At 44.6% G+C, this 72,089-nt stretch overlaps 1 protein-coding gene across 2 annotated transcripts; it reads right to left on the bottom strand.

Annotated features, from left to right (window-relative positions):
* Positions 1 to 13,329: 13,329 nt before the first annotated feature.
* Positions 13,330 to 49,875, bottom strand: LOC148524941 (carbonic anhydrase 2-like). Of its 2 annotated transcripts, XM_088471402.1 has the most exons (8): positions 49,810 to 49,875; positions 48,494 to 48,670; positions 46,969 to 47,166; positions 23,425 to 23,543; positions 21,945 to 22,037; positions 19,760 to 19,822; positions 19,075 to 19,230; positions 13,330 to 14,040 (listed from the first exon to the last, which is right to left on the bottom strand). In XM_088471402.1, the coding sequence occupies exons 2-8, from the start codon at positions 48,525 to 48,527 to the stop codon at positions 13,921 to 13,923; spliced, it is 783 nt and encodes a 260-aa protein (XP_088327528.1). In that variant the 5' UTR covers positions 48,528 to 48,670; positions 49,810 to 49,875; the 3' UTR covers positions 13,330 to 13,920. The 2 variants fall into 2 exon arrangements, with proteins under 2 accessions (XP_088327528.1, XP_088327527.1); XM_088471401.1 differs by lacking the exon at positions 49,810 to 49,875 and having other exon boundaries at positions 48,494 to 48,823.
* Positions 49,876 to 72,089: the final 22,214 nt, after the last annotated feature.

Raw genomic sequence — 72,089 nt, 5'->3', positions numbered from 1 at the left:
AACAGGGCAAGAATGAAAACATGCACACGCAGATATGTAGTAAATAAACAAACAGGGCAGGAATGAAAACATGCACACGCAGATATATAGTAAATAAACAAACAGGGCAAAAATGAAAACATGCACACGCAGATATGTAGTAAATAAACAAACAGGGCAAGATGAAAACATGCACACGCATATATGTAGTAAATAAACAAACAGGGCAAGAATGAAAACATGCACACGCAGATATGTAGTAAATAAACAAACGGCAAGAATGAAAACATGCACACGCAGATATGTAGTAAATAAACAAACAGGCCAAGAATGCAAACATGCACACGCAGATAGGGCCGCAAAAAAAAAAAGGAAAGCAAAAAAAAATAGACTTACTTTCAGCTATACGCTGTCTAAAACATGCCAGCAAGCGTGACGTGCGGCGTTGCAGATCCGACCACCTGCGCTCCAGCTGGCCGATCTGTCGGCGTGAGCCGAAGGAGCGCAGGCGGCGGCGAACCTCCGCATAGGCAGAACGCTTCTCTCTGTTGCTGATGGGGGGAGGCTGGCTGGTTATCCGCCGGTCCATTACCTCCGTCAGTACAAGAAGCTCCCGCCTGGTGAACGCAGAGGCTCTCATGATGGCAATGGTGGATTTGGAAAAAACTGTTTTAATAAAGACCAGATAATAATTTTGATTGGCTAATGTATTTGGAAAATTAACAGGAACCATTCTATTGGTTAATGTATGAGTCATGTGTTCGACAGGCTAAAAAATCTAATGTGAGTTATGATTGGCTTAATGCAGTGACATGCGTTAGCTAATTTAAATAAAAAAATGAAACAAGTAAAATATGTGTCAGACAAAACACGGAAAACAATAGGAAAAATGACAAAAACATGTATTTTGGATAAAGGAAACCATTGTTTAAGCCGTACGTATTCTGCGTGAAAAAACAAACACGGACAAGAGTAAAATTTATTGAAAATGAAAAAAAAAACAAATTGCAAACATGTGTAGAGCAATTAAGCTAATTGATATCTTGATTGGCATGATACGATTGAAGTAGGTATGCAGAATGAACGAGCAGGTAATCGAAATCTGACAGGCCCACTTCCGGTTTGGACTTGTGCGAGCGTTCCCTGCATGCAAAATTGGAGATGTACGGTCGCAATTTGGCTCGCTCGGAGGGGTTGGGAGACTATGGGGCGGAAGATTAGCTGCGTACGAAATTACGAGCTAGCGCTTGAATTTACATTTTTCGGCATGTACGCCGAACGTGCGAACGGCCACTTGCGTCCGGGTCTGAATCAGGCCCATAGCGGCAATAAAAAATTAAGTATGGCTTGGTTTTACCAATATTCACATGCAGAGACAGGGGCTCCGACAGTGCCCATCCCCGCAATGTATAAGAAGTAAAGAATTCGCTAATGAGATTACTTTACTTCTGGGTTTGAACCCCTGACTCGTTACTGCGCATGAGAGCTCATTAGTCTCACAGAAAATGTTATGATGTGTAGCCCGTAGGCTACAATAGCTGTCACCATCTAAAGGAGCTTGATGCCCATCTTGATAAATTTGGCAGCTCAGTGGCTCCTATAGAGACCTATGAATGCTGCTTTGAGAGACCACAGCAGATATCGGAGCTATCTGCTGCAGTCTCCGTTTCTTAAATTCTGGAAATATGTTATTTTTTGGCAAGTATCATATGAAAACATCTGTATTCAGAGGATTTATCACAAAATTCACTTGCTGAATATGCTACAGTATGTCCCTATGTGAGGATGGAAATGGAGACAAGCAGGAAGCCACAGACACAGACTAATGAGGCTCCCGAGTCCCAACATACAGATGCAGCACACTTTAAGATAGCTATGTATGGCATATTGTTATAGGTCTCAGTCTATTTGCTATGACAGTGCTAGTAGTATGTCTACTTGCAGTGCTCACTCTCCAGTACAGTGCCATTATTTTCCTTTAAATCTTTAGCATCCAGTAGTGCAGAAACATATTTATCAGCCATACAACTGATGTTTCTATAAAAACATATTCAGTAGGGATATTAATCATAATATAGTAATCAAATGTATTTACTACAATTACAGAAGTTTCATTCATTCTATAATGGGAAGCAGTCAGGAAACCGACAGTCGAATTGCCGACCGCCGGCTTCCCGACTATCTAATCCCGGCAGGGGTCTAATGACAGGCGTCGAAATTCCAACACCTGTCATTTCACCTACGTCAGGGGCCCGACGCCCAGCATACCGAACAAAGGCGGGGGGGGAGAGGGTTAGGTTAGGGGCTCCCGGGGGGGACTCAGGTGTAGGCTGCGGGGTAGGGGGGGATTAAGTTTAGGCACTTACAGGGGGGGTTAGGCACTTGGGAGGGTGGTTAGGGTTAGCCACCCCTAAGGGAGGGTTAGGGGGGTAGGGTTAGTGAACACTTAAAATACTAACCTGTTGGGATCTTCACTGCCGGTCTTCCGGCATTGGGGTTTGAACCGCCGGACGTGCGTCCGGCGGTTCATACCGATCCCTCTATAACTGGTAACTTCTAAGGTCACATGATGAAAGACAAAATCCTTAGCACCAGAGCATCAATTCAGGTTATGGTACTACCCAGCTGCATAGACCAGTTTGCATAGCAAATAGGTGGAAATATGCACTGATTGTAATGACTTATGATACAGTAACTGCAGGCGCATCTCAGCATTGTACAGTTCTCCATGTGAGCGGAAATGTGCTATTTTTTGTGCATTATTTATTACATGCTATGTAACCTTTCCACTGCCTGAGGAAGCGGCCAGGCTCTATGAAACGCGTTGCAAATATACAGTGAGACCTTTTTATTTATTTTATGTTTTCTTTCTTCTTTTTTTTATATTTATCTATATGATGCCAATATTTTTTATCATGCGAGACTGTGATTCAAAAATATTTTTCATTTATTTTTATTTCATGTGATTGGTTTTACTATATGCATTTCCGTGTCAATACTGTAATAGTGAGAACAGTTTTAGACCTTCTAATCTGTCTCCCCATGACATTATGGTTATGTATCTTTGAAAGTGCACTTTATGACAAATAATTTCTTTTTTTTTTTAAATTCAATTGTTTATATACAGCACACCTTACTAGTGAGAACAGGGATTAGTTCCACCACACATTCATCTGTAGACTATTTATTGGGCTGAACAGTCCTCAGTTATATAGCTCAGTAAAATGATGAGTAGGCTAGATACAAAAGACCCGACAATCTTGCTGATGGTCAGGGTGATCTACTGTACCTTCACCCTGGACCAGGCAAGATGGCCGGTACACATTACCGATGTAATGAACGATTGAATAATACCCTGTTCTGTCCTTCATTACACTGCACAGCACCACATACCATACTGTGTGATTGGCCGTGCATCACGGCCAATTACACTATATCGCATACGACCAGCAGGAGTGTGCAATCGCAGGTACACATTACACGATGTCTCTGAGCATTCCTTCCCTACTCTCATGACTCCCCCCCCTCCACTACCACTAATGGTAGGTGTCCCCCAAGGTTCTGTTCTTGGACCTCTCATATTCTCTCCTCTATATGTCCTCTTTAGGTGAACTTATCAGCTCTTTTGTCCTCCAATACCATCTCTATGCTGATGACACTCAAATCTACCTCTCCTCCCCTGACCTCTCTTCTCACTCGTATCTTCCACTGTCTCTCTGCTATCTCTTCCTGGATGTCCCAGTGCTTTCTTAAATTTAACATGTCAAAGACCTTCCCGCATAACCTCACTTCCCACAATTTCATCTATTGATGGAACATCCATCTCTTCTGGACCCCAACTTTCCATCTAAAAAAATATTTCCAGTATCGGACCCTTTCTCATTCTGGATGCTACTAATACCCTCATCCACTCACTGGTCATCTCCAGATTGGACTACTATAGCCTCTTCCTATTTTGGCCTCCCTGACTCCCACCTCTCTCCACTCCAATCTGTCCTCAATGCTGCTGCTTGGCGCATCTTCCACTCTAAACGTTCTATATCTGCCTCCCCTCTTCTACAAGCCCTACACTGTCTGCCCCTCCACTTCAGAACCCAATTCAAGCTTCTCACACTCATTTACAAATCCCTCACCCAATCCTCTCCCAATTATATCTCTGACCTCATCTCCCTTCACACTTCTGCCCACACACTTTTCTCCACAAATGCACACCGCCTCTCCTGCCAACTGATTACTTCCTCCCACTCCCATCTCCAAGAGTTTGCCCATTCTTCTCCCTACCTCTGGAATTATTTCCTTCTCTCTAGCAGACTCTCCACCTCTACTGATCTTTAAATGGACTTTTAAGTTCCACTTCGTCATCAAAGCCTTCCAGCTCTCATCCTAACCCACTGCTCCATGCTTCTTCCTCACTGTCCATCCCATCTGTGTCTCCCCTGTCTGTCCCTCCCCTTTAGAATGTAAGCTCTCACGAGCAGGACCTGCTTCCTCATGTGCTACTTCTTCCCTAATGCTGGGTACACACTTAGTCATGTGTACCAAGCACGAGATCGCCGGGACCTGGCATGCGGCAAGTGCATACACACTTGCTGATACCGTGTCCAATATGTGCCATGTTGCATTCTGCAGCATGATATCGTTAACTACATCCCCCGTCGGCACTGCAGTATGGCCAACGGGCGATGTCTCTAGTGACCCACGGGATAGCACATATCATGGGTACATATTAGACAATGTGCCCGATATGCATGGGATCTGACGACATATCGTCTAGTGCAGGGCCGGATTTACCATTATCCAACATAGGCACCCGCCTAGGGCCCGTCTGGTGTCAAGGGGCCCGTTGCCGGGGCCCCCTACCCTTCGAAATCCGGCCCTGGAGCAAACCTTTGTTTGAAGTTGAACTGCTGCTGCTGGCACACAAAGCAGCATCAGCATCACGGTCCCGGGCCCTGGCCCTAGCCAGCCCCTTCTAACCAATCCCCAAGCAGTCTACACTGCTGTAGCCAGTCTCCTCCCCACCCCCCACCCGCGGCATAGCGAGCAGCCTTCCACCCCCCACTCCGTAGTATAGGAAGCAGCCTTCCCCCTCTGCACTGCCGCCTTCCACCCCCCCCCCCGCAACATAGCGAGCAGCCATCCCCCCGACCCTCACAGTATAGCAAGCGGCCTTCCGCCCCCCTCCACAGTTTAGGAAGCAGCTTTCCCCCCTCTGCATTGCAGCCTTCCACCGCCCCCCCTCCCCCCGCAGTATAGCAAGCAGTCTCTCCCCCCCCTCTGCAGTATAGCAGGCAGCCTTCCCCTCCTCCGCAGTATGGAATGCAGCCTTCCGCCACTCCTCCCTGCAGTGAAGCAGACTACCTCCGCCGACATCAATCACCTAGCTGGGTAAGTTTAACTGACATTTTTTTGTATGGTGTAAAATAGCCCTGCTCTCTGTACCTGTGTGTGTGTATGTATGTATGTGTGTGTTAGGGATGTGCGCCGGACCATTTTTGCCGGATTTGGATTTGGTTCTAATTCGTCGTCCGGCTTTGGATTTGGATTTGGATTTGCCAAACTGCGGTGACTGGCTTTGGATTTGGATTTGGATTTGGATTTTTTGCCAAAATTGGCAAAAAAAGCTAAAATTACATAAATTGGGCTTTTTTTTCTTCCTAGAGTGTTATTTACCTCAATAACATTAATTTCCAGTCATTTACAGTCAATTTAGACCACCTCACAGCTTAAATGATTGTTTTCACCATTATTGGCCAAAGGTTGCAGTGAGCTGACTGGTGACCAAGCGTCAGAGCAGCGGCGCAGTGGCACAGACACCACAGTTTAAAGCACATCTATGAAACTATGCCACACAGCAGTGGCAGAAATGAAAGGTAGTGCTAGATGGAATTGTCCTTGGGCCCTCCCACCCACCCTTTATGTTGGATCTTAAAAAGGACATGCACACTTTAACAAACGAAGCATTTCAGCGACAGGTACTGCCACTTTGTGGCTGAAGTGCTTGGTTTGTTTGGGCCCCCACAAAAAAATCTTCCAATCTACTAAAGGCAACAGGTCTACAGTGGCATGATGTCACCATCATTGCCATCCTCACCCTCATCAGTGTGTACATCATCCGATTCCTCACACAATATCAGTTCATCCCCGCTGGAATCCACCATTACAGAAGTATCTGTACTGTGACGTGATGGGTGGGAAAGGTTTTCCTCGTGAAATTTCCAGTTCATTTTAATGAACATCATTTTTTCTACATTTTGTGGAAGTAGCCTCCTTCGTCGTTCGCTCACAAGGTTCCCGGCTGTACTGAAAACTCTCTCCGAGTACACACTGGAGGGTGGGCAGCTTAAATAATGCAAAGCCAGTTTATACAAGGGTCTCCAAATTGCCTTTTTTTTCTTCCAATATTTGAAAGGACTCTGTGACATGTCTACGTGTACGGTGTCCGGAAAATGATCCTCCACCATTCTTTGGATGGTAATCGTATTAGATGGAGTTGCGGTAGAGGTGTCACTGGTGTTGGGCAAATCTTTTAGACCCGACCAGATGTCAAAATGTTGACTTGACTTATCTGCATCACCACTGGGTCTTTTGGAAAAGGTGCATTTTTTTCTGGCTGCTGCTGGAGAAACCGAAGGAGGAGACGTCATCGTAGTGCCATGTGTCACTTCAGCTGCCAACTTGCTCACCAGGAGCGCTTTGGTTCTTTTAAGATCTGGGTCAGTTGTAAAGAAAGACACAGCATATGACTTGAACCTAGGATCAAGAATGGTTGCTAAAATATAATGATCAGATTTCAAGATCTTGACCACCCGTGGAAACTGGCGAAGCGAACAAAGGACTTGATCTATCAGTCCAGCATACTTTGCGGAATCACTTTGTTTAATCTCATCCTTCAATTTCTCAAGCTGCTTTTCCAAAAGCGAAATCAGGGGAATCACCTTATTCAAGCTAGCAGTGTCAGCACTCACTTCACAAGTGGCAACTTCAAATGGTTTGAGCACCTTGCACAAGACAGAAAGTACTCTCCACTGTGCTGGGGTAAGGTACATTCCCCCTCCTCTCCCAATGTCATGGCTTGTCGTATAGCAATGGATGGCTTTTTGCTACTCCTCCATCCGCTGAAGCATATACAGGGTTGAGTTCAACCTCGTTACCACTTCTTGCTTCAGTTGATGGCAGGGCAAATGAAACTGCTCTTGTAGGTGCTGCAATCTCCTGCACGCTGTTGCTGAATGCCGAAAATGTCCCGAAATTTTTTGGGCCACAGACAGCATCTCCTGCACGCCCCTGTCGTTTTTTAAAAAACCCTGCACCACTAAGTTTATTGTGTGAGCAAAACAGGGGATGTGTTGGAATTCACCCAGCTGTAATGCTTTCACTATATTTGTAGCATTGTCAGAAATCACAAGTCCTGAGGAGAGTCCAAGTGGGGTAAGCCATGTTTCTATGACATCTCTTAGTTTTTCTAAGAGGTTGTCAGCGGTATGCCTCTTATTGAATCCGGTGATGTACAGAGTTGCCTGCCTCTGAATGAGCTGGTGTTGTTTGTTAGATACTGCTGCTGCTGAAGGCGATTCACCCACCCAGTGGGCCGTCACAGTCATGTAATCTTTAGTTTGTCCACTACCGCTTGTCCACATATCTGTGGTTAAGTGGACAGTGGGTACAATAGCATTTTGCAGACCAATAATTAGGTTCTGTTTAACGTCCTGGTACAGCCGAGGAATGGCTTTTCGGGTAAAATGAAACCGAGATGGAATTTGGTACCGGGGACACATGACCTCAATAAGCTGTGTAAATCCCACTGCATTAATTGAGGATATTGGACGCAGATCTAATATTAGCATAGCTGTCATGGCGTCAGTGATCCGCTGTGCGACAGGGTGAGAGCTGTCATACTTGCTTCCCCTTGCAAGAGATTCTTTAACAGTCAATTGTTTTTTTGGTATACTACTAGTAGTCTTCTTGGTCCACATCTGGGATGAAGATCCACCAGCAGCAGCAGCAGCAGCAGGCCTAGCGCTCAAAGATTCAGTTTCTTCTGAGGTGTCCTGGAAATTGGAGGAGTCACCGTGACTTAGCACTAACAAATTGGATGTTGTACTACCACTGATCATTCCTGAGGATATTGAGGAGGAAGGTGTTGTCGGCGGAGATTGCAGGTGCTGGGATTTAGTAGAGAGAAGGCATCTAGCTAATGCTGGACTGCTTGTTGTTATTTTTTTTGCAGTAGTTTCTGCTATCAAACACCTGTCATGAGCTCGCTGCAGATGACATAATAGCGTAGAGGTTCCTAGATGCTTAACGTCCCTACCTCTACTAACTGTGGTCTCACAGAGGCTACAAATGGCTTGACAAACGTTGTCAGGGTTTGGGTAAAAGTAATTCCACACAAAAGATGTGGATTTGTTGGTTCTATGCCCAGGCATGGCAATGGCCTTCTTATCTTGGCCAAGAGCTGCTTCCACTGGTGCCTGACTTATACAAATAATATCCTCATTCTCAACATCCTCATTAGTGCCAGCGTCAGCTGCACATATATTCCTCTCATCCGCTTGCAATTCCACGGTGGCATCCTCAATTTCTATGTCCTCGGCAATACTGCTCATCCCCACAACTACAGATGGAAAAGAAACTGTGGAGGGCGGCTTCTCTGAAAGGTCAGGCTTACACATAGAAATGCCACTCGAGGACCCACTTAGACTCTCCTCAGGGATTTCTGACATTTGTGTTTCAAAAAACACAGTTTGTTCGACTGCCTTATTGGTTTTAAATTTTTTCACACTTCTATAGTCTGATTGAAAAGGTCATTTATCATCACGAGAGGCACAAGATGCCTCACTGACAGTTGCAGAACCACCACTCAGAAATAAAGGGCAAAGCCTGAGTCTTTCCTTGCCGCTACGTGTGGTGAATGGTATGTTGCCAATTTTCTTTTTCTCTGCAATAGTAGTAGTCTTTAGAGATTTTTTTTTTGTATTTACCCCATGTGAAATCTACATTTTTTGATTTCAGGTTCCCTAAGTTTTTAAAGCCTCTATGCCCTTGAGCATCAGCTTTAGATGAAAATGATGGACTTCCAGCCGCTGCAATGCTAGCATTTACATGTTGTTTCTGCTCTCCTCTCGGGTCATTCTCGTGATCCATATTACTTTATCACTATGAACTGGAGTCACGGAGCTTGTATACACAAAGTGGGCTATGCCCTTTCATGGAGCTTGTATAATAGACACAGTGGGCTTATGCCCTGTCACGGAGCTTGTATAATAGACACAGTGGGCTATGCCCTGTCACGGAGCTTGTATAATAGACACAGTGGGCTATGCCCTGTCACGGAGCTTGTATAATAGACTCAGTGGGCTTATGCCCTGTCACGGAGCTTGTATAATAGACACAGTGGGCTTATGCCCTGTTACGGAGCTTGTATAATAGACACAGTGGGCTATGTCCTGTCACGGAGCTTGTATAATAGACACAGTGGGCTATGCCCTGTCACGGAGCTTGTATAATACTCAGTGGGCTTATGCCCTGTCACGGAGCTTGTATAATAGACACAGTGGGCTTATGCCCTGTCACGGAGCTTGTATACACTCAGTGGGCTATGCCCTGTCACGGAGCTTGTATAATAGACACAGTGGGCTATGCCCTGTCACGGAGCTTGTATAATGCTCAGTGGGCTTATGCCCTGTCACAGAGCTTGTATAATAGACACAGTGGGCTTATGCCCTGTCACGGAGCTTGTATAATAGACACAGTGGGCTTATGCCCTGTCACGGAGCTTGTATAATACACTCAGTGGGCTATGCCCTGTCACGGAGCTTGTATAATAGACACAGTGGGCTATGCCCTGTCACGGAGCTTGTATAATACTCAGTGGGCTTATGCCCTGTCACGGAGCATGTATAATACACTCAGTGGGCTAAGCCCAGTCACGGAGCTTGTATAATAATACACTCAGTGGGCTATGCCCTGTCAGTTGTCACGGAGCTTGTATAATACAGTGAGTACACTACACATACACACAGTGGGCTTATTATGCCCAGTCACGGAGCACACACAAAGGGCTTATGCCCAGTAAAGTCACAGCGGCAAGAACACTGCCTACTCTAATCTATCTAACACTAGCACAGACAGCGCACTACCTAACTACCTAACTACGCGGCGTCACACGTGAAATGGCGCCGACTGCTGGGCGCCGCGCCTTTTTATAGAAGCCGAACGTCACCCGGCTCTCGCGAGAATCCGACGCCGGACGGGTGACGTTCGACCTCGAGGTGGAATCCGAGTCAGGCGGGAACACCCGAACTTGCGTTCGGGTGGACTCGGATTCCACCTGTTCGGAGCGATTCGGATTCCTCAGAATCCGAACCGCTCATCACTAGTGTGTGTGTGTGTGTGTGTATATATATATATATATATATTTTTTTAAATTTATTATATAGTATGTGTGTGTGTATATATATATATATATATATGTGTATATATATATATATATATAATATATATACACACTGCATGTGTATATGTATACTGTATATATTGTATGTGTGCATGTATATATATATATATATATATATATTCACTGAATCTACCTCTGCTCTTTCCCCTTTTCCTTCTCCCTTTGTTTGTCCCCCCTTATACTCCTGTCTGACTGTTTGTCCCCCTTTCCTCCCGTCTACATTTGTTTGACCCCCATTTCTCCCGTCTACCTCTGTTTGACCGCCATTTCTCCCGTCTACCTCTGTTTGACCCCCATTTCTCCCGTCTACCTCTGTTTGACCCCCATTTTTCCCGTCTACCTCTGTTTGACCCCCATTTCTCCCGTCTACCTCTGTTTGACCGCCATTTCTACCGTCTACCTCTGTTTGACTCCATTTCTCCCGTCTACCTCTGTTTGACCCCATTTCTCCCGTCTACCTGTTTGTCCCCCAATTTCTCCCGTCTACCTCTGTTTGACCGCCATTTCTCCTGTCTACCTCTGTTTGACCCGCATTTCTCCCGTCTACCTCTGTTTGACCGCCATTTCTCCCGTCTACCTCTGTTTGACCCCATTTCTCCCGTCTACCTCTGTTTGACCCCCATTTCTACCGTCTACCTCTGTTTGACCCCATTTCTCCCGTCTACCTCTGTTTGACCCCCATTTCTCCCGTCTACCTCTGTTTGACCGCCATTTCTCCCGTCTACCTGTTTGACCCCCATTTCTCCCGTCTACCTCTGTTTGACTCCATTTCTCCTGTCTACCTCTGTTTGACCCCATTTCTCCCGTCTACCTCTGTTTGACCCCCAATTCCTCCCGTCTACCTCTGTTTGACCGCCATTTCTCCCGTCTACCTCTGTTTGACCCGCATTTCTCCCGTCTACCTCTGTTTGACCGCCATTTCTCCCGTCTACCTCTGTTTGACCCCATTTCTCCCGTCTACCTCTGTTTGACCCCCATTTCTCCCGTCTACCTCTGTTTGACCCCATTTCTCACGTCTACCTCTGTTTGACCCCCATTTCTCCCGTCTACCTCTGTTTGACCGCCATTTCTCCCGTCTACCTCTGTTTGACCCGCATTTCTCCCGTCTACCTCTGTTTGACCGCCATTTCTCCCGTCTAACTCTGTTTGACCCCATTTCTCCCGTCTACCTCTGTTTGACACCCATTTCTCCCGTCTACCTGTTTGACCCCATTTCTCCCGTCTACCTCTGTCTGACCCCCATTTCTCCCGTCTACCTCTGTTTGACCGCCATTTCTCCCGTCTACCTCTGTTTGACCCCCATTTCTCCCGTCTACCTCTGTTTGACTCCATTTCTCCCGTCTACCTCTGTTTGACCCCATTTCTCCCGTCTACCTCTGTTTGACCCCCAATTCCTCCCGTCTACCTCTGTTTGACCGCCATTTCTCCCGTCTACCTCTGTTTGACCCGCATTTCTCCCATCTACCTCTGTTTGACCGCCATTTCTCCCGTCTACCTCTGTTTGACCCCATTTCTTTCGTCTACCTCTGTTTGACCCCCATTTCTCCCGTCTACCTCTGTTTGACCGCCATTTCTCCCGTCTACCTCTGTTTGACCCGCATTTCTCCCGTCTACCTCTGTTTGACTGCCATTTCTCCCGTCTACCTCTGTTTGACCCCATTTCTCCCGTCTACCTCTGTTTGACCCCCATTTCTCCCGTCTACCTCTGTTTGACTCCATTTCTCCCGTCTACCTCTGTTTGACCCCATTTCTCCCGTCTACCTCTGTTTGACCCCCATTTCTCCCGTCTACCTCTGTTTGACCCCATTTCTCCCGTCTACCTCTGTTTGACCCCCATTCCTTCCGTCTACCTGTTTGTCCCCCAATTCCTCCCGTCTACCTCTGTTTGCCCCCCCATCTGTGTCATATTTGATATTTTCGCCTCTCATGTGTATTTGATTACAGAAATAATTGCATATATTACATACAGTAGTGTCACTGGAGCAAGTTAAACATATATATATATATATATATATATATATGATATGTGTATATAATTTGATGTGTGTATCTTGCTCCAGTGACACCTACTGTAATATATGCACAGGACTGTTGAGGGTGGGGGCCCCCAAACCGTTAAATTGCCTAGGGCCCCATGAGGTCTAAATCCGGCTCTGGTCTAGTGTGTACCCAGCTTTACTTATACTATCATTTACTCCTAACTCTCCACAACGGCTCCTAACACTTGGTGGCTGGCACCCTGCTGCTTATTTAAGTGTTACAATCGCTAATGCAGCAAAGTTTATAAACCATGTCCTTGTCCTGCATTGTTGGTGCTGTTAATAACTGTTTTATTGTGTGCTCATTTGCTCATGTACTTTGTAAGACGCAATATAAATAAAGGATAATAAGAGTAATAATAATATTAATAATAATAAAAGTAGCCTTCTAAAGAAAAACATAGGTTTATATAGCTCTGTCCAAAGCAGCCACCTCAGGGCAGTGTTCTGTTGGTTTCTAAAGGTCCCCATACACGGTACGATGGCACCGTGCGAGGCGACAGGGGATCCGTTGTCCCACATATAGGGCGGTCCGCACACACGGTGCGATCGGGTGGCAGACCGCCCGATATGCCGGCTCCCCCATCCCTCACCTACATAGCAATCTATAGGATCGCACATTGAACCTCCTGATCGATTGGTCCTGCAGAAAGATCAGGGGGTGTGATGGATGACCCCATGGGAGCGCGCTCGGCACCACATCAGGGCCATACAAAGTGCGATATAGCAGACAAATCGCACCAATCAGCCGGATCGCCTGCTTTATCACCCCGTGGGGCCTTAAGAATAATATTTCAAACCAAAAGCACAGAAACAGGAGAATTATATGAATGTTTATTAAATGTCAAACAGTGAGGTATAAAATAATCTTTAACATGACTTTGCAATAAGTATTTTTATTAAGGTATTCAAAATACAATTAGAGTTTTCTATTTCTTTATGCTCTGCTTTCAAACTTAAGAAAAAATAAGCACCAATAAGACTTTTTCATAGATATATTTTGTTATATATATTAAAATATTTACATTTCTATTAAAATCAATATTTCTTTTATCTCTGGAACAATTACAACACACATCAATTCACATTATTTAATACATAGCAATGCATGTACTTCAAGTTTATTATTTAAGACATAATTCTAGAAAATAAAATAGGGCAAATGTTTCCCCTCTCTCTGTATATTAATGCAGCATTGTTTATGGAAGAGAATCAGTAGCGGCTATGTCTTATTAACCTGTAAGCAACAACTCACATTTATAAATGATTTGTCTACGCCAGTCGACTTTCACATTTCATTAATCAGATCCTAATACTCGCAAGGGGATTAGAGATTCAGCATAGAGGAGGGGGGGAGCTTCCAGTTTGCGCATAGCAAAAGATAATTAAACATTAGCGAGTGGATTCCCAGCTTGATCACAGCACATATGGGTGATTCTTATCCTAATGGAATGAGGCTCTAACGGTGCGGCCCTTCAGTGGCTGCGGTGGACGATAGTTGTCAACCATGTGGCAGGGACTTTCATTCTCATCATTGAAGTAAAGGCCTCGGAGCTTTGACAGCTAAAAATAAAAACAACAAATCAAACATGGTATTGTAAAAAGAAAATAACAGTGCGATCGCAGTATTACGTACGTCTCAACATATTGGCAGCCCGAGTCGGGACGGGAAGAGTATGCCATGACATTAAAGGGGCCTGTATACATTGCTGAGGAGGTGTGGCTGTGCTTCCAGGTGCATTCCTAGTGCTGAAAAGAGCTAGGTCGGCCCTTCGCCCCCTCCTGTCTTACGCAATCACCTTATGCTGCTGCACCTCTGTCAGATGCGTTCGGCACCCATTAACTGCTGAACTCCCGGAAGGGACAGCCTAAAGGTAGGCATATATGTGCCAGGCAAATCTCAATGGGCACCGTAATGATAAATTGCTCATAAACTGCATTCGGCATCACCGCAATGCTGTGTGCAGCTATATGGAACTCACCCACTGTACCAGCAATGATACATAGACCACGTAGTATAGTATGAGTTTAGTATGGTGGACTTCCACGTCTGATGCTACAGTCTCCTTCATGGAAATAGTCTTGCTGCCTACTCTAATTGCTTTGCATGTTAAATAAAAATATATTTTCATTTGCGTAAAATTGTTCCTATCACTGTAATTACCGATCACACTTTCATAAATCAGAGTTCATTTTAATTCTCAAGTTTACTTTTAAAGTAAAAAAACTAGCATGCCATGAATAATGTATTATTCAGAATATAGAAGATATAGAACACAGATCACTGTGCCTCGTCAATAAGTACTCTGTAAAAGCCTTTCTTAAGCCTTTGGTGACCTTTTCTTGCTGTAAGCGTCAAATGCACTAAGCATTCCGCCTAAGAAGGATGGATCGTTAGTTGTGCTTCACAGTGTTATAGATTTGGTGACTAATTCACTAATCACCCACTTATAGGCAAATTGTCGGGAAACAAATAATATCTTTTGTTATAAGCTTTTAAACATAGAGACATGTCCTGTTATAACTACTCGGCATTAAAATGTGAAATGAATGATTTGGGATTAGACTAGATTATACTGTGTGTAGAGCCGCTCTGTTTCTAGAAGATGTACAGCGGCTAAATCTTACTTTATGGTATCCCGCACTCCATTCCTTCTCCTGCAGCCTGACACAGTCTACTTGGCTACAGACAAAACGCAATCCCAATTAATTAGTGAATGTACCAACTATTGTCTGCAGCATAGTGGAATGTGATACGTCACTAAAGGGGGGTATCCACTAGACGATAAAGTTGAACGATTGAACGATAATGATAAAATCGTTCGATAATCGTTCAAACATCGTTTGAACATCGTTTGCAAATCGTGCAGTAATTGTTTCTAACGATGTACGATGCGCGCTCCCGCTGGTCGTTTGATCGTCTCCTCCATCGACTGAACATGCAGGTCAATTTCACTTGATTGCTTACAAATTGTTTACACATCGTTTACACATCGTTTACACATCGTTCACGCTGAACGATCAAACGATGAACCACTATCTGCCCACTATAGCTGAAAGCTCTCAATCACAGATTAAAACAACATAGTTTATTGTTAGATCTTTTGCAAATCGTTCAGAGTGGAAGATCAAATTTCAAGGGAAACTTCAAGGGAAAATCGTTAAGAGGTTGGACAGGGATAAAATCGTCTAGTGGATGCCCCCCATTACAGTGATGAGGAATGGAAGACTTATAATTGAGAAGATATGCTTATACATGTACGGTTTTGTTGACTGAAAAGCAATCGATAAGATTTCTAGAAAGTTATTATGTAGCCCTGGGCAGAAAGCAATTACCCTGGCCACTTGTGTTTCCACTTATTGCACTCAGTAATGTTGCTAATCTTTAGGTAATTAATATACTGCATATTATCTCATCTTACAAATTGAGTGTCTCCAACAGGTGTAGGTGACAGGTACACATTAAAATTGTTAACACCGCAGTGCAATAATGTTAGGAAAACATACACACTCTAATCAGACAGCTCAAGTGGCTACAGACCTTAACAGCTGTCAGTGTCACTTTGAGATAAGGGAGGCACCACATCATGAAAACTGACAGTCATGGCAGATGTCAGAATCTAAACTTACAAGCAAGTGAGTAACTGGATCTGAACTGTTATCAGTTGCTAAAACATTTTCTTGAAGTGCAGTGCCCACCTTATAACCAGAATATTACAAGTACAGTATGGCGTGTGCTAGGATAGGAATATAGCAATTGCTGAGCTGCATGTGATGGCCAGTATTACAGCCAAAGACTAGACATATTTGTTATCCTTTACATATATATAGTGAAAGTGTTTGACGACAAAGCTGCCATTAAGATTCTACAGTAACCATTTGATTTCACAGTTAGTGCATAACACTTGGGTCAAAGTTTGTATAAGTTCGTTACAGCATCATTATATTTATTAGCTAAAATGCAAGAAAAGGAAAAGTTTTCTGTGAAAGTACAGCATAATGTTTCTTTGAATAATAAATGCTAATGCATAACTGCGGAAACAGCTAATCATGGGGAAGTCCCATACTGTGTTTTGTTTAAAATTTATATATCCCGTGTTGATAATATAATTTGCTAATTATTGCTAAGAGTTTTTTTTCTGCCTTATGATTTTGAAAATATAATAGTTATGTTGGTTCTAACATATCTACTTAAATGTTGGAGATTTCAGTAATGGGGGAAATGTACAAGAGTATGGTTTTTCCCAATTGTAAATTAAAATGCATTTTTTGTGCTGTTTTCAAACCGTGCAACTTATCAAAGTAAATTGAAGCAGTATTTTTTTTATCAAGTTAGTGCAGTGCTGGAACTGAAGCAATGTAGCACGAGGTGCTTTACAAAAACTGCACGGAACACCCCACGAAAACAGCACATTCATCATCAACATAATCAACAAGCAATCTGGCACATGGTCTACAGGACGTACTACACAGTACAGTGCACCTACTAAAAAGCACACCTTAAAGAGAAATGTCAGTCAAAATTGGATGCGTTAAACTCTAAAGTCGCATATCCACTACACGATAAAAATGAACGATAATGATATCGTTATCGTTCAATCGTTCATTATATCGTGTAGTGGATACACAGCTTGAGTCTTGGAGAGTGATAAAGTGGAGAATGATAAAGTACCAACCAATCAGCTCCTGTCAGTTTACAGGCTGTGTTTGAAAAGTGACAGTTAGGAGCTGATTGGTTGGCACTTTATCACTTTCCAGGGCTGAACTGTATGTAGTTAGCATGAAAACTAATGATAGAGGTTTAAAAACTGCATATTAAACCACACTTTAATACTTATTTCAGTTTATATGTATTAGGTTAGTCTTATCTACTGTACAATTTGCGTCTTCCTGCCGCGAGATCTCAGAGTAGAAAGGTCAGGCTGCGTACGTGGCGGGCATGTTGACGTGAATCGGTTCATTACAGCCCTGTCTCCATTGTAAAATGTCACAATACACTGCATCATGCAGTGGGGGGGGGGGCTAATTAAGCGATACGCTTCAAAACGCTTCACAGTAGCGCTGTCCTGTCCCCTCGCTGGTGAAGTGGGTGGCATCTGGGAAGGCAATACTCCTGGGGGAATATTCCAGGAGAGTAGGTATGTATGAGACGGGTTTGTATTAAACATGTAATATGTGACAGAGTAGCAGCAGACAATGCATTACATCATAAGTGCTGCTGTCTATCATCCTACTTCAGAGAGCCGATGCTTGGAGCAGAGATTAACAAGCATCAGGTGATCTTAAGTAACATCTGAAAGCTATTTGGAGATATTGTGGGAGACAATTCTAAATAAATTTGCTTAGCAAACTGTGCCACCAATAATATGGAAAATATAGTAGTAGCCGTGCAACAGTTTCACCTGATCACAAGCTGCGCAAGTATTTGTGCTGCAAGTAATACTTCCATTTTTAAAAGGTCTACACCCACAATGATTATGCTTAGTGATAAAGCAATTTAGGCATGTGACCGAGCAGCTTTACAGAGAGAGAAGACGTTAGATATGACCTTATAGTCTAGATATGCCCAACCTCCTAATCATGAGAGAGATTAGAAAGGCTTGGAGTCATGCTAACGACTAAAGGGGGGTATCCACTAGACGATAAAGTTGAACGATTGAACAATAATGATAAAATCGTTTGATAATCGTTCAAACATCGTTTGAACATCGTTTGAACATCGTGCAGTAATTGTTTCTAACGATGTACGATGCGCGCTCCCGCTGGTCGTTTGATCGTCTCCTCCATCGACTGAACATGCAGGTCAATTTCACTTGATTGCTTACAAATCGCTTACACATCGTTCAAGCTGAACGATCAAACGATGAACCACTATCTACCCACTATAGCTGAAAGCTCTCAATCACAGATTGAAACAACATAGTTTATCGTTAGATCTTTTGCAAATCTTTTGCAAATTGTTCAGAGTGGAAGATCAAATTTCAAGGGAAACTTCAAGGGAAAATCGTTAAGAGGTTGGACAGGGATAAAATCGTCTAGTGGATGCCCCCCATTATTAGGCCTGGGGAGGATTCCTTCCAATGCTAGGTACACACTGGCAGACACATCGGCCGTTCGGCAATTGAACGGCCGATATATCGTGGGTGAGTCGGCCAGTGTGTGCAAATGATATGTCTGTGCACTATGTCGTTTGCAGACATATCGTGTCGGCTGTGCAGCACAGCAAATGGCAGATATATCCGCTCATCATGCTGTGTGTGCGGGCAGTCAGCTGACCACCCATACACTTCCTGCAGAGGTGGCAGGGTGGGTGATGCGACCCCCGGTCAGCATGACCCGCAGCAGGATGATGGTTGTTCAGTGTGCATGAACCACCATCATCTGCAGATATATCCACCTTAAGTCATGAAGGCATTATATACAGTATATATATATATATGTATATATATATATATATATATATATATATATATATTGGATTTACCAACACAGAAGTTCGGCAATGAAATGGATGAATGAAAATGTACTTTGAGGGAGATTCATGATTTCCACAATACGTTTTGCACAATGTAAAATAATTGTAAATGTTGGACTTGCCTGATGATTGCTCACAGTAATTGGCTCCTTAAGGACGTTCCAGACGACACACTGCAGGAGAGGCGGAGTGGTCAGGGACCCCTGGTATGTCCAGAAATCCAAAGATTTTGGAAGCAGACCTGAGGGATCATAGTTATGGAAAGGAGCCTCTTTCCCCTGAAATTACAAATAACAATATTTCTACATTTAGCAGTTAAATGACATAATGGGACTAGTCAAGATTGATTATCTAATGAGCTAAATATAAAAGGACTAAGCTAATATAGAGGTACTGCCCATAACTTGTCAGAGGAGACGGAACTTTCCCTATGAGGCATCACATTCTCAGGATCCCAGACATGGCAACTGGTGGCTCTGATGGTGGAGGGTCATGTTCTCAATTCTTCAAGCTGACTGAAATGTTTTTATACAGATAAAAGGTTCTTCTAGATGATTGCAAAAATCTAAAATGTCATATTTTCATTCCTTTCCCCACAATGTTGGGAGATATGTTTTAAAACTATTAATATGTCATGTTTCTTATCTCTGTTCTGCATAGAATGCCTGTGACTAAAGGGAGGGGCTGCCACTGCCAGGCGGAGAGATAATCGGTAACTAACGTATATGAAGCAATAACTAGCATATTACTCAAAAAACAACAAAAATGACATTTATATTAAGAATAACAGCTGACATACTGTATTACCTTTGTCGGAATTAATTTTAAGGCATCAATCACTTGCTGCAGCTCTGGACTGGCGTCGCCTGCCTGTAATACCGAAATAAGAAAGCAGACATAAAGAGTATGTTTATAACAACACTAAATATATAGCTTCCAATGACTCATTCTGACGAACAGATAATTTAGTGTTTGGCAAACTTACAAACCAACAAGAAAAAAATTGAGATATAAAGTGATTTTGTGGCATCTTTATACAGACATTAAACATTAAATACAAGTCAACGGAATACAGATAATGTATATTGTGGCAAATATACATGAATAGGACCCTATAAAACTGAAACAGTAACTGCCCCAACTATTGCTACTATTATTATCACTGTACATGTGTGTATATATATATATATATAGATGTTTCCACATACATCTATACTCCATACGCTACAAGTCGCATTACACATAACGCGCGAGCGCTGTGCGACTTGGTAGCACTGAGCATCTTTTCGTGTGTCTTTTTCCCTTAAAATGTGTCTTATTTGCAAAAAGATGCAAACACAGTAGCTTATGCTGATTAAAATGATATGCGGCATGCCTATACTCTGTGTGCGATTTTACCATTTTAAGGTAATAAAGATGCTCGGTGCTACAGAGCCACGGCGTGACTAGATTGGCTATTGAATGCACAAGGAGGCTAGATGTATGTGGACACTTCTGTCAAGTCTGACATGTAGAAGAAGTGATTTGGTCACTGGTCAAACTTGTTTTTTTAATCTAGTAAAGAGGGCGCCAGGCTTATAATGTATTAATACTCATACACATACACCTCTCATTTCACGCACTAAGCAAACCGAGTAATAAAAGCAAAGGAGTAACTTTATAGGTACGGTATAATTGACAGTCAGCTTTTGGCCTTTGCTAAAATGTAGTGGAGGTTGCTGCCAGATTAAATATATATGTGTAAAGGACATGACAGATCTATTCACAACACTGGGAGATTCAGAGGCTCTGGCATTGGACAGCTGAATGTTGCCGCCATACTAAGTGAATTGAGAAAACTTTACATTTCTGCATGTTCAGTGATAGTAACCATCTGGCTCTAATGTATTATTGAGAGAGAATAGAAAGACCATGGTATAACACATATTTGTTGATGCAATTTAAATGATTACGTTGACAGTTAAAAAGGTGAAACATTTTGGGGGGAATTCAATTATTTTCGACACCCGCAGCAGTATTCATTTGTTCCTGCCTACGAGCACGATAGCATGATTTCTTGATGCACCCTCCTGAGGTGGCGAGCAGAAATCGCCAAAAAGTCCTGGTTTTGGGCGCTCAAACTGCTGTATGGGCGCGCTAACCAGGACTGTAGACGGGTTTAGCCTCTTTACACAGCTAAACCCAAACTATTTGGGTGCGACATGCGCAAAAAACATCCCACAAGTGAATATCGCCTTGTCCGTCCTATGAATTTATTTATTTATTAACTGTACCTGGGTATGTAATCATGGGAATATATGAATAGGGAATGTAATCATGTAAGTATATAGATGCTGCTTTGTGTACAATATGATATCACTGTATATACTTCAAAATGCCATCATTGTATTGTAAACTATAACATTGTATTGTAAACTATAACATTGTATTGTAAACTATAACATAACCATCAAACCTTGTTCTACACCATGGTCTCTATCTCTACAACTAAAGACCTGTTCAACTTTGTTTACATATAACAGAAGCAGCCTGCACGCAATGTATTGCCATGATACATAGATTACCGTTGTAGAGAATATATACAATACACATTCTTTGCATTTTGCTAAATGTCATACTTGTATCTGAACAATATTTAGCAATTTCTGTACATCAATGCCTGTAATCATTTATGACATCCGTAGCTTCGTATCAGGGATGCAAATTACTATTTTTGGAAATTAAATTAAAAAGTAATATTCTCTAGACAAGGTCACCTTGATACAGTTTCAACAGTTTTAGAAGACAAGAGATGACAATTTCCTGCAGCATTTTGGAGACTAATCCTGTACAGAAACCTTGTAATACAGTGTATGCTAGAACCTATGTGCTAGATATTCTTGCAGCAGTAAATATTCTAGGTTTTTTCATCACTTTAACTTTTTACAGACAGATGCTGTCGTTAAAATACCACCAAGATAGGGATCCTAAATCCGCCAATTCATGATCTTACCTTTAGAAAGACGCCAACTACCGCAAGGCCATTGCAGTGTTTCACCGCTTCACCAAAGCTGCCATATTTTGTGTTCCAGTGGACCAGATGGAGCTGCCAGGAAAGCGAAAAAAAATTATGAATTAAAAATACAGTGTGTGAGGAATAAACCAGGTAAAGCAGTTTTTACGGACATTCGGGCGTTTCATTTACAAAACCTTCATTTTATTTGAGCAGAATACTAGGTTTCATCTAAGTGGCATAAAACTAGTGAAGTACAGGGCACAATGCTGTTTGGTATTGATGTGTACTTTAGTTTCCTTGTGGATTTATATGATTGCAGGAATGATCAGGGGCGCCAAGAGGGGGGTACTGATTACCTGGGCCCGGGCATTCTGGAGGGGCCTGGTGGGGGCCCGGTTCTGATGCCACCCCACCCACTCCCTCTTTCATCACAGCAGCCCAGCACACACTGCTCAGTGCTGGGCTACAGTGTGAGACTCTGCCTGTGGGGGGAGCGATTACACTGATCGCGCACACTCCTGGCTTTGCGACAGGCTGAGGGGCTCCTCTCCAGCGCGCATGAAAACATTTCTATTCTAAGGGGGCGTGGCCACGCCTCCCACAATTAGGCCAAGCCCCCTTTTCCCGGCCCGACTCTCTGTGCCCCTGGGTATGATGGCAGTGTTTGCAGACAACTGTTACTTGTATTAGTTGATGGCAGGAGTTGGGCAAAGCAAGGGCAAAGCAACCAAACTGCCGCGTCTTGTTTTGTAGAGCAGTGAAAATGCACAAGTCGATATTGGGCCTGACTCAGAGAAGTATATAGCGATGTTTTCACAGCGATTATCGGTAAACTGCGCATGAGTCTAAGTACTTTACCATAGTCGCTCGCTGCGACTTTTTATTCGCAATGTGATTGACAGGCCGGCAGCATTTGGGGGAGGTAACGTGGGGGTGTGTGTGGCAAAAAGGCAGGAGTGTCGCAACCATATTTGGGTCTGCGTCTGCGATCCCGTATGCAGGAAACATGGCTCTGGCGCGGCCATTCTGCATGACCATAGGGTTACTCTGGAGGGCGATTATCAAAGGATCTGCGACGGCGGCTGCATCTTTGTACGCAGAAGCTGCTGGTGGGCATCTCTGTGCTCTCCTAGTGTACTGACGAGTACGGAGAGCAGAGCATTGGTGTGGATATTGGCATTTGCTCAATGGACCAGTTAGGCAGACCGGGGTAAAACCAAGCTGATTTCCATTACCCATCAAGTGCACTGTGTAAGTTTGGCCCCCTATTACCCTTAACCCTCTACTCTGGATGGCAAACAGGTCACACGGTTTGCTCTAACATTTAAATAATAGAAAACATGTCACCCGCACCATAGTTTGTTCCGTCATGTTGTTGATAACTTCTTTTGTAACCTTGGGCTGATTATGTTACTTTAATATATGATCATATCTAAGTAACAATTTGTAGCACTGAGCAGTGACATCGCCTGCTTACCTCTGCCTCGTATTTTACCCCATCCACAGTGTGCTCGGATCCATGCCCATCACAAGATCCCCAGTGAAAGTGGAACTGCTTCAATCTGTAGGTTCCTTCCAGAGCTCCGCCTCTAAGCACTGTAATTCCAGAACAAACAACAGATTACTGTCTACTTATCTATGCCAGAGGAAATCTACATCCTCATGTTCTTTTAATAAACACTTAAGAGACCACTGACCCATTAAGTGTCTCTTCCTACCTAGTTAGCTGAGGACTAATGAGTCACTCTAATTAGTTAAATGGATGGTGACATGTGTCTCAAGCCAATCTTCTTAAATACATCGTTAAAGATTCTTTCTCAGCTTACCTGTGCACGCTCCCAAGCAGAGTACCGAAATAAATCACAAATATAGTGTACACTACAGTGTTTTCAATAGCCAGTCATGTTTTCTCACTACAAGTTAAATTATTTGACTCCTATTTTAAATCAAGACAAAACAGTAACATTATACACAATACAAAGGAAGGATAAAGCTTACAGAATTGTGTGAGTGTAACATGATAGCTTTATAGTCCTAGAGAAGCATTAAAAACCAGAGCCGTAACTAGACTTTTTGGTGCCCTGTGCCAGAAAGAGCATTGGCGCCCCCCGCTCCCTATTTTTCAAAGAGAGACATAAGATGCACCCAAAAAAGGGCCATAGCCTCATGGGGAAGGGCCAGGGAAGAGATAGGGGAGGCCAGGAGATGCTGGGGATAAAAGAAGAGGAAGCTACTAGTGAGAATGATAATAAACAGAAAATTGACAGGCCCAAACAGTGCCCCCTGTCCTGCGGTGCCCTGTGCCATGGCACTGGTCGCACCACCCTAGTTACAGTCCTGTTAAAAACTAAAGGCCTGATTCAGCTTTGGGAATAGAGTAAGATATAGCAAATAACTTTGAACCTGGACCAACCATGTTGCAATGAAGGGGGTAAAAATACATAATTTTTTTTGCATGTAGGGTAAATACTGGCTGCTTTAGCATGTAGCCCACAAATAATGGACTGCTTATTTTTACACTGCAAGTTAGATTTCAGTTTGGACACATCTCTCCCAAATCTACATCTATCTGCACATCCTAAATCTGCCCCACCTGCAGTGCAGCATGGTTTTACCAAGAAGCACAGTTACTTGCTATATCTTACTCTATTCCCAAAACTGAATCAGGCCCAAGATCAAATTTGGCATACCTGTAACTGTGTGTGCCTAGTGACAGGCAGTCCAACAACTAGTGCCGGCTGTACAAGCAGATAACACATTATTGTTTGAATAAGCTGCTGCAGTATCGTCACGTACAAGCCTGCACCTATTGTTCCTCATATTTTTACACACACAGCAGATGATAACCCAGTTACTTATTATAAATAAAATAAATGTATTTCTACTTTATTGAAGTACATGTAGCCTTCTGTATATCTGCTGTATTTAAGTACAGCCCCCATTTAGCTGACACCCTGAATTTGTGGTGATATGCCTATGAAATATATATATATATATGTATATATATATATATAGATATATATAGATATATACAGACATTCCTCACTTAACTACCGAGTTCCGTTCCTACGAATCGGTCGTTAAGCGAGGATGTATAGTGGCCGGAAAGCAGCAGGACCCGGGCAGAGGGTGACACATGCCTGTGAGTGCCCCAGCTCCTCCTCGAGCGCGCCGCATCCCCGTCCGTCCTTTCCATCATGGTGGGAGGCAGGGTCTCCTGTGTGTCCTGCGCTGCAGCCACGCCCCCTCTCGCGGCAGGGTCTGTCTTTTTATGTCATTTGAATTCTGCAAAGTGCAATTCATGCTATAGTTTGCTGGCCGTCGCGCGGTCGTAAATCCAATCAGTCGCTAAGCAGGTACGTCGTTAACTGAGGAAAATCTGTATATTTATATATATATATATATACACATATATACATATATGTATATATGTATATTAAAGCAAATAGTTGCAAAGTCCACACTTATAATTTAAAGATAAAGATAAGGAAGGGACATCTGCAACAGATACATTAGGTGCTGTCATGCAAATATACAATTTAAAGAAAGCAATGTAAACCCAAGGTCTCATATAGGCCTTTTGGGGCTAATGTTTCAAGCTTAAAAGATAAATCTGCATCCAATAAATGTTTGGCTCTAATACCACCCCTGATATTATAGGGAATATGATCTATAATCCTAGACTAGGATTTTACATTCCTTGGCGGGCACCAGCGTGTCGTTCATATAAGAGAGTGCCGGAAATGTGCTATTTGCTTGTATGGGGAACACGAATCCTGATCCCAGGAAAGAGGTTCACTATTTCAAGGCACCTCACTGGATTTTGATATACATCAGAATACGTTCAGTCCCCCACATTTGGCACTATTAGTGAGGATCACTTGAGGATTTGGTCTTCATTCCTAACGGCATCTTCCCAGCTGTACATCTTATAATACTGTATACAATATGTCAGTGATTGAAGCAGTGGCGTCACAAGGGGGGGTACAAGGGCTGCGGGCTGCCGCCGAGGGGGTGACACCAAAGTGCCTACTCCTCCTCAGGGTTGTTGCTAAATCCAAGTTGAAGAAAGGACCTCTGATGTCACAATCACGTGACCGCTACAGCAGGGTTGGTCAGCTACCAGTGTTACTATCCACGTGGGCATAGAGGGGGAATGTAAACCTCTGGCAAGCTAAGCGAGCCACCGTGCCCGAAACGTGTCGAGTAAAGCACGCATGCGAAGGGCCACTTTTGGCCCCCCCCGTTATGAACCTTGCACCTCCCCCTTTTGTCACGAGTCATGTGGTTGTGATGTCAGAGGTCCTGTAAAGCACCTCATTCTAGACATAACCACCTCCTCAGTTACAGGAACCGGGTGCTGCACTGTAGCATTACATGCAGCACTCGGGAGCGATGCAATCAGTACCTCCGGGATTCCTTCCCTCCCCCCCGAAATGATTACAACGGTTGTTGGGATCACAAGGCCACGCCCTCTTCTCACAAGGCCACGCCCCCTAGCCCTGAGGTCACACCCCCTTTTGTTGGCGTACACTACAGCCCTCCCTGTACCGGGTGTCACTGCAGGGAGGGACGTCACTGGAATGAAGTATCTGCTGATGCTAGCAACCTATTTGCACAAATTGATATGGGTGAGACATTTAGCTTCTCAGATACTGAAGCTGAAGCTATTTTATATAAGGAGAAATTGATGGATGAGCTGTATAAAGAGTGGTTGCGGCTTAAGAAAAGGGAACTGGATTACCTCTATAATGGCATTTCCTTATCTGATAACTAAAAAGAAGAACAAATCCCTTTGGGATTTCGTATTCGTAACATGCCCACCATCGGGAGGTATAGTGTCCCCTTTTTCTGTAAGTGGGTGTCTATTTAAAATAAGCGTTCAATGGACCTCATTCTGCTTGTCATTGAGGAAAAGAATTCAAGAAGACTAAAGAAACACTATTGTCCTTTGACGAACCACATAAGACCACCTTGTTGCAAGATCTGAATACCTACTGGCTGGAGAAACTGAAGACCCAGGTTGAACAGTATAAGACTGACCTGATTAAATACAAGAAAGACAAATGGGTAAAGGTCCAGTTAGATTACCAACAACATTGGGTATATTCCTGGCTAAATGATACATCGAGGGCCAATAGACCACAATGGAAATTTAACAGGCAGCTATAGGCCCCCATGCAACGAGGAGGCTCTAGCAATTTGCAAAGTAAAACAGAGCCACTTTCTCTCAAGGACAATTCCACCTTTAGGGGTAACCACACGAGCAGCACTTGGAAGCCCAAGAGCAGGTATACGCAGCAGGGGAGGGAAAACACAAGGCCAAAGCACAAACAGAAAACCGCCTCGCAAGAGATGAGTTTGATTTTCAATTTGTTTTCCACACCGCTTACACAATTGGAAACCAGCGTCCTATCTAAGGGTTTGACATTTGTACCACAACTAGACCTGATGCATTTCAATGGACAGTAGATACATTAAATTGAATCGGACATTTGTGACAAAAAGACTATATTGGCAAACAAGATACTGCTGTGTAACACAAGCAGCATATGTCTGTACAATTAGATCTGCCCAAGCCATTGGAGAAATGTAAACCATGGTCCAAATTTGACCCTTCAACAGTCAATCCGTCAATTAAGATATTCCCCAGATTAATGGATCACCAGGCTGGATTAATACCATATGATGTTCCATATACCAATAATCTATATAAGGAAGAACATAAGGCCCTATTAGCATTGGAAAAATGTCTGACATTATTATTGGTAAGGCCGACAAAGGTGGAGCTGTAGTGATTCAGGATCTGGAGGCCTATGACAGAACTACTACAGAGAGGCCGAACCATTAAGTTTCAAAAGGAATTGGATTATATTTTAATACAAGCGCTCAACGAGGGCCATATTACATCTGAGATGATGGGGGTATTAACTGTTGATTCACCAATTGTACCTATTTTCTATAATGTTCCAAAGGTGCAAAAAAAACCTTGGTTGTTCCCCCCTGGTCAACCAATTATATCGGCCATGGGGTCATTATATCAACCGATATCGGTATTTTTAGACAGTTATCTGAACCCCAATTATACTGGACATGAAGTACAGTTTACATATACTACCACATCTCTGACCTCCTCTCCCTACATACTCCCTCCCACCCATGCCAGTTGGCCAATGACTGTCCCCTTTTTTCCCCTCTGGTTAATGCCTCTAATGGCTGGATCCAGGATTTTTCCTGTGCCGCCTCCCCATTACTGGATGTTCTCCCTCGTTCTATTAGACTAAAGTGCCTTCCCTAGATGTAACCATCACCCATAATAATGGGACTTAAATACAGCCCTGCATCATGATAGTTTCCATCCATTACTACTACATCACTGTCTCACTTATTCTCAGTTCCTAAGGGGAAGGAGGGTCACTAGTGACCCTGAACAATTAGACATTCAGATGAGTAGGAAGGTTGACAAATTTGTTGCACATGGATATGATAGATATGAACTAGAAAAAATCAAATTGGAAGTAATTGAGATGCCTAGGGAGCAGACTTTCCATTCTAGCAAAGACCGGAGGGTATTCCCCTACAATGATCCCATGGGTAAATAAGTATACTACTGATAGCAATAAAACAACCAAAATAGCAAAAGGTTTGAGGCCATTGGTGAATAGTGATAAGGAACTACCAGGCTTACTTAATAACCATATTGATGCCGTGCTGCACTAGAGGGCGCAACCTTAAAGATCACCTTTTAGGCTGCCAAATTGAAAATAAAGAAAAGTGATCCCATTTTCTGACTCAAAAAACCCCAGTTATCACAGATGCTTAGGATGTATTTATTACCTGTAGATCAGTTATGTTGGGGATTCATTTAATCAACCGTATACAAATAAAAAATTATAAAACTTATTTATTAAGCACCCTGTCATCTGTGGTAGCACCCATGGTATTTACCTTCTGTCTTGTCCATGTGGGTTGTGCTACTTGGGTAAGACAGAGAGACAATTCAAGGAGTAGATGGTGCTCCACAGGTCTGCCATTAGGGCGTCAATAAATACTGAATTGAGTGACCAGCAGGATTGCTAGGTATTGTATAACCGCTAAACACAGTGTGGCTGATAATAGATCTAGGATTATAGATCATATTCCCTATAATATCAGGGGCAATAATACAACCAAACATTTATTGCAAGCAGAATGCAGATGGATTTTTAACCTTAAGGGCTCTATTCATCATCAACTGCAATTGTAAAAATTAAGGGGTCTATTACTAAGCTGTGTTAGGAGATAAAGTGAACGGTGATAAGGTACCAACCAATCAGCTACTAACTGCCATGTCGCAGGCTGTGTTTGAAAATGGCAGTAAGGAGCTGATTGGCTGGTACCTTATCACCGTTCACTTTATCTCCTAACACAGCTTAGTAAATAGACCCCTAAGTATTTGGACCATTCATCAAGAAGGTAAAGCAGGAGATATCACAGATATCTCCTAAATACAATATTTTCAGGGCTTGTGTGCAGGGCATTCGCCATCTTCAGATGGCGTTTGCTCCCACTCCGGGCTCGCAACCCGCTCCTTCCCTTTCGGATCCCTCCGCCCCTGTCCGGCTCCTCCTTCCGGACATCGGGGCTCTTGTGCGCATGCGTGACCTGTAGGTCACGCATGTGCACTTGTCTCACTGCTCCGAAAGCAGTGAAGTCGCTCCGGGACAGTTGATTTTTGGATCAGCTGTCTCCGAGCTGGAGCAATGATGAATTGCTCCGGCGTCCGCAGCGAGTTAGAATGTTAATTATCGGGGTCCAATCGGGGACCCTGATAACTAACATCATGAATAGACCCCTAAAAGAGATCTTGGGTTTACAGTGCTTTCAGTGCTTTCTTTAAATTGTATATTTGCATAACAGTATCTAATGTATCTATCGGAGATGTCCCTTCCTTATCTTTATGTTTATTTCAATGCTTTATATCTTTAAGGGCTCTATTTACTACAATCCGCATATTGAATGCAGATTGTAGTGTGATATTATCGACTGAATTCGCATTGCGAATTCAGGCAATATCACAGGGATTTACTACAAATCCTTTGCAGGGACAGAGCTTGCGATAAAGCTCTGTCCCTGCGAATCCCCTCCGCACACTAGTCACTGTATTTTCGCGACCCCCCCTCTCCCTTAATTACACTTACCTGCATGATCCGGGCCTCCGGTCATGTCCTTCATGCCTCCGATCAGGTGATCTCCCATACTGCACTGGGACCCGATCACCTGATGACCGGGCCGCAGTGCACTATGGGAGACCAGCTGACCGGAGGGAGAACATCACCGGAGGCCCGATCACCGGTCCATGGAGTCAGGTAAGTAAAAAAAAAATTTTACATTTTTTTTTTTCTGTTTTTTACAGTAATCAGCTTGCGGTCTGTTTAGACCACACAGCTGATTACTGGGACCGACTCCCGGCTCTGCTCTGCCCGTTAGAGCAGAGCAGGAGTCCGGTAACCGGGGGAGACCCTGGATAACACCACCTCTAGGTGGTGTTATTATCACAGCGCTTTCCCCGATATTTTTTTACAATTTATTGTTAGTAACTTTGGTTGGATCACATTTCCCATTATAATTTTGGGAAATGCGATCTGATTACTAAAAATAAGTGATACTTAGGGGTTGGAGTAGAATTTTACGAATTCTACTCCAATTGCCCTGTAATAAATATAGGTGATACTAAAATAATGTGAAAAGGGTGTGAAAACACCCTTTTTCACTTTATTTTAGTAAAAATAATGTTAATAAATAGAGCCCTAAATGAGAAGTGTTGACTTTGCAGCTAGTTTGACTACCATACCTCTTGATTTTAATTTTGTTGTGTCTTTATTTGTTAATAGTGTTGTTTACATTAGGAGGTGCCACCAATTCATTTGATGGCGCAGCGGGATGACGTCACTGGGGATGCGATGCCATGGAGATGGTGCGTGGGATATATATCTATCTATATACTGGCTTAAATAGTTTTTTCAGAAAGCAGTCTTTAGTAAAGATACAACAGATAACAATATGGCTCTGTAAAAAACATAATTGATTACTTGCAGGACAAAATTGATCTGAAGCTGGAATTGAAAAATTCCCATGCAGCCTGTAGCTCATCATATTTCATAGTTGTTTTGCATAAACATTGTAGTATATATAGAGAAAAGCAATGTTTTCTATATACATCCCTTTGTGCTTGTGTTGTTCATATATAGCTAATAAATCAATTACCCAGCCAATGTCACACAATGCATTGCAACACGCCGGTTTGTGACCCGTCTGAACCAGATAATGGCACTTTTCTGTAAAAATGTATACGTACGCTTCCGCATGAATAAAGAGTTTTATGATACTGCAAATGGTAACAACTAAGATGAAGTAGAGCATGCCCCAGAGACGGTACATCCCATCATTACTACTCATGCAGAGGCGCAGCAGTTGCAGTGTATTAATGTATCTGTCAATCTGAATTGGCAGTGGTATGCTATCAAATATGTCTACCTATATTTTACCACATCATAGGTCAGGTTAAGTTGCAAAACTATTATCTTGTTGTTACCCATACGCTGGGCAATAATGGGCTGATTATATTACTATTTGTGAAATGTAACAATTGAGACTTGTGCTGAACACAAAGAAGAGTGAGGCAGAGCCAATGAGGAGAAACGTTGTGGTAGGGAATGGTATAATGTTACAGCCCCCACAAGTGGTAGATGAGAGTGGAGAATGAGGGCCTTATACTCTCACGTATAAGGTCATCTCCAACTCCACTACTCCCAACATCTCTGACCTCCTCTCCCTACATACTCCCTCCCACCCATGCCGGTTGGCCAATGACCGTCCCCTTTTTTCCCAGCTGGTTAATGCCTCTAATGCCTGGATCCAGAATTTTTGGAGTGCGCCCCCCCCCCCCCATTACTGGAATGTTCTCTCTTGTTCTATTAGACTATGCCCCAGCCTGCATAGCAGGGGTGGGGAACCTTATTTTGTCCGAGGGCCGTTTTAATATATATAACATTATTCGAGGGCCTAATGCAGACCACGCCCCCTCCATGTGATGTCACACGGAGGCGGGACCACAATCGCCGGTGATCACAGCGATGCTGGGAACATCCTGAGGATGCTCCAGGGAGCTATAAGGGCAGCAGTGTGACCATCTGATGCTTCCTAAGGATGCTCCAGATGGCACTGCTGCATAGATTCTGGCTGAAGGGTGCCAATCTAGGCTCCCTGCTTTCCAGATGAGGCTAGCAGAAAATAGCTCAGAGGGCCACACCAAATGATTCCGGGGGCCTTATACGGCCCTTGGGCCTGAGGTTCCCCATCCCTGCTGTATAGCTTCAAACAGGTGCTGAAAACCCACCTGTTCACAAAAGCAAATTCCGTCCACCACTTATCCACGTCACCACGTAGTCTCATTACCTACTTCCCTTGCACGCAAGCTACACTCTGCACCTCCTCCTTGGGCTCTCTGCCCCCGGATTCCTTTCCTCTGTTATCATTTCTTTAGAAGATCTAGACCCATTATAGACCCACGCTAATAGCTACAGTTTTTACGCTGAATATTTCCATTGAACCCTTTCGCATAAGTGGCTGTGTGGGACTTATAGTGCTAATTGTTATTTGTTATTTGTCTTGTATTTACTGTACTGTTTTACTCTGTACTGTCTTATTGTTTTGCCGTCTGTATGGACAACTTGTGGCGCCCTATAAATAAAGTTTAATCATATTAATAATAATAATGATGATAACCCTCTCTCCCTGTCCATCTTGGCACAGTCAGTCCGCATCAGAAAGCTCCTGCTCTACGATGGACTAAGCTCTGGTCATGGAAGATTATGTGTCTACTGCTAATGACCCCATCCTGCACACATCACATCACACTCTGCTGCCGGCCACCACTACCTTCCCTTTCCCTAGACAGTATTTCACCATGCCAGCAAACTACTCCTCACAAAATAAACACCTAGACTGCCCCACTCTCCAACCATACAGACAACACGTTATCTAGTCATATTAACCAGGAGAGCCCTAGGATTCAGGGCCTACTGAGTTGATGAGAGAGATCTATTATGAGCATTTATCTTGTCCTCACAGTCTAAGTAGACCAGTTTAAGACTAATGGTTTCCTATATTACTCCTTATACTGATTAATCTATATACTGACACATATGATGCTACCACATACACTAGGCTACCACGGATGTTCAACAGGATACTGACACCCATGCTGTGCTGCAACCGATATGTCCTTTTACACTATAGCTTGAGTCGTGCCAAATAGCCCCTCTCAGCGCCAGTTCCCGTGCAACTCTGCCACGCCGATCATCTTTTTGGCTCAAACTGTGCATCTTATTTGCCTAAATAAAACTGGAAGTGACAAAACTACATTGCTAGCGTACAAAGACCACTGAGGCGACTGAGTCCAAATCTGTGTAACAAGGGCTCAGATGCGAGCGACTGTGACTGTGGGATACATTCAATAGGGGGATACCGGCGCTTAGAATACTTGTGTCGGCATTTCAACACCCAGCATCGGCATCGGAATCCTGAAGGTAAGTAGCGGGGTTAGGGTTAGGCACTAGGGGGAGGGTTAGGTTTAGGGTGCGGGGAGTCGGAGGTTAGGCTTAGACACTAGAGGGAAAGGTTAGGTTTAGGCATCTGGAAGGGAGAGTTAGGGGTAGGGAGGGGAGGAGGGATAGGATACCTACTGACAGGTGTCGATATCCTAACCCTGCCGGGATGCCGGCATCGCGATTTTGACCGCCTGGATCTTGAGCGCCGCCATCCCGTACCCAACCCGTATAGTATAGTATAGTGTGTTAGGAGTTCGAGAATAAACAAGAGCTAATTTCTCAACTTGTTCTTCATTATTTATAACGCTTCCAATTATTTCTGCATAGATCAAACAAGATTTATAATTTATTTATATGATTCACACACTGTATATATACTACAGATTTGAAAATATAACCATTCCTTTTTATAGTTGCAGTTCTCATACTGCACACAGTGCACTGCCACCAGGATTATTCCTGACAATATATGGCTAATCGTCGTACTTTGAAGAACAGTCTATTACTGTCCATCAGACAGCGGAGACGTTATACTAGTTATGCAACAATGTAATATACATTCAAGGTATTGGAAAGCATACAGTACATCATCTTTGATCTCAAAGTGCCGCTCTTTGCTTTTGTACGGTTGTGCTTATTTATCTTCTGGGAGGTTTGCATTTGAACTGGCTATTTACTTACAGAGATATGTGTATACAACGGGAATCACTGCTGCCTTCTTGCACTGGGAGCATGGGTTAAAATTTGACCTTTGAGAGTTGACAAAAGTCACATATTCTCCTCTATACTGTGATTGTGAAAACATAGATATCTTTTGGACTTATGACCGCAATCTGTGACTATCTATCTGCTTAGTTATTTGTGGCATATCTAACTTTTCCTAAGAAGTTTTCAAAATACACAATAGTAGTGGCTGGGGTTGTAATAAGGATATTTGGACAACAGTATACATATTTATGATTATTTTGATTCTGTTTACATGTTGAATTATTATCTCAGTGTAAAGAAAGATCATTCAGTCAGTTCCTTGAATCACTTATTAAATCTCTAATAATATCTAAAAATTTACTTTTTGCTCTTTGATCTAAGGTAATACTCTACATACCCACATCATAATGGTATAGCTGGGTAATGCTGACTAAGGGTATCCACATACCTTATCTACAGAAGGACTCCCACTAATTTATGAATAGACCTGTAAATAGTGTACACTCTTTCACACCTTACTACCTGTAAAATCACACATGATAAAGCATCATCTATTGTTAGAAATATATATAAAACACACAGATGAATCATACTTGTCTACTCTCCCGGAACAGCTCCCGAAAATCGGGTGGCGCTCCCGGCAGCCCGGAAGAGTGGGCAAATTTGCAGGCTGGCCGCCAACTGCCCATACCCTTCCCACTGCAGTCCACTCCCCCCCCACCCCGCAGCCACACACTTATAAAATACAAATGGGTGGCCTGGGGGAGCCAATGACGCGATTCGCACTGAATCACGTCATCGTGGTCCCGCCCCTTGCTGCATAATGTCAGCAATAATGGCAATGTGTAGTAGGGGTGGGGCCGCGATCAAGCAGTCATGCCCCTCTGCTCGGCCCCCAATCACTCGTCACGGTCATCACACCCCCACTGCTGTGCCGACCTGGCTGCCTGCTCCAGGAGAGGTCAGCCAGATTGTCAGCAAGTATGAGTTGAATGTTAAATAATCTTTAATTACTTTTTTCTTATGTTTGTCACATACTTCTTAAAATGTATTATATTTTACTCATGTCTATATGAATTATCTTAATTAAATATGATAAAAGTGATATTTCAACCTTTACATTGTGCACCACACCAAGACAACACTTTTTCTCCTCTTTGTTCCTGTGCTTTAGTTATTAAGATGCTCTCTGTATTATATAGTGGTCACTAGGATGCTCTCTGTATTATATAGTGGTCACTAGGATGCTCTCTGTATTGCAATATGGTTTGTCCAGGTGAACAATGACTTGCTTTTTTATTTGCTCCTAACTCAGAATCAGCCTCATTGTATCACGTTACTTGAATGCTCTCTTTATTGAATAGCGGTCACTAGAATGCTGCGTGTATTGTATAGAAGTCACTAGAGTGCTCTTTGTATTGTACAGAGGTCACTAGAATACTGTATATATGATATACCAGTCACTACTATAGTATATGTATTGAATAGTAATCATATTGGGCTAGTAGTTTTGTATTTGAATAAAGCTCTTAAAATAATTTGTCATATATTTCATTGCCTATATAAAGCTATACATACGCAGTTTGAATCAAGTTAATTTTTTCATTGAGGACCACTGATAGAAGAACCTGAATTAGGCCAAAAGTTGCCAGCCTTATCCTGGGAGGTGCTCTGGTTTCCTACCTCAGTCCAGAAACGTACTGGTAAGCTCATTTGTTTCAGATCAATGAACCCTAATGTGTTTGTGAGTTAAGTTAGTGTGGTAAGGACTGTAAACTGTAAGCTTTACTGGTGGTGGGGCAATGATTGATATATACATATATATATATATATATATATCAGTGACGTGCAGTGAGGTCAATGGCTGGCGAGGCACACATGGAGATGGGTCTGAGTGCTAAGAGCCTGTCTCACCCCCTACTCAATGTAACTCTTCTCTCACCACACTATGCTTCAGTGTCCATTGATTCTCCTACCTGCATCATTGTGTCTTCTCTTGTTGCTGCTGACTGAGGTCCAATCTCTAAACACTGCAGCGCACTTCCTGGTCACATGACACATCCAAGGTGTCCATCAATGCTCAAGGCATGCCCCCCATACTCAGAGGCATGCGTCTATTAGTTCTCTTTCTGTGCAGCTTGCTGCCTTAGTGTGGCCCCATCCCCAGCACTGCATGCTGTGTCTGACTATACAGAAGCGAGGCTGAGCTGTTGCTGCCTCATCTCTCATCTCCCTGCAGTCCCAGTGAGCTCCACAAAGCTGGTGCGTGCTAACCATAAAAATGATCACAATAAACAAAGAAGATGTTTATAAGTTATTTGTATTATTTTAATAATTTTTATATCAAATCTCAGGAGTATGACACCCTGACTGCATGTCCCTGATATATATATATAGTAATGTACTGCCTGTTATCTATAGAGAGATATGTGCTTGTACTGCCTATTTCTCTATAGAGATATGTGCTTATTCACAATATGAAATTGGAACAAGCAATTACTGTAGCCTACAGGACTACCTTAGATATAGCTTTACATGTGTGTGTTATGCACAAATAGAGCTGTAAAGGCACGGCATTCCCATATTGCTGACAGATGCAATATATGCATGTTGTGTGCTTGCACTGTTGCACTGTACATGTACATTACACAAAGAGTTAACCCAGAAAATAAAATATTTTTTTCCTACTGTAAATAATCTGTAAAAACCTTTACACAAAGCATAGATTGGACAGGATTTACCCCTCTGCTGTCTATCCCCGAAATACTTGACAAATCATAACTAATTCCCAACTATAAAGTTCATTGTTTTTAAAATAAGTAGTTCATTATACAGTGCTGTTAATTTTTTTGCTATTTATAAATAATAATAAAATGTCTTTATTCTTTCACTATGTCAGTCATACCGCTACCTCTGAGACAGGCACAATACACTGAGAGCCCTGCAGGAGCATACAACACACATAATAGCTACAGGACACGCAATACACTGAGAGCCCTGCAGGAGCATACAACACACATAATAGCTACAGGACACACAATACACTGAGAGCCCTGCAGGAGCATACAACACACATAATAGCTACAGGACACACAATACACTGAGAGCCCTGCAGGAGCATACAACACACATAATAGCTACAGGACACACAATACACTGAGAGCCCTGCAGGAGCATACAACACACATAATAGCTACAGGACACACAATACACTGAGAGCCCTGCAGGAGCATACAACACACATAATAGCTACAGGACACACAATACACTGAGAGCCCTGCAGGAGCATACAACACACATAATAGCTACAGGACACACAATACACTGAGAGCCCTGCAGGAGCATACAACACACATTATAGCTACAGGACACACAATACAAGAGCAGCAGGAACAGAATTACACCGGAGTGAAGGAAATCATTTGGTAATTAGTCTGATGCTAAATCTTGTCTATTGCTTTCCATTTTAAGCGCTGAGAAACCTGACTCTTTTTATTCATGCCATTAGCTTGTTCAATAATGCTACGTAGGGAAGTAACAATTTCATTGTAGGAAAACAATATAATTATTTTATAGTTGAAGTTAAATTCAATTAAAAACTTATTATAAAGGAACCATAAAAAGGCCATTTTCTGACCATAGAAAGCAATCTTCTGAACTTCACAATACAGTAACGGGATGAACATAGATCTATCTCTCCACTTAATAGAATATTAGGCAAATGACTTTTAACAATAATCCTCATTCAGTGGGTGTGATGCCCAGTAGTCCTGTAGTTTGGCAGCCACTCAATACTCGGCACTTTCCACTCTCCACTTTATACTGTAGCTGCCAAGGAGCCTTCCCAAAGTTCTTGTATAACATAGAAACAGGGTAAAGAAAGACATCCTTTATATCAGGGCTGTAACTAGGGTAGTGCGACCAGTGCCATGGCCCAGGGCACCGCAGGGCAGGGGGCGCTGTTTGGGCCTGTCACTTTTCATGTTAATTACCATTATCACTTGTAGCTTCCTCTTCTGTTATCCCCAGCATCTCCTAACCTCCCCTATCCCTGGCCCTTCCCCATGAGGCCATGGCCCTTTTTCAGGTGCACTCTCTTTTGTCTCTATTTAAAAAAAATGGGGGGGCGCCAATGCTCTCTTTGGCACAGGGCACCAAAAAGTCTAGCTACGGCTCTGCTTTATATTCTTGTTGTTTACCCTCTACCCTTTGCCCTGTGTCATATATACACTCACATATACATACAAACATACACACATGCTAGTTACTGAGTACAGTGGACACAGCATAACAAAATCTATATTGACTATTACGAGTCAGCAGGTGTGATTACATGTCCCCCAATCTGCTCCCCTGGATCTCCCATTTGATTTAAGTTACGTCTCTCTAACTTGGTTTACTTTGAACATCAATAAAAACCAGTTAAGCTTAAAGGGAATTAATTAGATGAAAGTCTGTATATCACAAAATAAGGAAATGAAATATGACAAACGCCTTGAGACATTACTGTGAATGCTGCACAGATATTTTTTCTAGCAGCGTGAATAAAATATTGGATCCTAGGTTGTTTGGTGAATTTAGTATTAACAAAGGCATGACACTGCTCTGCATGTAAAGCAGCACAATGGACAGTTAAGTAAACAGACAAGAGAAGCTTTGTTAAGAGACAGGCAAAGTCATAATCAAATATAAAAGGACAGGAGCAGGAGGGGGAGAGATATAAACAATGACAGCCATGGGTTAAGCCCGTACAATTGTTAACATTGGGCCGGATTCATTACGGATCAGCTGCGATTCCGCACGTAGTCCCACTGTGAAAATCTGCTAATGTCTATGTTCGCTATGCCATCGCAGCTCAACATAAGGACGTCCACATACTCTTACACACATCCATCGGTAACAGTGAGTACCATTGGAGCCTCACACACACTTGCACATGGCCAGACCTTACTTGGAATTTGCTAACCTTGTCGCAGTGAGAGCTCATGCTGCGTGTGGCATCGCAATGGCTAATTTATGCACACCCCTGCAACGGCGTTCAAACGCACCTGCGTTACGCCGACCAACCCCCCGTCATCACCCCCAAACGCTCACTTCCTGTCAACCACTCTGCGATGGGTCTGCTTGGAACGTTAAATTTAGAAATTTACATTTAGCGAGGTGTTTACATTATTAGTGGCGAGGTGTTTATGATATAAATGGAGCTCTTATATATATATATATATATATATATATATATATCATATTATGTATTACATACCAAGGGCACCCTTGATGGTTGAGTGCCGTGGATTAAGCCTGTCATTTATATATATATATATGTGTATATATATATATTATTATTATTATTATTGTTTATTTATATGGCGCCACAAGTGTTCCGCAGCGCCTTACAAGGTACATAACCAAAAAGTGACTTACAGTAAAATACAATACAATGAAGGACAAGGACATGGATAATATACATTGATACATAGGTGGCCATAACACCCACATAAGCAGCAAAGCATAGGCACCAAGTGTTAGTTGTCCTAGTGGTGAGTAAGAAGTAGATGAACATATAGTAAGGAGAAGCACAAGAGGGTAGAGGGCCCTGCTCGCAAGAGCTTACATTCTGTATATATATATACAGTACTGTATATATTCATCAATATAAAAATATACTATGTAACCTGAAACATAGAAACAGATAAGGGATCCTTGTGTTGGCTGGTACTGTGGTGCCCATGTTTTGGCTGGTGTTCTGGTGCCCATGTGTTGACTGATGCTGTGGTGCCCACGTGTTGGCTGGTGCTGTTGTGCCCATGTGTAGCTGCCGCTGTGGTGCCCATATGTTGGCTGGTGCTGTGCTGCCCATGTGTTGGCTGGTGCTGTGGTGCACATATGTTGGCTGGTGCTGTGGTGCCCACGTGTTGGCTGATGCTGTGGTGCCCATGTGTTGGCTGGTATTGTGGTATCAATGTTTTATCTGTTGCTGTGATGCAAATGTGCTGGCTAGTGTGTGGTGAACATGTGTTGGTTGGTGCTGTGGTGCCCACGTGTTGGTTGGTGCTGTGGTGCCCATGTGTTGGCTGGTGCTGTGGTGCCCATGTGTTGGCTGGTACTACAGTGTTCCTGCCAGGGACTGTGAAAAAGCTGTATAACAAAGTATTCAATGCAGGAAGTATGGCAGAGTTAATGCTGGTTTCACATATTGTGATATCAGCAACAGACCTATATTGTAAAGTGAACGATTGGATGGGATCTTTATAAGACCGTAGTCCTATAGTCCCAGGTCATACTACATAATGGGGCTGATATCACTGACTCCCTACAGAGTCTAGAAATCTCCCTGAGGCTGGACTGGGTGTGTGCAACGCATTAGTGATGTCGTCACACTCCCTGGAGGAATATATATATATGTATATATTTGTACAGTATATATACAGTTTATACTTGCCAAACTATGTAGCTGCTCTGGGGCTCATTTATAGCTGGAAGTAAATCAGTTTTATGACACATCCCTCAGGCATTATGAAGACACTTATATGTTTCTTAAATAATTACAATAATTGTAACGCAGTGGTTCTCAAACTCAGTCCTTAGGACCACACACAGGTCACGTTTTGCAGCTCACCCAGCAGGTGCACAAGTGTACTCATTACTCACTGACACGTTTTAATATATCTATAGAATTATTTCACTTGTGATTCTGTGAGGAGACCTGGAAAACATGCACTGTTTCGGCTCCAGAGGACCGAGTTTGAGAACCTGTGGTCTAGGGACAAGAGAGATTACGGGGTAGATTTACTAAAGCTTCCAAAACAGACAAGTGGTGTTGTTGCTCACAGCAACCAATCAGATTCTAGGGGCTCGCATGTACTCCAGAATCGGCACCAGCTCGCACTCTATTAATTACATTGAGCCCTAGTTATCATTGCTATGCGCAACATCACCACTTGTGTGTTTTAGAGGCTTTAGTAAATCTACCCCCTACACCTCTATTTGTGTCTAGCATTAAATGCACATTGATCACGTTTGTCTATCATGTAAATACTATATTTTAAGCAGTAAAATCCATAAGGTTCAAAAAACTTCACTTAATCCAGGAAGAAATCAGAATATTGTTTTGTAAATGACCAGAAATAGTAAAATTCTATTAGTCCCTCAATGGTATCAACTATCACCTTGAAAATGTGGGGCAGCAAGGTGACTGATAATGATCTTATAGACTGGCTTTGACTAGTGTCACTATGCATCAATTCTGGGTGCTCCCTGGGTCAATAAGTCCAACAATGACACAGTAACCGGAGTAGGAACTGCCTCTCACTTTTCATGCTGGAGAACACAATGGCATTATTTATTCAGCTACAAGAGAATACCAAGTATGTCATACTTTGTATCTATATGCACAACACCTGCAGTAAGTATATCAGACACTTATATAAACAGTATACTTTCGCAAAAACATTAAAAGATTTTTAGATTCTAACATTTAGTAAATGGTGTGATAAACAACAGCTGTATGTGGGTTTATTAGGGGTATTCAATATGGGTGCGATAACATCGTTTTTGCGTTAATATCGCAATTATGACGTCATTATCGCAGGTTTTACTTTTACACTGTATTCAATATCAAAGACTTATCGCATTTTTGAAAAGTCAAAGTTAAAAAACGGGGATAAGTTTTCACCATTGGTGTAGAAAAAAAGTGCAGAAATGGGGTTTAGGGGTGCAGGCTTAAAAAAAATAGCCTGCACCCTTCAGAATGACCCCTTGAAACGATCTGTGTCAAAAAAAAAAAAAAATCGGGACACCCCAAGAAAAGCAATTTGAATTTGGGGGCCAAAAAAAAAAATGTTGGGGAACAAAGTTAAAAAATAGCGAACTTGACTCTGGGGGGGTCCCCAAGTATGCCCCAGGTGTTTTTTTCATTGCAGCTCCTTGCGCAAGTGGGTTTTTCACAATTTTTTCAAGTCTGTTTAGCAACTTTAAAATATGCTGACCCCCATTTTCAAGTACCCCAAATTTGCTGGGCATAGTTATTTTTCCCCCAAAAAAATTCTAAATGCTCTTCTGCACCACTTTCTTCAAAGTCACATTTATGCACTTGCCGCGGCTATTAGAAAGCCCGACTTCCTTCAGGAGTTAAAAATGGGGGTACCCATAGTGATCCCCCATGTCTAGACATCATTAGGGGGGTCCCTAGAATATTTCCCGAAAATTCCCGTTTTTGTTAACCTGTTAAAAAAATGTGTAAAAATTTTAAGAAAAAATGACATAAGGTCCCCCCCCCAAAAGCCAAACCAGCCCCACGCTTGCCAGCCAGTGGTGGTTTCTAAATATACGGGGACAAAATGTGTAGGGTCCCACCGTATTTTACAAACCAACACCAGGCTGCAGGGACTAGTGCTGGTTTTAAATATAGGGGGCCAAAACGACGTGGGGTACCCCCTATATTTAAGACCAGCACCAGACCCAACCGACCGGGGTGTAATGCCACAGCCCGGAGATTCAATCACCGGGGCTCCAGGTCCAAAGAATTACACCCCAAGTCGGTCAGCGCAAGCCGGTGATCTCGGGGGAGTCGGGGACCCCCAAAAAAAGGGTCCCCCCTCTCCCGAGCACCACAGGCTTACGCTGAAGCCTGGGGCTCTTCCCCATACCCCTTGCTTGGTGGGTATGGGGGTAATAGGGGGGCCAAATAATGTAACACTATTGTACTTTACAGTGGAACTACAAGTGCCAGCATGCCTGCCATTTTGCACTTGTGGAACTACAAGTGCCAGCAGACATGCGGCACCTGTAATTTCACTGTAAAATAAATAGTTAAAAAAAGACAAAACACACACACCGTGCCCAGTATAAGTTTATTACATACACCTACCCATTCACACATACTTACCTATACCAGAAGTTTCTGTCCCCTTGTCCAGTAGAGATCCATGGTAGCTGGCCCTGCAAGAAAGATTTCATACTCACCTACATCCAGCGCTGGTCTCCGCAGTAATCCATGGGTGTTTTAAAGCAAAAAAACGTGTTACCCGATCCACGCTACAAGCTATCGGTATGTGTGTTGTCATACATACACATAGCTCCCGAATGGCCGCGCACGGGGCATTGCAGTCCCATCAGCCAATCAGCGGCAGCGCTCACTGTAGCGCGGCCGCTGATAGGCTCCGGCAACTGACAGTTCCCACGTGGGTGAATCAGCCCACGTGGGAACTGTCAGCCGGAGCCAATCAGCGGGCGCTCTACAGTGAGCGCTGCCACTGATTGGCTGATGGGACTGCAATGCCCCGTGAAGTCCCGGCAGCGGCCATTCGGGAGCTATGTGTATTTGTGACAACACACATACCGATAGCTTGTAGCGTGGATCGGGTAACACATTCTTTTGTTTTAAAACACCCATGGATTACTGCGGAGACCAGCGCTGGATGTAGGTGAGTATGAAATCTTTCTTGCAGGGCCAGCTACCATGTATCTCTACTTGACAAGGGGACCGAACATCTGGTATAGGTAAGTATGTGTGAATGGGTAGGTGTGTGTAATAAACTTATACTGGGCACGGTGTGTGTGTTTTGTCTTTTTTTAACTATTTATTTTACAGTGAAATTACAGGTGCCGCATGTCTGCTGGCACTTGTAGTTCCACAAGTGCAAAATGGCAGGCATGCTGGCACTTGTAGTTCCACTGTAAAGTACAATAGTTTTACATTATTTGGCCCCCCTATTACCCCCATACCCACCGCTCCAGGGGTATGGGGATGAGCCCCAGGCTTCAGCGTAAGCCTGTAGTACTCGGGAGATGGGGGACCCTTTTTTGGGGGGTCCCCGACTCCCCCGAGATCACCGGCTTGCGCTGACCGACTTGGGGTGTAATGCTTTGGACCTGGTGCCCCGGTGATTGGGTCTCCGGGCTGTGGCATTGCACCCCGGTCGGTTGGGTCTGGTGCTGGTCTTAAATACAGGGGGTACCCCACGTCGTTTTGGCCCCCTATATTTAAAACCAGCACTAGTCCCTGCAGCCTGGTGTTGGTTTGTAAAATACGGTGGAACCCTACACATTTTGTTCCCCGTATTTTTAGAAACCACCACTGGCTGGCTAGCCTGGGGCTGGTTTGGCTTTTGGGGGGGGGACCTTATGTCATTTTTTTTTTTAATTTTTACAATTGTTTTTTTTAAAGGTTAACAAAAACAGGAATTTTCGGAAAATATTCTAGGGACCCCCCTAATGATGTCTAGACATGGGGGATCACTAAGGGTACCCCCATTTTTGACTCCTGAAGGAAGTCGGGGTTTCTAATAGCCGCGGCAGGGAAAAACACCTTGCAAAGCTATTTAAAAACCCGACTTTCTTAAGCAGGCAAAAACGGGGTTACCCATAGTGATACCCCATGTCAGGACATCTTTAGGGGGGTCCCAGGCATATTTCCCGAAAATTCCCATTTTTTTCCTTAAATGGGCTCAAGGGTCATTTTTTGAAAAACAGGGATAATTTTTCTAAGCACTATAGCAAGTGGAAAAAAAAGCAGAATAGGGGTTTGGGGGTGTAGGCTTATAAAGAATAGCCTGTAGTTTTGGGAATCTCCCCTTAAAAGGAAATGTTCAAAAAAAATGTCCTACAAAAAATCGGAACACCCTTAAAAAAATAAATTTGGGTTTGAAAAAAAAATAGGGACACCCCAAAAATTTAATTTAAAAATTGGGGTGAAAAAAAAAAATGGGAAAAAATTGTTTAACAATAGGGAAATAGGTTCAGGGCTATTCTGCAAGTATGCGGCAGGTGTTTTGAAGAATAGAATTATAGCGGCAGGTGCACAAATGCAGAATTTTTAAAAACTTACTTTAGGGACTTAAAAATATGCTAGTACCCATTTTCATGTACCCCAAATTTGATGGGACCACTTAAAAAAACGAAAAAAAAATAACCTAAGTGCTCTTCTGCAACACTTCTTCAATGTCGGGAAAAAAACACCTGCTGCGGCTATTTAAATCCCCGACTTTCATTTAAAGGCTAAAACGGGGGTACCCATAGTGATCCCCCATGATTTTACAACTTTAGGGGGGTCTTACAAATTTTTTATGGAAAAAATTGTAACTTTACGCAAATCCAACTTCGGAGGTTCCCGCTTTCGACGATTTCAAATTAAATACGGGGATACGCGGGAGCGCGCCCGATACTTTAACGCAGAAAAAAACTCCGATATGAAACGTAAACTTCGGCAGTGAAGTTAACGTTTCATATTGAATACCCCTGTATGTCTGCTAATAACAGCAAAACATTTCATGTGTCCGGGGTTGCAGTAAGAGGAACTAGATTCATCGTAAGAACACTACTCCCGAGAGTAGGGGCAGGTGCTAAGCTGCTCAGGAAAATATTTGTAGGCTTAAGAGCATATGCGATTGGGAGAGTTAATTTGGAAAAGCCCGATGTCACTAGCTTTTTCCTATTACAATTGCCGGCGATTTCCTATTAATGCGTTCTTTTTCTTGCAGCCCCCCAGCAGGTGCAAAAGTCAGGAAAATCCTAAAATCTATGGTAAAAATGTTGGTACTTTCCCCAGAACCCCTAAAACACAGCAGCTAATAACTAATTAGGCAATTAGAAGTTTCCAATGACCCTAATTAGTCCAATAATTAGTGCATAATTACATTAACTTCTGGCAGCCCTGTCCTCCTCCTCAGCCACCCGGACAGGCTGACGTCACTCAACTTTCTTCCTCCTCATCTTCCACAGAGTAAAATACTTTATCCCCCAGGAGCTGCTGTATTCTTTTTATTTTTTGGGGGGGGTACAGGCTGATTTTCCATTTTTTTTTTTTATTACCCACGGGTCTTTGCAGTAAAAATTACTTCAACCATTTTTTTACTGCAGGTAATTAAAAAATGGTTGCGATGTCCATGGTAATTTGTACTGTGAAAACCTCGCAGTTAATTGGAAATGCCCCTTATGCTGGGTACACACGTAAAGATTTTCTGTTCAGCCATCTAACCAGTTGATTGGTTGGAATGAAAATCTGGTAACGTATGGGAGTAACTGATGATCAGCAATTTGCTCCTAAATGCCAGAAAACAGATGAAAATGGTCGGTCAGATAAGTTTGTTAAATGTTTGATCTAAACAATTTGTTCAAACAACAGTTTTTGTCCATTTTCCAGTGTTTGGGAGCAAATTGCTGATTGTCATTTACTTTCATACCTTACCAGATTTTCATTCCAACCAATCAACTAGTTGGATGGTTGGACAGAAAATCTCTACGTGTGTAGTCCGTCAAACCAATGTGTATCTGTTTTTTCCAATAACATTTTTTGGTTGGATACTGCAATGAGCAATGAAACGGAGTAGCCTATAACATTTCTTTGTAGTGCTTTGATTCTGGTATTGGTGGTTAAGTGGAAAAGTACAGTAGCAGCCTGCATATATTTATCTACAGCATATCTGTTGCAGATAAGACCGCAGTAACCTTGAGCCTAGGCTTGGCATGGCTCTAGTTATAACCTACAAGAACATTCTGCATAAAGAACATGAAGCAAAGATCACTGAGCACAATCCTGGGTGTCTCAGAAGAAGACCTGTCTTCCCAGTATATCATATGTGGACTTCTACTGAAAAGTGTAGAAACTAGATTACAGACCTGCAACTGAAGGATCATTTCAAAGCGCTCTTGACCATTATAAACTTTTAAATCCGCCAGGGGTCAACGGCCATCAAATGACTAATTACATTCTATGAGGAACTAACCTGATTTGTCTTCAGAATCCTCAAACTCTACGTTGAAGGAATGGCCATTATTTAAGATGACTTTTGCGGTCGATGGATCATAGCTAATGCTCAAAGGTTTAAGTGATGAGTCGTGCGTTGCTTCACTGGATTTTATATCGATAGGAGACTGGTGGTCATGAAGAGCAATGGGGAAGGAATTATGCCAAGACTCGGGACCTATGAAACAGAGAAAGGATTTAGGCTACATTACAATATGATATGATCTTAAGAGATCGTCTATTTACTAAGCAGTGTTAGGAGACAGAGTGAAAAGTGATAAGGTGCCAGCCAATCAGCTCCCAACTGTCATCTCACAGGCTGTGTTTGAAAAATGACAGTTGGGAGCTGATTGGCTGGCACCTTATCACTTTTCACTCTGTCTCTTAACACTGCTTAGTAAATAGACTCCAAAGGCTGAAAGTATATACAGTTTTAATGTGACCTATAATAAAACTGTAGTATTCTATGCATTAAATTGGGAAAATATTCTTATTTTTTAGCATAGTGATCATAATTGCCATTTATCTACTGCGATAGCTGGCAAGGTGTTTCAAGGTCAACACTTACTAAAAGCACTTGCATGTTGCAAGATGATACAAGTTTAATCAGTAGCTTTTTAAAAGTTAATATTGAATTTGCAAGAGGGCAGTGCTGAACAGTCCTTACCATGATATTAACTCATTCGGAAAACATCCGTACATTCAAATAAATAAACCTGCTCTGGAAAGGCTGTGTTGCTGGCTGTCTACATCCCACGTACCAATTACTAATTCAAAATAAGTCTGATTTAAACTGCAAATAGGCCTGTCTGAGGAAATTCTTTAAATATTGCAAGTTAACTTGGAATTCTATCCATCTTGTCATTTCAAGGTCATACAAACTAAAAGATGCATGGGGTTACATTTGCAAATGTTTTGCTTTAAATAAATGACTCACAAATTAAACATAAATTCCTTGACCTTTGGAAAAAGCCTGCAGTTCATCATATGAAAGTTCTCTAAGGGCGAAATAATAATTTGATTTCTAATGACAGAAGTGTACTAGACAATTGCTTTGCCATGGTGCCCAATGTGTCATTATTCGGAGCAGAACACTGCTGGCAGAGAGATACAGTCAGGCAAATGATCTGTATACTGAAACACTTCCAGATGCAATTAGTTTCATTTCTATCCCCACTGCTGCAGTCTTGAAGGAAACTCTCTAAGTTAATGAAAAGGCAATCCAATGAAATGATTAAACCAGGACACTCTATTTATGGTGCGAGGGCAACCCTTAAAACTGATACTATCCCTGTTTAGGTATAGATGTTACAGAACTCAAAAACAGAAATTGTATACAGTAAGTGTTCATTTTAAAAACCTAGGCTCTGTTGTCCCAAGACAAGGACACTTTGATCTCTGGTTCTGTAAATAAATGTCACCTGTTCACAGCTCAAGACCCGATTTTTATAAGCAAAACTTTAATGTAGGTCTCAAGAGGGCGGCCACATGTCCCCATCACTCACCATTATCAGGACCATATCCCCATGAGTGTGCCATTTTCTTCTGCTGAACAAGTCCCTTTCCTGGGTGCCAATGAGAGGGTGTCAGCCACCAGGATTTTTCTTGGGCACTTTATAGGGTCCCACCAACTCCATCTCACTCAAAACCACGGCAGGTGGGTTTGGCTCCTAGAGTTCAGCCTGTTAATAGGCGGAGAGTACAAATTAACTCCTTCGTCACAGTACCACGCTGGTGACTTCCACTCCACTGACAGGTCCCTTCTTCTGTCCTCCTCCCATTCAGATCTCTAACTTGTTCTGTATACAAAGCATATGCACAGTAAATACACCCACAGCACTGCGGTCTCTTAGCATCCACAACAGGACCAGCCATCTCCAGAACAGACTGGTGAGCTTCAGGTCTGTCCTAGAAGAGGGGCAAAGATCACAGCACACATGACAGGGTGCGCTGACACCTTCACCAAGATAACAGGAATCACATCATACACTGGGTGACATGAGTAGACATGGGACAAGCACAGGTACAATAACCTGGAAGCCAGGACAAATGAAATAGCACAAGACGCACAGTACACACAAAGTGTAGGAAATGGGTCAGGCTGGTCCAGATCACAGACCATCATGCAGAAGATCAGCCCTTATCATTTGTGCACAGTGTCCTTCAAGCAGTTCCTGCAGCCACATAAGGGCACATATTGCCATCTGACCAGATCCCAGATGAGACTGTACTATTTATATGCAACGCTATATTGATTTAGTATTAGATAACAAGGGAGTTGCAAGGTCGACCATTTCCTTCCCTCTTCACAAAATAAAGTGACTCGTTCTCTGTCCTCTGCAGATTTATCACACAGATTACCCTTATCTGAATGTGTCACAGCTCTCAGCCATAGAGAGAGATGCAAGAAGCAAACAGACCCCCCATGAGCTGTCTATGGGTATTCCCATAGCTAGTCAGAAAGAAGTCCCATGTTCCAGGCAGCAGCGCTTGTAGGAATCCAAAAGCATTATTTCCTATGGCAGAGAGTGTGAGCTGGCTGCTGTGCTCTGCATGCCATTCATACAGCATGTGGGCATAAAGTCTCAGCACAGCAACAGCATCTGACAGATCATATGCCTCATCCCCTGTCTTTAAAACCTGTGCCCCTTCCTCTCTCCGCATCCTTTCCACAGCGGGAGAACGGCAAAAGCAGATCGCACTAGAAGCTTACATCTATTCCTGCCACTTGTAGTGCATTGCATTAGAACAGTTTTCCCCTAACCAGCAGACATGCACCCAGTGTCCTCACATCACCCCAGAGTATCCCAATGCACCTTACCTTGTCTCCTCCAGCGTCGCATGATCCAAAAATAATGCCTAATCTCACACATTGCAATAAATCATACATTGACCTTGGCGTTCTGAGACGTGGAGCTGCGTTGGTGTGATCTGTTTTTTGAATTAGGATAGGATTACACGGAATATCTAGTTTTCTGCTGCCCCCTTCTGGTAGAAGGTTAAACTAACACATTAAAAAGAAACAAACAGTATCGTACACGTTTCACATTAATGTGGCTGTTTTGTAGATCTGCTTATTGGCTCACCAGCTACATCTGCTGTTTAAAGCATGCTAGTTCAGTTTACATTTCACTTTTAGATAATTTCTTTAAGTAAATAGTTTGATTGTAAATATTTTAGTTTATTACTATTATTTTTATTATTATTTTATTTTTATCATTTATAATGTGTATCAATGCCCATTTCCCGATAGATTGTAAGTTTGTGTGCAGGGCCCTCTTACCACTTTGTCTGTCTGCTATTACCCAGTCTTGTGTTTTATTACTATTTTGTTTCCAATTGTAAAGTTCAACGGAATATGCTGGCACTGTTAATAAAATAAATATTATTATTATTATTATTATTATTATTATTATTATTATTATTATTATTATGAAGCTCCCATACTGTACATGCCACAGTGCTATGAAGTGAGTGGAAATAAATGTTTACAGTACAGGTATGTGACCTTGTTAGTAGAAGTTTACAGTCTTACAAGGAATGAGGGAATTGATACAAAAAGCACAAGTACAAGTATTAACCAATGGACTAGCCAAATATTACTGTAGAATGTTTAATATCATGACATTCTGCATTTATCACCCTCTGAATATTATAACAATTCATATTATGAAGCGATCATGAGAAAATTGATATATGTGAAATTAGGGAAATATATGATTGCAGTCAGTGAAGTTACATTTCAGAGTTATATTATTTGTTAAGAAGTTCATTATATAGGTGCCACCAAGTTTTAAGGATGTAAACTGGACTCAGGGTAATAATCTACAGTCTGTAGCTACAGTTATTGGGCTTTATTTATGAAGAGGCGGCTTTTGTAAACCACCGTTTCCCGGCGGGTTGGAGGTGAACATTTAAAATGGCACTAACGGAAATGGATAATTTCCATATTTATTCCAAGTTGTTTTATATTGAAGAAACTCTGCAACAAGCTGTTTTATCATAAGTTCATGACTCTTACAGGGGTATTCAATATGAAATGTTAACCTCGCCGTCTAAGTTTTCACCGCACATCGGAGCTTTTGCCAGCGAAAAAGTATTGCGCGCGCCCCTGCTTATACCCGTATTCAATATGAAATCGTCGAAAACGGCACCCGGCGAATGTGAAATCTGAGAAAACTTTGCTGATTTTTGGGGAAATTACCCTAACATCCCCAAAAAGATGCTCTGACATGGGGGGTCTCTCTGGGTACCCCCGATTAGCCCTGCTGAAGGTTTTTGGGTCTTTAAACGGGCTCAATAGCTGCTATTTTGGGGATTTGGGAAGGTGGTGAAGAATAGTATTTAGAAGTTTTTTGCAGAAAATAAGTAGTCCCAGCAAATTTTGGGTACTTGAAAATATTTAAAAGTTGCTAAAGTGAATTTTTAAAAAACGTGAAAAATCCACCTGCTGCAAACACCTGCAATGAAAAAAACACCTGGGGCATACTTGGGGACCCCCCTAGATTGTAGTTCGCTAGTTTTTAGCTTTGTACCCCCCAATTTTTTTTTTCGCCCCCAAAATGAAAGTGCTTTTTCTGGGGTCTTCGGAGGTATTTTTTTTTTTTTGACACAGTTTACCTTTGGGGGACTGTCTGAAGGTTGCAGGGTGGTTTGCAAAATGTTGCACCCCAAAACCCCAATTCTACACTTTTTTCACCACCCATTCCTTGGTGATACTTTTTCGCAGGGTCGAATGCAATATACTTTTCGCACTGGCGAAAAGTTTTCAAATTGAATACGGTGTAAAAGTAAAACCAGAGAAAATGACGTCATCTGAGCGAAAACCTCGCAGAAATGGCGTTTTCGCTCCATATTGAATACCCCTGATAATCAGCAAGTCATAAGTCTAAAATTATTTGCTTACTATCCAGATCTGCTTGTTGCCCCATTTAAATAAAACAAAACATATTAAAAAGTATGCTGATTCTTGTGTCCAAGAACATTCCTCAGTTACTGTACGCTAAGTCAGTATTGTTTCAGAAAGTGAAACTAAGCTTATATAAACTTTTGGAAGACTTTTTGTAAATTTTGGTGATTAATTAGGGCTCGATTCAATTGAACGTGAATTAAATAGTGCCGGGAGGGAGCTCCCAGAGCTATTCAATTCTGCACGCTAAGGATTTCTTCTCGCACATCTCTAGGGGTGTGAGCAGAAATCCGACAAAAGTCCTGCAAAAAGCTGTTTTCTGCCCTTAGCGAGGCAGAAACAGCACCGCGCTGGGAAATTTAGTTGGAGAATGTCTATTCTCGCGACTAAACACCCTGTTTAAGGCACGAGGGGTGGGAGAACGGGTATTCCCCGACCTAACATCATGCTATTTAATTCACGTTCAATTGAATCGAGCCCATAGAATGAACCAAGCAATATGTGAATTAGTATATTAGGTGCTGGGTAGGTCAAGTGATCAACTGGACTAGTCCGATTCACTGGGCATAAAATCTCTCACATTCTTCGGTGCACTATCATTTATGTCAATCATCCGAGGCCCATTTTCTTCTTTATACTACAGCATTTCCTTCCTACCTACCAACAGGTCCACTCGCCAATACATGCCAAAATAAGTCTTGTTGCTGAGCCACCCAAACCCTGGATAATCTGCCCGACCTCTGCCTTACTTTCCCATTTTAGGGGAACTTTCCTCCCTATCACAGCATTGGAACACTAATACCCCTTTCACACTGCAATGCCGGGTCGCACTCAGGATTTTGTGCATGGGTCCATTCCAGGTGCGACCCAGCTAAGACCCCTTTCAGATTGGCAGCCTGACTTGGCTTATTGCCGGGTCAACGACGTCAGGACCATCATGTGCCGAGCCAGCACTTGCAGATGAGATCATCTCCAAGTGCCTGCTCTTCCTATGCTGTGAATGGGTTCCGGGTCACACTGTGAGCCGGGTTAAACCCCTGGTTGAACCCCCACTCGACCCGGGGGTTATTTCAACCGGTCCCTTTCACACTGCACAATAATCTGGGTTGCTGTGCGTTCACTTGAAATAACCTGGGTTATTGCTGGCAGTGTGAATGGGGTATTAATAATTATAATTGCACTTGTATCATTTTAATGCATTTGTTTACGGCTCTGCAATGGGTCAAAAAGCTGACAAACATTTCTAAAAATACTTTTATGCAGAGCTGTGAAAAACAATTTAGAAAGGTCATTTGGTTGTGAGTAACAATTCAGCATTACAGTATCAGGTTAAGTATAAGCTTTTTTTATATACTAACAAGGTGCTTCTGAATCTAGATTTTGTCTGTATTTTTAGTTAAATAAAGTTCCCAGCCTGCAGATGAGCTAATATTAAGTAGCACTTATACAGAGGGTGAGGGGGTGTAAAGACCTAATTATTATCTTTGTAATTATCATGACTTTGAATCAAAAGATTGTACTCGCTGAGTATAGTTTTTTTTATATATTTCCAACTTTAAGAAGATTTTGTAGTAATACAAAATGGTTTTGTACAAAGATTTCTCTTTTGTCTAGGAATTCAATGAAATAAGGAGTGTAGGCAAGGGACTGTTCTGCACTGACTATTAAACAATATAGAACATGTTGGCTTTATGGGATCTGCACATATATAGTGGAAGACATACTTTTTTGAACATTTACTGTATTGCAAATATGGCTGAAATACACTTTTTAATAATAAATTGGTCAAATTGGGGGCTGAGTGGGCTGTTGGAAGTTCTGATTTGGACTCGTCCACAGTAATTAATACGTGTGAGGTTCTGAATTTGTTGTGGACCCGGGGTGGTGATAGGAGCAGACACAGAAGCAGACAAATGAAAAAGTGGAGTTTTTAATAAGTGACTTATACCACTTTTCCACCAAAATTCCGGGTCTGACCCGGAGTTCGAGCAGAGGGCCTGATTCAGACCCGCTCGTGAGCGCTGAGCGCTCGCAAGCGCGTCGATGTTGGCCCAGTGCGTATGCGCACGACGGACCTGGCTCCGTTGTGCGCATGCGCGAGACCCGGATAGCAACGGCCAAGCCATCGCTATGGGTCTCGTACCAAAGGGGGCATGCTGTCGTTGGTGAGTGACAGCACGCCCCCTTTGGTGGGCATGCCGGGGTCGTGGCAGCCCAGACGGAGGCGTTCCTATGGGACGGAGGCGTTCTGATAGAGCCGAAAGCACTCCAGGGCATGCGGCAACGAGACCCTACCACAAGGGTCTTGTCGCAAGCCTGATGTTCGCGATGGTCTTGACCATCGCGACCATCTTTTTGGCCGCTTGCTATAGCTGTGGGTGGTCACCCACACCTATGCGAGCGGCCAGCAGGCCGCTCTAAAAAAAGAGAAGGACGGCCCTGATTCAGAGTGAGCGCTTTGTCAGAGCGTCCGGCTCTGAATCAGGGCCAGAGTTCTTATCCTGATCAGACCCGGAATTTAGCCGGCGCGCCGACTCGGGATATTCCCGAGTTAGCGCTGCTCACACCGGAGTCGGGTCTGCATAGACCCGGCTTTCCCGGCATGAAAGTGGATGCTTGGAGATGACGACATCTCCAAGCGGCCACTGAAGCCGGACCAATCAGCTGGCTTGCAGCGCACTCCAGGTCATCGTGACCCGGAGTGCGCTGTTCTCATCACAGCAGGATTTCACGGGCTACGCCCATGTTAAACCATGCTATTTAGCTGGGTTGGATTGCCTGGTTACTCGACCCGGCGATCCAACCCTCTCCCCTTTTACACCAGGGAGCTGCCCGGGTTAACCCTGCAATAACCCGGGTTTTAGCTCCGGTGTAAAAGGGGTATAAGAGGACATGGAAATGGCAAATAAAAAGTCCAGGTATAGCACTAAAGTGCACTTGATAACTGTAGTGGGGGTTAATGGGAAAAAGTCCAGAGAGTGACAGGCAGGAACAGTCCAGTAAACAAATATGGTGAGCTGTAACAAAGGGCAGATATGATGAGCTGTAACTGAATGCAGGAATGATGAGCTGTAACGAGTCCAGGTATGGTGAGCTGTAACAAATGCAGGCTAATGAAGTCCAGCTGGGAGTGAAGGGAGGAAAGGTGCAGGGAACAGCAGGTTCAGGTACTCAGGCAGGTGAAAAGGTATGTGGAGGGTGCAGGATAAGTCCAGCAGGTTGGAGCAGGCAAGATTCAGGCTAGAAGCATATAACAAGCAGGCAGGTAAGGCACAGGTACTCTCTCTCAGCCGCAGCTGAGAAACACGTTGCACTGGCAAAGGAAGGAAGGCTCTGGACCTTCCTAAATACTCAGTGCCGCGCTGCGACTGGCTGGAAAGAGCACATGACCTACCAGGATTGGACAGCTGGAATCACATGACCACAGGCAAGATGGCGGCAGCCATGCCAATGGAACAAAAACACCGCCAGACCTCACCAAGCCTAGTGACAATGTGCCTGCACAGAAACACGTGCAGCCAATGCCCGTCGCCAAACACCAGCACTGCTGCCAGAGACCCCCAGCCATAACGACCTCAAAGGTAATACCCGGTGACTACCATGCCGAGGAACCCTGGCCGTGACAATACGTCTTTGATGGCAGTGTCACCATAGAATGAATTGGCACTGCACCTTTGCTTCAGTACCAATGACACTAGCATTGCTTCTTCACTTATACAATGTGCTTAGTAACATACAGATGTCTGGGAAAATCTGCCCTTATAGCTCAGTGGTAACTTTTAATCCTAATCTGACCATTTTTGATCATGGGACAAGAGTTTATTCATCCTCCTCATCTATCTGAGGATGACCATTCTGACCTCGCTACACGTGATGTGTGATTTGTGTAGTTATTCTGGTAGCTAAACTCAGTATTTGCATTTTATCACAGGCAGTGAGATTTACAGAACTTTTAAACTCTTGGAATATACATATAGAATTATGTAGGATAATAAAAGCATAACTCTCCAGATGAAATCACAGAAACAAGTGTAAATATTTGCAAATGCTTGTTGATATGCTTTATTATGCTATTTACCACTTGGGTAAAAAGTTAAAAGTATTTTATAGCTGAGAAAACTCCACAATCAGAGTTTCAGAAGTTTGCACACAGTATAGAGTGGAGTCTAGGTACAGCGGTCACATGGTACAATGAGCTGGGCAAGTGGTTCCCAATTCTCTAGGGCGCCATTATTTCTTGAATAGTGGCGCCCTAGTGGATGAGCATTTTTTTCAAGCACCCAACGGTCAAAAGTTTCTTATAGAGAATTCAGCAAAAATTAGTAAATTAAGCAAATTATGTTTAATTTAGTTCAGTTATGTGGTGCTGGATGGGGTTTGCCCCTATACTTGATTGTCAGCCACATGTACTGGTTTTACCTATCACAAGGACCATAAATAATTTGATTTGGTCCTGGACAACCAACCGGTGGCACCCCTGCAAGTGCCCAGAGGCACCCTAGGTTCCCACGGCACCCAGTTTGGGAACCACTGAGCTAGGCAAAGTCACAAAGGAACCGTAAACAACAAAAATGATCAGACTGGCGCTGGTAAGCTAATTAATGATATTTAACCAAAAAACAGCTGCACCCACCTATGGGTCTGTGTACACCCAATTAGGACCACCAAGAGGTGATCAGACAAAAATGGAAAGAATTGGTGTTGCGCTAATAATTTAAATATTAGAAATGTTTGTATAATTAACTGGATATGGCATATCCAGTTAAATTATACAAACATTTCTAATATTTAGATTATTAGCGCAACACAAAGTCACAAAGGCAAAAACAGATTACAGTAATAGGATCTCAGCATGCAAATAATATCTATGTCAATCAGGGGTGCCTTAAGAGAGGAGGGGGCCCGTGTGCACTACTCGTGAGGGGCCCCCTCCTCTCTCCCCGGTGGCCGGCAGCCGACTGACACGGCTGGCCAGCCACCGGAGCATTAGTAGACTCCGGGAACTAGAGTGTGCCCGGAGTCTACTGCACATGCGCAGAACACTGGAAAGATGGCCGCGGTGGCCACTTTCCGGTGTTCTGAACAGCACTGACACCCGACGCGGGACCACGGACAGGTAGGTTTAAACTAATATCGGTGCTGGGTGAATCATTATAGATACGCCACTGGTGTTAATGCATGTTTTTGTGTGAACATAAAGTATATAGTACCAACTCTGCCCGCCTCTTTTATAGGGACACCACTGGTATATAAACTGGTAGGGAATTAATGCTACGCTTGGAATATTTTGAAACATACCAAAAACTATTTTTTATTGATTTTTGTTAGTAACGTTTTAAAATATATTACTTCAGCAATTTTTAAATGATCAGTAAATGATGTCAATATACGCATCAAGAACATAACAAAGATGGGGTTGAGCAAAATGAATATATATAAATTGCCAACAGTCCCTATTTTCTAAGGACAATCCCAGCTTTAAAAGTTATGTCCATGGAAATGTTGTGTCTTATTCTCTGGGCTTTACAGGTTAAAACAGTATTAATTAATGTTTCAGCACTTACAATGTAAAACAATTCAGTTCAGTTTACATATCATTCATTATGGTAATTATGGTGATAATAGTGCCCTTGGGTCCACTTACACTGCACAGTTGCTAGTTTCCCAGAACCCTTTGCTGCTGAGCTGGTGCATCGTGTGTTACTGCAGCTGGGAGTACTCCTATCCCCATTATCTTTACTGAATTCGATTCTAAAGATGTTTTTAATTATAAATACTCCTCTTTGAGGATAATAGGAATATTTAGTAATCTTTCATCTAATATGCACAGTGAGGATTTTTATGCCATTGGTCAATATTAAAAAATTGAGACATTTCCAAAGACAAAAATGTATAACCTGGGACTATCCCTGGAAATTGGACACAACCATTGGTGTATCTATATTGGGTGCAGGGTGTGCGATACACACGGGCCCCTGGGTCCAGGGGGCCCCACACGGCACAACCTGCACCCATATAAGTATACTTACCCCTCCGGAGTCCCCCTGCATGGGCCGGTGCTGCAGACAGAAATCACAGGGAAAATGGTGCGACAGACATAGATACATCAGCAGTGTATTTTCAAAAATGTTATATAGACTGGACAGGACAGGGGACGTACATATTTTTCATCTTTAAGACAATTTAACGTGACCTTTTACTCTATGCTGTGGGTCTTATGCTGGGTACCAGAGCCGTAACTAGACTTTTTGGTGCCCTGTGCCAGAAAGAGCATTGGTGCCTCCTAATTTTTCAAAGGGACATAATGCACCCAAAAAAGGGCCATGGCTTCATGGGGAAGGGCCAGGGAAGAGATAGGGGAGGCCAGGTGATGCTGGGGATGAAATAAGAGAAAGCTACAAGTTAGAATGATAATAAAGTAATAAACAGACATTTGACAGGCCCAAACAGCGCCCCCTGACCTGTGGTGCCCTGTGCGATGGCACTGGCCGCACTACCCTAGCTACGACCCTGCTGGGTACACGGGCCCTGATTCAGAGCCGCTCGCTAGATGCGATCGCTCGCATCCAGCGCATGCAAATTTTTCAAAGGGACGACATGGGAAGCGATCACTCGCCAAGGCATAAGCACTCCCACTTTGGCTGTGCGAGCGATCGCTCTGTGTATGCAGACACCCATAAGCGTATGTTGAGACGCCCACTAGTGCACGTCATCTCCAGTAAGTGTATTAAAATATTGGCACATCAAGCACCATCGGTAGCGAACGCAACGCTTGTGGTTGCCTTACCCTGCGGCAAGCACTGCGAGGACTTCAGTGTAAAAAACAGGCAAGTGACGTGTACTATGACGCTGTCTGTTAATTATGCACTCCATAAAAATGGCATTGCAACACTCAGACACGCCTGCGTTCGCACCTCCACACCCCCGTTATTAGCATCCTGTCCCTGTTACCACCCACAAACTGTCACTAATTTCACTGGGCTGTCTTCGCTGGGCGAGAGGAAGGGCTGCAATTGCACAGAGTAGTTTGCGCACGTGCAGAAAGAAGGGTGCGCATGCGCGTGCACAAACCATCAGCCCACTTCCGAGCACACAGCGCCAGCGAGTTGGTCTGAATGAGGCCCACTGTGTGATATATTGACCATTGAGTCGAACAGCAGATATATCGTGAGCATGTCAGCGATTGTGTACCCCCGATATGCCTGTGAGTGATGTTGTTCACAGACATATAGCGTCGGCTGTGCAGCACCGCCGATGGCCGATATATCTGCAGATATATTGGTGCATCTGGCTGTGTGTACAGGCGGTCCGTCGACTGCCCGTACACTTGCTGCAAGGACCCGGCAATGACTGACATCTCAACTGTGTGGACAATTTCAAATGCCCGCCCATTTGTGATGTCAGCGCTGACAGAGCTGACATTTCAGCAGAACTATTGGTAAGTGTGTATGTTAGATAGGTCGGCGACCAGTCAGCTAAGTGTGTACCCACATTTTAGTCCTGCTGGAATATAAATCTGCTCATAGGGCCTGATTCAGACCCGCTTGTGAGCGCATAGCGCTCGCAAGCGGGTCCATGGCCAGGCAGTGCGCATGCATATAATCCGCACTACACGTGTGCAGAGGTCGCATTGCGATTACGGACGCACAAAGGAATCTATCACAAAGCGAGTGACAGGTAGTCGGCTTTGGGGTGGTAACACGGGGGTTGTCAGAAAAATGCGGTCGTGTCTGTATGTTTGATGCCACTTTATGGGCATGCATAGCTTAACGACTGCGATTGCATACGCAGCATGAGAGTCCTCTGCGTGTCAGGAGAGAGGCCGAGTCTGCGGCTGGTCAGACCTGCCGCAAGTGCAAGATGGCTGCTCGAGGTGCATCGATGGTACTGAGATTTACGCAGGTAAGCGACGTAATACGCAGGTAAGAAGGCAGCAGGGGGCGTCCCTATGCTGGGGTGATCTTTGCAATCAGGCTCTCAGGTTTTACAGGTTTGTCCTTGTAAATAATTATTATATTTATTTTACTATTCATCTTACAGTACAATTCCTATTACTCTTTATATTCATGCAATTCTCGCAACAATATTTAATATTATATATAGTATATACAGTATTTATTGGATATGAGAAGTTACAATGCAAATAGTTCAGTAAAATTTTATTATGGGCACTGTAGTACAACAAACAAGTGCAAGTGTGCATTACTGATGCATGATACAAATATTATATCATGTTTAACACATTGGTAACAATTCATTGTTTTTTGTTTGTCTGTTTAAACTTTCTGTACCTTAATGATATAGTATTGTGCTGCCACCTTGTGGCCTCATTCAAACATGCAAAATGCAAAGTCCAAACTGAAATGGCTGCATGGAATAATTTGAGCAGAAACAGAATAGTCAAATTATCAGAGTATGAAGGGCCCACTGGGTAACCAAATAGTAGAGGACCACAAGTAGCATATGCTGCATGGTGCTGAAAAGGGGGCAGGGCCAGCCTGTGGTGAGGGGGCCAACCCTGGGTGTTATTAGCATTTAACATCACATGGAGAATTGTTACACATGGGGGGTGATACAGAGGTGGACACAGGGAACCATCAGGTGCAAATGTCCGATGGTCTCCGTCTGAGCATGCATTACAATGGGGGGTTTCTGGTTGCCTAGAAACCCCCCTCCCCAGGACACACCATAATGACCACAATAGAAATAGCATATAATACTAAAGTTGCATGTTTTTAATATTCCCTCAGTGTCACAAATGAAATAATCAGCACCACCTGTTGAACTTTTAAAATGTGTCAGCCAGTAATGAATACACTTGCGCACCAACCAGGAGATATGGAAAACATGCACTGCTAGGGGTGCACTGATTTAGACCATCTATATTATAGGGTGAACTGTTAATACTGTATAATAATACACTATCCAGTGCATAAGGAGAGCGATATGTACATATATGTCCAGGGCAGTGCTAGGTTCTTTTGCTGCTCCCCCAGATTCCCGAACCTGCTCAAATGATCTGGAATGGAGCCCACATCTGAAATAAAAACTTTCAGTGCTGGCAGGATGGCCCTACTGATGCATATGATGGCTTACTGCAGGGGTGGCCCAAAACATTGATCGCAATCGACTGGCCGACTGCAAACACTCAACCAGTCGATTGCGGTCCAGAGCAGTTAGCAGCTTCCAGTGGCAGGGTGCCATTTTCTCCCTGGGCTGCAGCGCCAATTGGTGTCCCGGGCTGCCTCCTCACAAAAAAAAGCCCTGGTGGTCCAGTGGTTGATGGGGCAGGAGCCGTAGACTGGCCCAGGCTGTCACTGTTGGCAGCTGTGGCATCACACTACACCGTGACGGCCTGCCTTCCTGTTTATGTCCTACAGGGCTAAGAAAGCCATGTAGGGCGAAAGTTAATGAGAGAGAGCAGGCTGTGATACGGCCACGTATAGGCGGCTGGCCCGTATCACAGTGGAGAGACTGGACTGTAGAGAGACTGCCACTTGTGCTGTGCTGCCTAAAGCAGTGCACAGACATAACAAGCAGGAGGGTCCCCGGCCACAGTGAATGATTGTCAGTATTATAAGGGGGGCTGGGGCAATTTAATGTATGTCTTATTTTGAGGGACAAAGTTTATTTTTTTTCCTGTGGGGGCCACTGTGTGATTTCGGCAGAGCCTGTAACTGTCTTGGTTCCTGCACTGTGTGTGGGGATAGACGTCATGACGTCTCTCCCAAGGTGCCTCCTCCTACCCCTGCCGCCTCGCCTCCTTCTCCTCCTCTCAGACTCTGATGCACTCCAGAGCTTCACCAGGCTGTGACTGTCGTCTCTCCCACAGTGCCTCCTCCTCTCCAAGCTGACGCCTCCTCCTCCCTGTGCCTTGTAACAGTGTGACTTGGGACACATACATGAAGGTGAGGGTGCTGGGGACACAGACATTAAGGTGTAGTAACTGGGGACACAGACAGGGCTGCCATCAGAAATTTTGGGGCCCGGTACTGACAAAATAGGCACGGCCCCCCTGGGTATAGGGCAGACTTGGGTTGAGTTGTGAATAATGTGGGTGGAGATATTTCGTGGGTGGCGCATCAATTGGTATGTAAATCAGGGATGGCTAGACATGGTGGATGGGGGGCACAGGGTAGAGAAGGCTGGATATTAATGGGGGGCACAGGGCAGGGAAGGCTAAAAAAGCAGGGGCACTTGGCTGGGAAGAGTGGATTTGGGTGGCAAAGGGCAGGGAAGGCTGGCTTGGTTTGAGGGGGGCAAAGGGCAGGGAAGGCCAGCTGGACTAGGGGAGAGGCAGGGCAGAGAAGGCAGGCAGGCAGGCTGGCTAGACATAGGGGTACCGCAAGAAAGACTGGCAGGACTAGGACAGGGAAGACAGGCTGGCTGGACCAGAAGGGGGGGTGAAGGGAGTGCATGGAAGGCTGGCTGAACTGGTGGGGTAGGTAGGGAAGGCTGAACTGATGGGGTAGGCAGGGAAGGCTGAACTAGTGGGGTAGGCAGGGAAGGCTGTACTGGTGGGGTAGGCAGGGAAGGCTGTACTGGTGGTGTAGGCAGGGAAGGATGGCTGGCTAGACTGGGGGGGGGGGCAGGGAAGGAATTCTGGCTACACTGGTGGGGGGGTGGGCAGGGAAGGAAGGCTGGCTGCACTGGTCGGGGGTGGGCAGGGAAGGAAGGCTGGCTGCACTGGTGGGGGGGGCAGGGAAGGATGGCTTGATGGACTGGGGGGATAGGCAGGGAAGGATGGCTTGCTGGACTGGGGGGATAGGCAGGGAAGGATGGCTTGTTGGAGTGGGGGGATAGGCAGGGAAGGAAGGCTGGCTGGACTGGAGGGGATATGCAGGGAAGGATGGCTTGCTGGACTTGAGGGATAGGCAGTGAAGGATGGCTTGCTAGACTGGGGGTGTGGGCAGGGAAGGAATGCTGGCTGGACTGGGGGGTGGGTAGAGAAGGAAGGCTGGCTGCACTAGGGGGGTGTGCAGGGAAGGTAGGATGGCTGCACTGGGGTGGTGGGCAAGGAAGGAAGTCTGGCTGCACTGGGGGGTGGGCAGGGAAGGAAGGCTGGCTGGACTTGGGGAGGGGCAGGGAAGGCAGTATGGCTGGCTAAACTGGGGGGGAGGGCAGGCTGGCTGGACTGGGGGAGGCAGTGCAGGGAAGGCTATGTGGCCTCGAGTGGGGGCACAAAACAGGGTCAACAGAAGTACCTGAGAAAGGGGCCAGGGTGGCAGTGGCGAGTAGTGCACCGGGCCGCAGGTGTAGAAAAAGAGCATCTTCGTTGCGGCATTTGAACTATGGAGCCGGTCCTGAGCCAATCACATATCACGGAACAGCAGCCAATCATGAGCAGCCACTCCTGATTGGCTGCTGTTTCATGACCTATGATTGGCTCGCGGCCAGCTCAATACTACTACTACCGGAACAGCAGCCAATCAGGGGCGGCTGTTCCTGATTGGCAGCCGTTCCGCGAGCTGTTATTGGATCGCAGGCGGCTCCATAGTAGTGCCACCGATGCTCTTCCTCCCTCACCGAGTCACCGCTGCCACCAGGGCCCCCTCTCTCTCCGGGCCCGGGACAGGAGGCCCGGCAGTCCCCCCCTGATGGCGGCCCTGGGTACAGGTACTGGGGATAGAGACATGAGGGTACAGGTGCTGGGGATACAGACATGAGGGTGCTGGAGATACAGACATGAGGGTACAGGTACTGGGTACAGGTGCTGGGGATACAGACATGAGGGAACAGGTACTGGGAATACAGACATGAGGGTACAGGTGCTGGGGATGCAGACATGAGGGTACAGGTGCTGGGGTTACAGACATGAGGTTGCAGGTGCTGGGGATACAGACATGAGTGTACAGGTGCTGGGGATACAGACATGATGGTACAGGTGCTGAGGATACAGACAGGAGGGTACAGGTGCTGGGGATACAGACATGAGGGTGCAGGTGCTGGGGATACAGACATGAGGGTGCAGGTGCTGGGGATGTAGACATGAGGGTGCAGGTGGTGGGGATGTAGACATGAGGGTGCAGGTGCCGGGGATGCAGACATGAGGGTGCAGGTGCCGGGGATGCAGACATGAGGGTGCAGGTGCCGGGGATGCAGACCTGAGGGTGCAGGTACTGGGTACAGGTGCTGGGGTTACAGACATGAGGTTGCAGGTGCTGGGGATACAGACATGAGTGTACAGGTGCTGGGGATACAGACATGATGGTACAGGTGCTGAGGATACAGACAGGAGGGTACAGGTGCTGGGGATACAGACATGAGGGTGCAGGTGCTGGGGATACAGACATGAGGGTGCAGGTGCTGGGGATGTAGACATGAGGGTGCAGGTGGTGGGGATGTAGACATGAGGGTGCAGGTGCCGGGGATGCAGACATGAGGGTGCAGGTGCCGGGGATGCAGACATGAGGGTGCAGATGCCGGGGATGCAGACATGAGGGTGCAGGTGCCGGGGATGCAGACATGAGGGTGCAGGTGCCGGGGATGCAGACATGAGGGTGCAGGTGCCGGGGATGCAGACATGAGGGTGCAGGTGTCGGGGATGCAGACATGAGGGTGCAGGTGCCGGGGATGCAGACATGAGGGTGCAGGTGCCGGGGATGCAGACAGGAGGGTGCAGGTGCCGGGGATGCAGACAGGAGGGTGCAGGTGCCGGGGATGCAGACAGGAGGGTGCAGGTGCCGGGGATGCAGACAGGAGGGTGCAGGTGCCGGGTACAGGTGCTGGGGATTCAGACATGAGGGTGCAGGTACTGGGGATACAGACATTAGGGTACAGGTGCTGGGGATACAGACATTAGGGTACAGGTGCTGGGGATCAGGGTCGGATTGAGGGCCACATGGGCCTGGAGCTGAAAATGACCAAGGGCCTATTATGAGAAGCAGAGGAGGCGTGACCAGAGGAGGCTGTGAGGGTGTGGCCAGTGCCATGTGGGTGCCAGTGCCATGTGGGTGTGTACACCCCTATTCTCTCAGCCCCAATGTCTCCGTAAATATGTAAAAGAAAAAAAATGCTTCATTTTGTGAGGTAAATAGAAATACAATTTTATGACATAATTTATGGCTGACCGTGTGGAGAGCAGATGGCCAGTCAACATCATGTTGTCATGACAATGGGCCTATTTTTATGTGGAGGCCTGGAGCTGTAGCTCCATCCGCCCCATTGTTAATCTGGCCCTGCTGGGGATACAGACATGAGGGTACTGGGGATACAGACATTAGGGTACAGGTGCTGGGGATACAGACATGGGGGTACAGGTGCTGGGGATACAGACATGGGGGTACAGGTGCCGGGCATACAGACATGAGGGTACAGGTGCCGGGGATACAGACATGGGGGTACAGGTGCCGGGGATACAGGCATGAGGGTATAGGTGCTGGGCATGCAGACATGAGTGTACAGGTACTGGGTACAGGTGCTGGGGATACAGACATGAGGGTGCAGGTGCTGGGCATACAGACATGAGGGTACAGGTGCTGGGGATACAGACATGAGGGTGCAGGTTCTGGGCATACAGACATGAGGGTACAGGTGCCGGGGATACAGACATGGGGGTACAGGTGCCGGGGATACAGGCATGAGGGTATAGGTGCTGGGCATGCAGACATGAGTGTACAGGTACTGGGTACAGGTGCTGGGGATACAGACATGAGGGTACAGGTGCTGGGGATACAGACAGGAGGGTGCAGGTGCTGGGCATACAGACATGAGGGTGCAGGGGCTGGGGATACAGACATGAGGGTGCAGGTGCTGGGGATACAGACATGAGGGTGCAGGTGCTGGGCATACAGACATGGGGGTGCAGGTGCTGGGCTTGCAGACATGAGATTACAGGTGCTGGAGACGTAGACATGAGGGTCAAGGAGGCAAGTGTTGGTGTTTCAATGTTGGTAATATTGGGAGATGAGAACTTCTGGGGTAATGTCTGTGGTTTCTGTTTCGACATACATTACAGATGAGTGCTGCAAGGCCAAGCCCCTCTCCTGGAAGACCACACTCTTTAGAAATTATGGGGTGGGGGCAGGGCCGGTTCTAGACATTGTGGAGCTCAGGGCAAAAGTTCACAGTTGCACACCCCCCCCCCAAAAAAAACAAACAAACAAAAAAAAAACTTTTTGTAGATGACGTTCCACTGCTCGGGCTGAAAGCACACGCGCTTCCAGAAAGGGGCGTGTCCTTGCGGAACACCCCCAATTCATCACACTGTGGGGCGTGCCCAGCACTCACGAAGGTGCTGGGCTTCCCCCAAGCTCTCCCCTCGTGGCTAATAATTGCCATGTGCAGTAATGCGCCTTACACAGTATGTCTTACACAGTAATGCCCTTTATAACACATTATGCCACACGCAGTAATGCCCTTTATAACACATTATGCCACATGCAGTAATGCCCTGTATAACACATTATGCCATATGCAGTAGTGGCCTTTATAACACATTATGCCACATGCAGTAATGCCCTGTATAACACATTATGCCACATGCAGTAATGCCCTGTATAACACATTATGCCACATGCAGTAATGGTTTTTATAACACATTATGCCACATGCAGTAATGGCTTTTATAACACATTATGCCACATGTAGTAATGCCCTGTATAACACATTATGCCATATGCAGTAATGCCCTGTATAACACATTATGCCACATGCAGTAATGTCCTGTATAACACATTATGCCATACGCAGTAATGCCCTGTATATTACATTGTGCCACACACAGTAATTCTCTTTATAATACAGTATCCCCAATTCAAATTACATCACACATTAGTCCCTTATTCATGTTATGACACACAGTGGTGCCCCTTTTACACAATGCCCAAATTAGTGCCCCTTATATGCAAGGCCCACAGTAGTGAGTAGTAGTGCCCCTAATACAATGCCCACAGTAGTAGTGCCCCCTATAGTAGTGCCCACATTAGTAGTGCCCCAGTAATAATGCCCCCTATATTAGTGCCCACAGTAGGAATGCCCGCTATAGTAGTGCCCAAAGTTGTAATGCCCCCATTAGTGCCCCCTATAGTAGTGCCCCCAGTAGTAATGCCCCCTTATAGACATGTCCCCAGTAGTAATGCCCCCTTATAGACATACTCCCAGTAGTAATGCCCCCTTATAGACATGCCCCCAGTAGAAATTACCCCTTATAGACATGCTCCCAGTAGTAATGCCCCCTATAGACATGCCCCCAGTAATAATGCCCCTTAGACATGCCCCCAGTAGTAATGCCCCCTTATAGACATGCCCCCAGTAGTAATGCCCCTTACAGACATGCCCCCAGTAGTAATGCCCCAGTAGTAATGCCCCTTATAGACATGCTCCCAGTAGTAAAGCCCCCCTATAGACATGTCCCCAGTAGTAATGTCCCTTATAGACATGCCCCCAGTAGTAATGCCCCCTTATAGACATGCCCCCAGTAGTAATGCCCCCTTATAGACATGCCCCCAGTAGTAATGCCCCCATGCCTCCCTTCTGAAAAATAAAAAATATTAACACAATACTTACCTTAGGCCCCGCTCCTGCTTCCGCTGCCGTCCGGTCCGACCACGGCTCCACCACGGATCTATGGGAGAGACGTCATGACATTCCTCCCATAGTGCTCTATGCGGGAGCCGGAGCTCTGGAGTGAGCTTCAGCTGCCGCTGCAGGGAGGGAGCCGGGTGCCCGCTGATAACAAATATCAGCGGGCGCCCGGCAACGCGGGGGGGTCCGGCGCTGGGGTTTTTTTTATTATGGGAAATTTTTTTTACCTTCTGGGGACTCAGTGGCGCCCTCTAGGGGCCAGCGCCCCGGGGTGACAGCCCTGTTAGCCCACCCCTAGAACCGCCACTGGGTGGGGGGACGCCAATGATCTATCTGGCACAGGGCACCAAAATGTCTAGTTACGCTTGATGCGTAACCCTCAGTTTGGGCTCCCTCTCTTAGGGCTCTATTTATCAACATTATTTTTACTAAAATAATGTGAAAAAGGGTGTTTTCACACCCTTTTCACATTATTTTAGTATCACCTATAGTTATTACAGGGCAATTGGAGTAGAATTCGTAAAATTCTACTCCAACCCCTAAGTATCACTTATTTTTAGTAAAGCCGATCGCATTTCCCATAACTGTAATGGGAAATGTGATCCGACCAAAGTTACTAAAAATAAATGTGAAAAAAATACCCTGTGAAAGCCCTATGATAATAACGCCACCTGGAGGTGGCGTTATCCAGGGTCCAGTGGCGTAACTAGGGAGGGACGGGCGGGGTGCGTGCCCTGGGTGCCATTGGACCGGCGGCGCGGGGGGGCGCCGCCGGCCACAGTACCGGCCCGCCCGCCCTAGTTAGCCAGTGTAGCGCAGACCGCAATGAGTGCGGTCATCGCTACACATTTACACAGGACCGGCGCTAGGCTTCCTAGCGCCGGTCCTGTGCTGCACGCCTGAGCCCGTTCCCTCCCCCTGAGCGCTTGCCCAATAGCGCCAGGAGGCGGGCTCAGGCTGTGCATTACACACGCATCGCCGCCAGCGCTGGCGGCGATGCGTGTGTTAAACAGCAGCCAATGAGAGTCAGATAGACTCTCATTGACTACTGCAGCACCCACTGCAAGAGCCGGACTTCCGTCCGGCTCCTGCAGTGGGTAATGGGACTGACATCATGACGTCATGACGTCAGTCCCATAATGCTGAGCGTGCCAGCCCGGGCGGACTGGCAGGCGGGAGCGGCATCGCGGACAGGAGCAGGAGCAGCGTGGAATCAGGTAAGTATATTTTTATATATATTTATTTATTTTTAAACCTATCTGCACAACGGGGGAGGGGTTGGCTACTAATGGGGGGATCTCTACTGGGGGAGGTGTGGCTACTACTGGGGGTGCCATTGGGAGGACCTCTACTGGGGGGGCTACTCTACTGGGGACTACTACTTGGGGGGGGACTACGACTGGGGGCATTCTAAAAGGGGCCTATTACTAGAGGCTCTGCACTCGGGGGACCACTACTGGGGGCAATAATATGAAGGGCCACTACAGGGACCACTGGATAGGGGGGAGTCACTACTGGGAGCCTGCATCAGGGGGACCACTACTGGGGGCACTGCATGGGAGGGGGGGACACTACTGCTGGGGGCACTATATAAGGGGCTTACTGCTAGGGGCACTGCGGGGACCACTACAGGGGGGGATCACTACAGGGTGCCTGCATAAGGGGACCACTACTGGGAAAACTGCATGGGGGGGACTACTGCTGGGGGTACTATATAAAAAGGCACTGCATAGGGGGGGGACTACTACTGGGGGCACCATATAAAGGGCACTGCATAAGGGGATACCGCTACTGGGTGCACTGCATTGTGGGAACTGCTACTGGGGGCACTGCATAAGGGGGAACACTACGTGGGGCACTGCATTTGGGGGGGCCACTACTGGGGGTACTGAGTAATGGGAACTAATTGGGGGCTGTATAAGAGGGACCACTACTGGGGATACTGTATAAGGGGCACTACTATGGGCCTGCATGAGAGGGACCACAACTGCATACTGGGGGTACTGTATAAGGGGTACTACTGGGGTTAAGGTGCATATGGATAGGAATGTTCAGTTTGAAAATAAAGGGGTGTGTCATGTTGACACGCCCCATTTTTAAGTGACCACGCCCATTTTTTGCCGTGCGCACATGGGGGGGGGCTCCCTTTTCAAATTTGCCCTGGGCTCCAAATACCCTAGTTACACCACTGCCAGGGGCTCCCCCGGTTTCCGGACTCCTGGCCTGCTCTAACGGGGAGAGCAGAGCTGGGAGTCAGTCCCAGTAATCAGCTGTGTGGTCTAAACAGACCGCAAGCTGATCACTGTAAATAAAAGAAAAAAAAATAGTAAAAAAAAAATTACTTACCTGACTCCAGGGACTGGTGATCGGGCCTCCGGTGATGACTCGCCTCCGGTCAGCTGGTCTCCCATAGTGCCCTGCTGCCCGGTCATCAGGTGATCGGGCCCCAGTGCAGTATGGGAGATCACCTGACCGGAGGAATGGAGACCATCACCGGAGGCCCGGAGCATGCAGGTAAGTATAAGTAAGGGAGGGGGGGTCGCGGGGTGGGAGGGGGGGTCGTGGGGGGGCGGGGCTTAGCGCCGGAGGGGGGTAGCAGCGGCGACCGGTCGGCGCATGCGCGGGCACTTAATCGCGGTAATTTTTGCGAAAATACCATGATAAGGCTCCCGAGGGGGATTCGCAGGGACAGAGCTTTATCGCAAGCTCTATCCCTGCAAGGGATTTGTAGTAAATCCCTGTGATATTGCCTGAATTCAGTCGGTAATATCACACTACAATCTGCATTACAAATGCGGATTGTAGTAAATAGAGCCCTTAGTAGTGATTAGGTATACAAAGTTTTATCACTAAATTCTTCTCTTCCAATTTTTTTGCAATGCACAGGTATTATTGTAGATAATGTACTGTATGTGCGTCTGGGATTTTATGCACAAGATACTGCACATACACATACACATATCAGGATATACAGTTTTGTATTTTTTCTACTTGTGTCGCACTGCCCATGCAGGGATAGAACAGTACCAGGCAGAGGAGGGCAGGAGTAGGCCATGTACTGACCTCAGTAGCAAATGTCCAGGTCTCCCTGTGACTGTGCAACATAGATTTCAAGCAGCAATACAGTTAGGGACATATTCATCATCACTTAATTTTTAAAATTAAGTGTTTGGGCCATTCATTACGAAGGTAAAGCAGGAGATATCACAGATATCTCCTACTTACCTTCCTCTTGCGGAATGGCCTGCTGTTCCCAAACACTAGTATCACAGATATCTCCTACTTACCTTCCTCTTGCGGAATGGCCTGCTGTTCCCAAACACTAGTATCACAGATATCTCCTACTTACCTTCCTCTTGCGGAATGGCCCAATGTCCCCACACTAGTATGGGGACATAATTCATCAAGCTCCAAAAATATTATTTTTCCGAAGCTTGATTTGGTAGCATTCGCCATCTTCAGATGGCGTTTGCTACTGCTACCCGCTCCTCCCCTATGGGAAGGAGTCCCGGTCACGAAGAGGGATCCTTTCGGATCCCTCCGTCCCTGTCCGGCTACTTCCGCCAGACGTCGGGGCTCTTGTGCGCATGCGTGACCTGTAGATCATGCATGCGCACTGCTCTCACGAGCAGTGAAAAGATTCACTAAGCCACTCGCTGGGTCAGCTGATTTTCGAATCAGCTGCCTCAGCGCCAGAGCAATGATGAATTGCTCTGGCGTCTGCGGCGAATCAGTGTGTTAATTAGCGGAGTCCGTACGGACCTCGATAATTAACATCTTGAATAGACCCCTTAAAGGCAAAACCACCTAGTTTTCACTTTAAAATTGTTCCTGCAACTTGTAGGGTACTATTCATACATTAGCCAAAGTATCCTCAGCTTACTGTACGAGACATATTTTATTAGTAACTTTATTTCATCCTTATCATGTCCTATTAAAGTATAAAGGGGCCTATCCATTAGCAGATGTTTTTCTGAACGATGAAAGACAAAAGATATCTATTGAAAATTCCGGTGGCTGTGCTGAACGATATCTGTCATGTACATGACAGATTTTTGCAAAAGACGAACGATGAACGATATTGCATGACATCATTCAGGTAGTGGATTTTTTTCTCTCCAGTGCTTTGTAGCTGCTGTTAATATCGTTCGATGTTCATCGTTCGTCGTTTACCGCATATAACCTGCCAGATATTTCTAATATCTGAAAGATAAAATTTATCGGCCGCGGGAGTGCTTATCTGTCATCGTTCAGGGCCTGGCCATTAGCAGATAAATTGGACAACTGAACAATATATCGTTCAGTCGTTCAATTTATCTGCTAATGGATAGGCCCCTTTAGACTATTCTATTTATTATTGTTTTTTACCATGTTTGTAGCTATATACTGTAAATAAACAATAATAATAGTAATAATAATAATAGTAAATTATAAGTACAACCACAAACTGTCTCTTTTTTATTGTATGTTACATAAACAAAAACAGAATGCTTCCTTGATAATATAGGTATACAGACCAGATATCAATTGATATAATATATTTTGAATATAACAAATAACACTAAAATGTTCAATTCATCAAAGACAATTACAAAATGTGCACAATATACTATATATGCTTACAAGAGCGCGGAGCCTGCATAACTATTTTTAATATTGGAATATTT

Source organism: Taudactylus pleione, unplaced genomic scaffold, assembly GCF_031769625.1.
Source record: "Taudactylus pleione unplaced genomic scaffold, aTauple2 ptg000114l, whole genome shotgun sequence".
Taxonomy (NCBI): Eukaryota; Metazoa; Chordata; class Amphibia; order Anura; family Myobatrachidae; genus Taudactylus; species Taudactylus pleione.
Note: the sequence above shows the minus strand (reverse complement) of the source record. Positions and strands in the feature narration are given on the sequence as shown.

Excerpts from the sequence above, each read along its gene's own strand:
- LOC148524941 (XM_088471402.1), bottom strand. The coding sequence starts at position 48,527 with ATGGCACACTCATGGGGATATGGTCCTGATAATG. Across the intron at positions 23,544-46,968 it reads GGATTCTGAAGACAAATCAG|TGCTTAGAGGCGGAGCTCTG; the intron begins GTTAGTTCCTCA and ends CTGGAATTACAG. Across the intron at positions 14,041-19,074 it reads TTACTGTGAGCAATCATCAG|CTGTCAAAGCTCCGAGGCCT; the intron begins GCAAGTCCAACA and ends TTTTATTTTTAG.